Genomic DNA, 72,089 nt, shown 5'->3' with positions numbered 1-72,089 from the left:
ATTTACATAGCCAATCACAATATTCACACCTGAACACATTTAAAAAAAAGTAACTCCAACAGATATCTAGATCCCAACAGTAATCACCATGTACAATGGATCACCAATATCCCATATGGGCAATGTTTAAGACAACAGGAACAATTCAACACAATCCAATTATCTATCACAGGCTCAAGATTTCCGAGTAAAGTTTGAGCAGAAGGGTTATGATAACAGTTTGATTGAAAAAAACTTTTGGTAAAGCGGACAAAGCTAATAGGAATAGGTACAATTGATGCAAAAAAAGAAACAAGGTAAAAATAATACATTTGCTATGGATACTCCTCTTTTTATAACTAAATATAATCACATTTTTTCTCAAATAAAAAATGCACTTAACAAACATTGGGGAATAATTAAGGAAGACCCAATTTTGAGAAGGGTTATGGGAGACAAATCCCAGCTAATCTTTAAAAAATCAAATATGCTTAGGCATATATTAAGTCCAGACATGCTTAAGGAACACCCTAGGTCCAAAACCATGACTTGGCTACCTCCCAAACCACATGGAAACTACAAATATGGAAAATGTGTAGTATGCAAGTTTATGACTTTAAATAAGGAATTTGTTTCTCCATCTGGAACAATAAATCAATTAACAAATTAATTAACTGTAAATCTTAGTTCATTGTTTATTGTATTACCTGCCCTTGAGGTCTAAAGTATATTGGGAAACCCAAAAGAGAACTAAATACGAGAATCAAGGAGCATGTTAATAACAGAAACAATGCAAAAATTAATTTTCAAAACCACAAAATCTGCACAACTTGCCCAAACATTTTTTATTGTTTCATAACTGTGAGGTTGATAATCTCAAGTTTATGCATTTGGAACAGGTCATGTTGAACAAAAGAGGTGGAGATAGAGAGATAAAGTCCTGAAACAAAGAGCAGTTCTGGATCTACGAGTTAGATACATAAAGGTCTAAATGAGCAAATAGATTGTGTCCCCTTTTTATGAGTGTATTTTCATTATTATTATTTTTTAGGTCAATACGTCCTTTTATATGCAATTTTATGATTAAATGTCTAAAATGTATATGTACATGTATTATGTTAGGTAGACTTCTTTCAGTCACTTACATTGTGAGTATAGAGACTATTCCCACATATTTCCATCGTTTGAAATAATCTTTAAAAAAATGATATATATATATATATATATATATATATATATATATATATATATATATATATATATATACAACTAATTGTGTTTAATTATATCCAATCTACTTACCCTCAATTTGGGTGCAATCTATCAATCAATATAATGACTGAAATTGGTTCAAGTTTATTAATATGTACCCCAGAGAGATATATGTTAATTGTTTAATTAGAATGACTAATTCAGCTAGGTATTTAAGTAGATGTGAGGGATAGGGCCATCAACCCAACCCCTGATGAAGCCAAGTGTGCGAAACGCATCGGGTTATGGTACAGGCATCCTTGTGCCAGACAGAATATTGTCATCCCCTGTGTTCGGCGGATGCCAGAACCAAGGAGGAGTGAGAACGGAGAGCGGCAGCCCCGCTGTTTCAAGCTTGGCACCAAAAGAGAGGACGGAGGCAAAGATGCACAAGAGCACACCATGTCACTTCTGGGATTCAGTGCGGGATGCTGATACCGGAGGAACTACCACGCGGACCTCAGTTGGGACTACCGGCGAGATCTCAGTGCTCCACGATTCCCTGTGCCTGCGTAATTCCACGCCCGCTGGTGTTTTCTCACGTGAGTGAGCGTTATTACTTTTATTGGAACATCAATACATAATTCTTATACAAGCTATGCTTTTCTGTTTTCTTTTGTTTTTGCATTTTCAAGGTATTCCCCCTTCCAGAGGAACGCTGGACATTGGACTTATTTACCCTGGCCCTTACATTCTGACAAAGTTAAGACATTAGGAGGTCCGACGTAAACAGCATTAGGATCTAAGAAGCCATTTTGTTTGACTATTTTAGTCCGCCATTTTGTATTGTCTTTGTAAGTTTTGTATGTCATCTTTCTATGTGAAGAAATCTGTGTGAACGAACAGAGACTGGAATGTTTTCGCTCCTAGCTGATTTTATTGATCTTTCCTGATCCAACCAGCTCCAAATGAAAGTGTAAACAGGCCAGAAATAATGAGAAGCCTTGTTAGCAGTCTAAGATAAGCTCAGATTCTTACAGTGGAACTGTTTCTCATACTCATATGCCAGGTGGCAGAACAGAAACATCACATTTAACCCCATAATGATTTTTAGCTTACGTACATTCATTCAGTATTGTTATGTATTACAAACTTACATCAGCTTTAGTATTGTTATGTATTACAAAATGATGTAATATTTAGTGACGCGCAAGCCCCCCTTAGAGGGAGGACACTTTAGTTTTTAGGGTATAAATATATGTCATACCGTATTATCTGGTAGAGAGCTTTTTTAAAAGCTGTCTCCTATGTGCACTTGATTTGAATAAATTCACGTGTTATTCTGTGACAAAATAACCTCAGACTGTGTTTTTTATTTACGCTTTTCTCAATTCAGAGCACACTTTATATAAGTATACTATTATCCCATAGATCAGATTAGTTGAGCAGTTACCTTGTTTATGCAAGATGTAATGTATATGTTGTGAATGAGACTTTATCAACGGTGATTAGTAAAGCAGCCGTTTGTGGGAATAAAGTTTGTGGCGCCCATCATTGCATTACCAACGCCCAGCCTGCATGAATACAGCACCTGGACAGGATAACCAATGCTAAGTAAGCCACTTAAAGAGACATTTGATGTAAATAACTTAGTAACCGGACAGGGAGGGTTACACTAATATCTAATAAATGTGCTAATATTTGATCACAAATGTTTCCGCACCAGCCAACTTTGTTACACAACCTACTGCAGCAAACCAAATTTAATTTGTGTTTCGAGTGATTGGAAAGAAGCTCCTCTTGTTATATTTAAACTCTGAATATGTCAGATTGGCTCGGTAAGTGTCTTCTCCTGCACGAACTGCTTGACTTTCACCTTCTGTCACAACAGTCAGACAACAAGTAAATATTTGATGTCCCAACGGTTTAGGGAGTTTTTGTCCGTGAAGATTTATGATTGCTTTCTGTTATTACCATACCAAGGAAGAACTTATAAACACCATTTTTGTATTTAGTAAACAAGAGTTCGATTTATTCCAATAAGTATAGAATTTTAGTGACCATGTCAATAGGCTTTACCTATTTCTTAAGCTTACAGTTACCCACTTTATATAAATAAGAGGGTTGTGAAGCTATGCTTTGCCCTTTATACTTATGCTTAAAATCATGCTTTCAATTAGTGCATCTTATGAATTTGGAAGCATGTAATATTTAGATGTCTCTCTAGTTCAGCCTATGGACCATGTTACCCAAACAATTACTGAAGAGACCACACAGAACTCCAGAACACTAGTAACTAGAGATATTACTGACTCATTTCAAGAAGGTTATGTCAAACGTATTAAGATATTCTTAGGTTCCCGTGATAATCTGGCGGCAGAGAGATTACATATAAAGCTGCAGTTAGGACACTTTGACCAGGGAGTGGTTGAGTTTTTCATCTCTGGTCTGCCTGTTTCATACAAAGTGAAGGTTTTACGTGGCTTACATATGCAGGCACAGGTAATGAAACAATTCAGACCACACATGACAAATGTATGCTGTGAGTGTAATAGTTGACGAAGAAGCTGCACTCCCGTGGACTTGCAGGGAAAAAAGTGGGATATGGTAATACTAAAGAAAAAACAGGAAGAACAAAAAGGAATACTCAAGTAAGTAATACTCAAACGTACCGTTTTCCCTGAGTAAGTCCCATAAGAATGCCACTGAATTACATTGCTTTGATATAGGACCAGGAGGTTATTCTAAATTGCAAGCCACTTGTAACATGAATCTGGTATTTACCGAGAGAGAGTATTTTATAACCTCTGCATAAATTAAAAATAAACTGTCTTTTTCCATATACTAGGTGGTAAAACGGTCAAGTAGCTAGGGTAGGAGTCATCCTGATGTGTGGTGCATGCTTCTCTGAGGGACCACCGGAGCATTGATGAGCCATGTTCCTCACTCAACGCAGATCTGTGCTCTGAGTAACTGACTTTTGCATCTCTACCTTTAAAAAAATAAATTGATTTACAGTATATAATTAAGTAGCGCACATGCTTGTTATGTATAGTTAACGTGTTTGAGCTACTATTTTCCTAGTGCAATGGGGGGCTATTACCTAGGGTGACCAGATTTACAAAAGTAAAAACCGGGACACATTAAAAAAAAGATAAACAAATGACATCACCAACTGCGCCCCTTCTCCTTTATGTCTCTCTGCCATGCTCTGTCCCCCCTTCTCTCACACATACCCCATTCTCACTCCCCCCCATCCCTCCATTCTCGTTCTCCCCCCCCCACCCCTACATTCTCATTCCACCCTTCCCATTCTATCCCTCTCCCCATTCTCTCTCTCCCCCATTCTTTGTGTCTCTCTCCCACATTCTCTGTCTCTCTCCCCCCTATTCTTTGTGTCTCTCTCTCCCCCATTCTCTGTCTCTCTCTCCTCCATTCCCTGTGTATCTCTCCCCTCCCATCCTCTGTGTCTCTCTCCCCCATTCTCTGTGTCTCTTTCTCTCTCTCTCCCCCATTCTCTGTCTCTCTCTTCCCCATTCTCTGTGTCTCTCTCTCTCTCCCCCCCATTCTCTCTCTCTCTCCTCCATTCTCTGTCTCTCTCCCCCATTCTCTGTCTCTCTCCCCCATTCTCTGTCTCTCTCCCCCATTCTCAGTCTCTAACTCTCTCCCCCATTCTCTGTCTCTTCCCCCCCATTCTCTCTCTCTCTCCTCCATTCTCTGTCTCTCTCCCCCATTCTCTGTCTCTCTCCCCCATTCTCAGTCTCTAACTCTCTCCCCCATTCTCTGTCTCTTCCCCCCCATTCTCTGTCACTGTAAAAGTTTATACCAACCACGACTGTCGCCTGCTTACTAATGCAATGCGGGCGACAGTTGAAGCGTTTTAAAAATTTGTTTTCTGGTTGCGACGGCCGCGGCCATCCAATAAAAAAAAAACTGATTTCAGCCTGCAGCCGCGCGCACTGTAGCATGTGCTTGTGCACATGTCGCTCTGTGACGTTGCTAATGTGACGTCACAGATGCACATGCACGCCCTGCAGTTCGGCTGTATAATCGCAGCCTTATGTATTATTTATGTATTTCTGTTTTCAATGTTGTTGTATTTTTACTACTTTTGTACATTCATACAGTGGCAGCCTAACCTTTCTCTCCCCCATTATCTTTCTCTCTCTCTTCCCCATGCTATCTCTCTCTCTCCTCCATTCTGTCTCTCTCCCCCATTCTCTGTCTCTCTCTCTCTCTCTCTCTCTCCCCATTCTCTGTCTTTCCCTCTCCACCATTCTTTGTCTCTCTCTCCCCCATTCTCTCTCTCTCCCCCCATAATCTGTGTCTCTCTCTCTCCCCCATGCTGTGTCTCTCCCTTTGCTGTGTCGCTGTCTCTCTCCCCATGCGGTGTCTCTGTGTCTCTCTCCCCATGCTGTGTCTGTGTCTCTCTCCCCATGCTGTGTCTCTGTCTCTCTCCTCGTGCTGTGTCTCTGTGTTTCTCTGCTCATTCTTGTTCTCTCCTCATGCTGTGTCTCTCTCCTCATGCTGTGTCTCTCTCCCCTTGCTGTCTCTGTGTCTCTCTCCCCATGCTGTCTCTGTGTCTCTCTCCCTTTGCTGTGTCTCTCTCCCCATGCTGTCTCTCCCTATGCTGTTTCTGTGTCTCTCTCCCTATGCTGTGTCTCTGTGTCTCTCCCCCCATGCTGTGTCTCTCTCCCCATGCTGTGTCTCTGTGTCTCTCTCCCAATGCAGTGTCTCTCTCCCCATGTTGTCTCTCTGTCTCTCTCCCTTTGCTGTGTCTCTGTCTCTCTCTCCCCATGCTGTGTCTCTCTCCCCATGCTGTGCCTCTCCCTATGCTGTGTCTCTGTCTCTCTCCCCATGCTGTGCTTCTGTCCCCATGCTGTGTCTCTGTGTCTCTCTCCCCATGCTGTGGCTCTCCCTATTCTGTGTCTCTGTGTCTCTCTCCCCATGCTGTGCCTATCTCCCCATGCTATGTCTCTGTGTCTATCTCTCCCCATGCTGTCTCTCTCCCCATGCTGTGTCTCTGTGTCTCTCTCCCCATGCTGTCTCTGTGTCTCTCTCCCCATGCTGTGTCTCTCCCCTCATGCTATGAAAAAGAAAAGGTGATGTATAGTAGTGCTAATGGGAATTAGACAATATACCCTGCTTTGAGGGTGAGCCCTAGTGGTAGAAAGGCAGCCTGATGGTGAACTGATGGTACAATCAGAATAAACAGCATAAAACAAAAAGGGATACCGGCGCCTAATGAGTCCAAATAGTGGAATCCTGGATATCCAGTAGAGATAGCTCAAGTCCCAGGATGATCAACAGTCTCTTAGTCTTTAGATGATCAGATAGGACTTCGTTCATGGGAAGTGGAACATAAAATGAAAAAAGAGATATTTAGTGCAACACAGCTAAAACAAATTATACAGACATAAATTTGCAAACTGGCTGACAATGATGACAAGACAGACAGACACACCAAGACAGATAAACACAAAGCAAAGCTAATGATAAAAATTAGTTTAATATAACTAAGTAAGTAAAAATGTTGGACAAAATCTGGAACGCCGCTCCGGTCGGTTAAAACCTGAATAACACTCACAGGATGGCAGATGGTTAATGGCAGTGAACTGGTGTGGACTGTTCTCCACGTGTAGAGGGTCCGCAGAGTGCCCTGGAAGCCGTGCGATCCTTCTGTGTCTCCTGGTTGGCAAGAACCGGAAATGGCGTCCCCTCATGCTATGCCTCTCTCCCTATGTGGTATCACTGTGTCTCTCTCCCCATGCTGTGTCTCTGTGTCTCTCTCCCCATGCTGTGTCTCTGTGTCTCTCTCCCCATGCTGTGTCTCTGTGTCTCTCTTCCCATGCTGTTTTTCTGGCTTTATCTCTGTCTCTCTCCCCATGCTGTGTCTCTTTGTCTCTCTCTCCCCATGCTGTGTATCTTTGTGTCTCTCTCCATGATGTGTCTCTGTGTCAATCTCTCCCCATACCATGTCTCTCCCTATGCCGTGTCTCTGTCTCTCTCCCCATGCTGTGTCTCTGTGTCTCTGTCTCCCAATGTTGTGCCTCTCTGCCCATGATTTGTCTCTGTGTCTATCTCTCCCCATGCTGTGTCTCTCCCCCCATGCTGTGTCTGTGTCTCTCTCCCTAGGCTGTGTCTCTGTGTCTCTCTACCCATGCTGTGTTTCAGTGTCTCTCTCCCCATGCTGTGTCTCTGTGTCTCTCTTTCCATGCTGTGTCTCTGTGCCTCTCTCCCCATGCTGTTTCTCTGGCTGTGTCTCTGTGTCTCTCTCTCCCCCCATGCTGTGTCTCGTTGTCTCTCCCTCCCCATGCTGTGTCTCTGTGTCTCTCTCCCCATGCTGTGTCTCTGTGTGTCTCTCTCCCCATGTTGGGTCTCTGTGTCTCTCCCCATGCTGTGCCTCTCTCCCCATGCTGTGCCTCTTTCCCCATGCTGTGCCTCTGTGTCTCTCTCCCCATGCTGTCTTTGTGTCTCTCTCGCCATGCTGTTTCTGTGTCTCTCTCCCCATGCTGTGTCTCTTTGTGTCTCTCAAAATGAGAAAAATGCTGCACACCTCAAAATATAAACAAAAATGATACAGTTACCGGTGCTCCAATGTTTGTACGAAAGCCTGTAATCAGTCCTGGGTAGATGATAGAAGGAACAAAGGGCACAACGGATTTAGAATATCTAAACTCATTTATTGAGCCAACACAACGTTTTGACCGTACTGGTCTTTATCAAGTGACATAGTGGCATAAACATAATCCCTTCAGACAACATTTAAATAGTGCCCCAAACCCCATCATGCAACCTGTTCAATCAGTGGTGATGATATTCATGTGCTGAACCAATCCCTCCTTCCAATGTCATGTCCGTATCCTTAATAAGGTGTCTTAAACATCTGATAGAGATCACCTAATATAAATACTTCTTGTATAAATCCTTCCTCATCAACCATATATAAATCAAATTGATAAATGTAATGGAAAATATGAAAAACATTCAAGTATATTATCTGTAATGAATAAACATATCCTATACATATAAGAGTCACTCCTGTCACTTGTATGTACTATTTACAGACATAGGTATAGGTTTTAATTAAGATGAACTTCAATTAATAACACAGAGCATTTGACGGTAGGGAAATGAATCCTGTCCGGATTGATTTAGGAGGACAAGGATACATATACCATGAGTCACTTGGTGCAGCCAACTTTGGGGAATTTATATTAGAATAAGAATGCTGGGTGTCATGTTTTACAAGTTCCTGGACGTTGCTAGCTCTGAGACAGAGTGAGGCCAGGTAGGCGCCATCTTATCAGTACCAATCATTATTGGATCCCCTCAGACTGACAGCCTCCCACATCTGTGATATATGACATTTTATTGGACTTAATCAGGTTTATTCCTACATATATATACAAACGGAGTGGAGACTTTGCTACTCTCTCCTACCCTTGTTGGATTACTTTTTGGAGTCCCAGTTTCCCACGGACTTTACACATATATCGAACATTGACTTGTTTTTAAAGAGGCAATCCAAGCGTGCCCATTTTTTTAAACATAGGATTGCAGCTGAAAGTCTGTGGAGCTCAACCCGATTAATTTCAGCTCTGGAGACCCCGTCCTTCTGGATATACTTATCTCTGTAAGGAGTGCCGGTAGCCACTTTGACTCGCTAGCAGGGATCACATAATGGGCGCTTTTCAAAGCTCCCACGTGCTGTGGGCCAATAGGAAGCCGTGATGTCATCTGGTATGGCTTCCTATTGGCCCACGTGATGCAGGAGCTTTAAAAAACAGAGAGATACCAGCACCCCCTTCGGAGGTAAGTATCTCTGGAACCAGTGGTGTTCAACTCAAGAGACCCCCGACTTCAATCCTATGGAGAGTAAGTTACAGGCCACAATGACAGTAAGGTTTGCAGGGGTCCATGCTTTTGATCAGGACCACACCAGTGTTAATCCTTCGATCGATAGTAGAGAGAATACAGATACTCACCTTCCAGATGAGCTGCACAGCTGTCTACAGCCGTTTCCCTCCCTGTGTCTCTGCCTGGAGGTGTGTCCCAGCAGTGCTGGTAAGATGCAGGGCTGTATTTCCTTCCCCCTGGATGACGCAGATGCCCTTATATGGGCTCTAAATTGGGGGGGGGGGAGATATTTTGTCATTACATCAAAGGGGCTGGATAGTACACGTAACACTAATACAGTGGTGAGAATCAGCAAGCCCAAGAGGGCTAGATAGGTAATGCTAAGGTGCAGGGAACCCAGAGAGACCCCTAAATCCCTTGATATATATACAAAATATAGAAGAAGGGGACCGCACACTCAGAAATAGAAACAAAGAGGTTATGTAAATCCAAAGGATATTTTACTGAGATAAAGTATAAAAGACACCATACAAAGTAAATACCAATATACATGTAGCCCTTTTTCTGACGCCTCCCAAAGGGACTACTGGTCACTGTACACAACCTGCGGCTCTAGGAGATCTGAGCCTCCGCTAGCTGGGAGCCTGGGGTAACTATTCTAGCGCAGCGCCTCCACTTACCCAGGATCCCCGTTATGCAAGATTCCCCTGGGCAAGAAACATACCACCACAGTGCGTGCAACCAAGTTTTACTATGCAATCATACCTTATACTCTATATGACATCACACATAACATATTCTTATACTATAATGCTTGTCTTGGCAGCAATACCTAACACCGTTATAACTGCTACGGTCCTTATACTATAGTGGCTCGGCCACACCACTAGGGAATATTGTCCTGTACAATAGTGGCTCAGCCACGCTCTTATAGAGTATTGTCCTTGTATTGTATTACGTGGTATAGGCTCAGTCCTCTAGCCACTCGCTAATGTCCCTAAAGAGTTTAGCCTAAGGCGGGTTCAGCGCCTGATGACCGGTGTTGGTGCACTTGTTGTTACAATATACCTTCCGGTCACGGTGGTGACTGGTACCTCTTCACAAAGGATCCGATGCCTCCGACCCTTGACCTCCAGATGTCGCGGTGTCCAGCCATCTGGTCCCAGATGACTGCAACCGGCCGCAACTCTGTGCTTTGTCCCTAACTAATGTATAGTAGGGTGACAATCACTTCAACTACAGAGCGTCCCTGCAGTACAGCAGCCTACTGTGACTCAGGGGATGCTCCTATGGGCTTGAGGGGATAGCTGGCCTATGCAGGCGGGTCACTGAACCCCTGCACTCACACTACCTCCTTCAGCTCCGTCCAGATCTCCTCTGACTAGCGTGGTCTCTCCCCCACGCTTCCCTTTCCTGCTCCCGTCATCCTAGCCTTCTGATTGGTTCTTTACATCAGGTGACTGCCCAGGAGCTCATGGGAGTTGTAGTTTCTCCACGGAGCCTCTCTACCTTAATCTGCACAGACACACAGCTATTGCATCAGCCACTGCCTGTCTCACTCTGCTCGGACACACTGCAACACTGTTGCAGACACTCCACAGGCCTCTCACTGAACAGAGTCAAACACCAACTGAACACACATCCTTACATAGAGATAATTGAGCTCAAAGACAAAAATAAGGCTAAGAAAAAGACAAAACTAAATACAAGAAATATTTAGCTTAGCTCACTGCAATGGCTATAGGACTAGGCATAGAAACGGGCAAACAAATGGAACTGGTAAATAATAATATTAATAGCATGTTCTTGTATAGCGCTGCTAGTTTTAAATAGCGCTTTACAGAGACATTTTGCAGGCACAGGTCCCTGCCCCGTGGTGCTTACCATCTATGTTTTTGGTGCCTGAGGCACAGGGAGATAAAGTGAGTTGCCCAAGGTCACCAAAGGAGCCGACACCGGGAATTGAACCAGGATCCCCTGCTTCAAACTCAGTGCTCAGTACTCACTGAGCCGCTCCTTCAGCCGTGTTTCAGAAAATGAAACAGGTGGGTCACACTGGGGTAGGCAAGCCCAAAAAATGGAAGAAATAAAGAATAAAAAAAATGGGATAAGGATGACAACCAATTTTTTCATTTATAAAAAATATATTAGATCCCAGTTGATAGGAAAGATGCGGCATTGGAAAGCATCAACACAATGTTCAGAAGAGTAAACAGATCTACTTGATGACTTGGCAAGAAGGTTTCAGCACAATGAGAAAGGGCAGCACCAATAAAACTGGCAAAGCAAAAATAAGATTTGGAATGCAATGCCTGTAATCTGTACAGAGGCATAAGAAGGGCATGTGCTCATTAAAAAGTTGGCAAGAGTGGCATTTATGATCAGAAATTATAAACAGAAGAGAAAGCCGAGTGAGATTGCATCTTCGGCGATTCATTTTTAAACCACATCATACAGTATTCGGCAGGCTCTTAATGTGAATTTTGGCAGCATTGACATTTTATTTAAAATAAAAATAGAATCTCTACTGTTTGTAGAATGTTATCCAGGTTTATTGTAAGCCAATTAAATGGCTGCAATAATCCGTTCAAGGTATTTATTGAATACCTTAGAAACGAATGGCATTTTGTTACAGGAATATACCTATAAAATAGAAATAAAACTCGGCTTTGTAGCTATGTGATACTTGACCTAACAATGAAATGCCTACCAGTGGTACAAGGACACGGGTACGTGTGTTACTAATTGCATGGGTAATTTTAATTTACATGAGGCTTTTTATCTTTCTTTGCTTCACAAATGATGTGGAGGGATACAGTATGTAAACAACATTAGGAAGGCATATGTCAAAATGGTTATAAATATATATATATATATATATATATATATATATATATATATATATATAAATATATATATATATACATATATATATATATATATATATATATATATATATATATATATATACAGTAAGATGGATGTTCACTCATATTAGTTCATTTTGTTTTAAAGTTATGTAACTTTTTAATGCTCTGCAAATGAGGAAAGTTCAGCCTTCAAAATAAATTCCATGTGCTACTCCTGTTATTCAATGTTATTACTTAACATAGGACACTCAGGATTGTGTGTCTCTGAACTTTCCCCATGGCCCTCAATAATGTTAATCAATCTTTTCCTACGTGTCCATGCGTCTTTCCAAACTCTACCGTTTCAAGATCATCATTTTTTGTTTTTTAATGTGAAATGTGTACTTTGAAGACATTTTGAACATGTGCCATTGTAACAAAAGCTATCAATGTATTTTGCATTGTCAAGGTGGCTGACGGTTGTAATATCCTGTGCATCACTGATCAATGTGGGGAATTTTTCTGAGGAATTAGCGGACACTAAATTATAATGGGAGGCAAAGCGGGTGGGTGGGAAGCGCTTGCTCAACTGTCCCAGGCCCGGTCGGACGGAACCTCCAGGATCATCTGGGCTTACCAACTACAACAGGGGGGGCAACAGTGCACGCTTCTCTCCTGGGCCCGATGCTGATGGCAGGCCTGATGCAATGTGCCCGGCTCAAATATCTGCACCCAGGCACGAGTAAACCTTCATAGTTAATGATCTGAGTGACATGTGAGAAAATTGATTGTCACAAAACTCACATTTGATGCAGATACAAAGAACACAATAGGGGTGTAGCAGGCTTCCCCCTGGCCCCCCTTATCACCGCAGGAGAACGAGGACCCCCGTGGTATGTCGGGGAGCTGCAGGGGCGTTCGCGTCGCCGGGGGCTGCCGGCGACATCAGCTACAGGGCGCTGCCATCTTGCAGGAGCTCGCGGTTGCGCAGTGTATTTGCGCACACGCTGTACAGTGCCAGGAGTGCCGGCGGCAATGTTAAGGTTGGCGTGAGGTCGCACATGTGTAGAACCACCGCGGTAGCCATTACAGTAGCGCAGGGCCTACCAGAGTTAGAGCATGCACAGGTGAGTGCAGCGGCGGCCATTACAGGATTGCGTGTGAGCAGTAAAGATAGCACACGCGGTACCAATGCTAAAGAGGTCCTGAGTGGACTACAATTCCCAGCAGCCTCTGGGGACTGCCCTTTCACCCAGAGCACATGCAGTCAAACAGCCACTAAGGATTACAGATTCTCCTGCAGTAAAGGAGATACAATGTTGCGTGATGGAGTCAGGAAGCTGACAGTGGAGCACGAGTGAGAGAGTGTCAGTAGGAGCTGGGACTCAGAGAGGGGAGGGTGTGTTTGTGCAGGGAGGAAAGTAGCCTCCTGCACTAGGCCAGAAGTCTCCCCTTAGGCCTGAGCTAAGGCCCTACTCACCTCAGCTTGTGGTTACTACAGGGACTCCCCTTAGACTAGGGACAGGGTCCTGTAGAACCTAGACAAGTGAGGGTCCAGCCAGGAAACGTAACTATCCTGGCAATTGCTGTGAAGGTGAATTGCTGTAAAGGTGAATTGCGTGAAGGTATAACATCCTCTGGGTTAGCAGAGATAAGAGACATTATAAAGGTGTATCACTCCATGCGGGAGCCACCCAATGTTGAGGCGGAGGCATCTTGGATCATCTCCTGGAGCAAGAGATTCCAAGTAAAGGTCATCTGCGCACCCGGTAGCAGGAGCACCGGGCAGGTATTATCCAAGTCACCAAGTGCACCACCTATACACTTCATCTTAGTGGGTGGGGTTGTGGGACTCTTGGGAGACTAGGGACTCAGGGGTATATGGTATGGGGTTACGGCTATGAGGCCTAGTGTTACAGGAGTGACACTAAGGTTATTGTCATTGATGTAGGAGTTATGTTCTATGTTGTATACAGTAAACTGTTCTTATATATATGTAGCCGGGGTCCCCTTCTCACCCTTGTTGTTGGGGGAGGGTGTGCTGCAGTAGAGAGTACTGCGATACCGAGGCTCTGTGTCATGCAAGACGCCATGTTTTGGTTGGCACCCGTATAGACTTAACCTAGACAGAGGTTGCGCATGCGCAGGAGTGCATGCCATAAGCCCACGAAGTAGGAGAGTGCTGATTGGAGGGAGGTAGCGAGACACCGGCCCCAGCAGCCCCCGCGGGTCCCCGTGATAGAGCTGAGCCAATGGGCTGGGAGTTGGAAAGGAAAAGGAGGGGGTTGCGAGCACATTGGTCAGAGCTGGCTGGAATGGAGAGGAGATGGAGCTTCGGTATAGGGGAGGCCAACCGCCCCGGCGTAGGCCGTTTGCCCCAGGCCCAGTTAGGCTCTGAGTCCCAGTAGAGACAAGCGGAGCTAGGGAATTGCCATAGTGAGGTTCCGGATTCCCATAGAGCCGCACGATTGATAGCAGGACTGTTCTATTTGGTGGGAGGTCTGGACTCAGACCCCGCTAGCAAGCCACCACGTGTCTGGGTGGGATCGTCCCAGACCTCCACGTGGATGGGAGGACGACTTCTACACCTCGAGGATCCTTTGCGAAGATTGTAGCAGTACCGGGTACCGGAGTACCCGGCAGGTAATTCTACAAGTGCACCAACGGTACCCTCAATTCCTTCGGGACACAGTGGCTGCGCAGTCACACACACTTATAGAGATCTGACTCACTTGAGGGTGGGAGGACTTATCCCAAGGGGATTGGATACGGGGTGGGATCACCTGGTGGAGGGACACGGGAGGGTTGGCGTTCGCCGTGACGCTGCTTAGAGTGTCTCCTCTAGAGAGGACCGCTGATATATGTGTATGTGTACGATATTGCATGCAAGTAAAGTCAATTGGTTAAGGTATCCTGCTGTGTGGTTGTGTTTGAAGTATATACGTCCTGCGAAGACCCACTTCCCCTCTGGCGGAAGCTGTCGCAGGTGGAGGCGCTGTACCCAGTATAATTGTTGTGCGAGTACCCCAGGCTCTCCGTGGCAGAGACTTAGGCCCTGTGAGCCTACAGGTGATACAGCATATGTTAGTGGCCTGCGTTCTATAGGAAGCAGGGCTACATTTGGAGGCGCTGCTGAGATCTTAGACCTGGGGTGCCCCCTTGAGACGAAATTATTGCCGCCATGGCCCTTCCTACCCGGCAGGAAATACGCGACTGGGCGCGCCAAATGCGCACGCCTGCCCGTCGTGCCGTAGCTGTGACCAGAGTACCCATGGCCTTACCCCTAGAGACTTTGCAAATGGCCTTACGACAAGTCCCGGGTTTTGCCAAAGCCCGTCTGGTAGATGTACTCATAGACCAAGATTCTAAATGGAACACCTTGCTTGTGGACTGTCGGCGAGACCTGGTAGTACTCGAACCCACCGTTCCCCAATATCTACCGCTGCCTAATGCCCCGCCTGGTGGTAGCCCGTTTGTCTACCCCCTTCGGGACCCCCTTTGTAGGGGAGCTAGATGAGGATGACCCCACCCTCCCCTTTGCTCACTACCCCGAGAGCGAGGCAGCTAGTTGCCGGTCAGGATCCAGCTATCCCGGGTCGAGCGCATCCGCCGAAGCAGGGGTGCATAGTGATATGCTGCAGAAACTCAATGACAAGATAGACCAGTTAACCACCCCCACCAGCTTACCGCTGCTAGTAGAAGCCCTTACTTTAGCCACCCATGCCCAAAGCTACCGGAAGTTAAAGGCCTTCTCGGGGACGCTACCTGTGCCCATGGGGGAGGATGGGATAGAGACATGGAAGGAACACACTAAGGGAGTAATGGAAGAATGGTCTTGCACCGACGTGGTGAAACGGCAAAGACTCATGGAGTGCTTGCGACCCCCAGCGTCCACCTTGATCAGTATTCATCGAGAACAATACCCCGAACTAACCTCTCGTATGATGATCGAGTTCCTAGTGGAAGCCTATAGTGCGAAAGAGGATGATGGCGCCCTGTGGGCCAAGTACTATGCCATAAATCAAAAGGAGGGGAAAGATCTGTCTGCGTATATACACCGAGTACAAATCTCTCTGGGACCTTTGCTGCATCATAAATATGTGACGCCCTCTCAGATGAATGAATATCTCCATAAACAATACCTACGAGGGTCCAGTCCTACTCACCCCATAGCCAGCATGATTCGTGACCCTCTCACACGCCCCCCCCCCGGCCCCCCCCTCGTTTATCCAACTCCTGCAGCAGGTCAAAGAACACGAGACGCATCTGATGTTGCACTCCCCTCAGAAGGCTAAGACCAGCAGCAGCACTAAACCAAAAGGGAGTGCTGAGAAGAAGGAGGAACCACCAGACAAACCCGGCTCTGAAAGGCCGAAATACGCGGGACGGACCTCGCCCCCGTACGACCGCCACGCTACCCACAGGGATATGTCCTGCTGCAAATGTGGAAAGAAAGGACACATATCTTACGACTGTCGGATGGGCGAATCTCGGCACCGGAGCCCGTCTCCCAAGAAATTCACGCCACAGGCCATGGTTTGCGAGGTGTATGCGGCCGATACCGACGCGCCCGGGGCCCCTCAAGGTGGAGAAGAACCGACGGAGGAGGGTAACCGCGTGGGGCCGGTAGCGTTGATCCGGGTGCTAGTGGATGGAATCTACTCCTCCACTCTACTAGACACAGGGTCCCAAGTCACCATCATATACTGGGGGTTCTATGATCGCCATCTCCAAAAGCGGCCTCTGAGACCAGCCGAACATATCAAAGTACGCGGCCTGAGTAATGATGACTACCCCATCGACGGCCTGGTGACCGTGGACCTAGAGATACAACAGCTCAACACGGGGAAATCTCACCCCATGAAGGTGGACGCCTTGGTGTGTCCGGAACCGAAAGATATGCCCAAGTACCCAATCACCCTCGGTACGAATGCTGATATTGTGTAGGCCATCATCCGGGCCTACTTACACGAAGCTAACGAGCTACCCATGTCCAGTCTACAGTTACAGCTGGTTCAAGCTGATTCCGCTCCTCCCAAATCCCCCTCGGAAGACTACGGACTGTTGTTCTGCGGGCGGGGAGGGTTGACCCAACTTTTTCCAGGGGAGACGCAGAGGATCCCAGCCTGGTGTGCCTACGCTGAACGATTAGACGAAGAGCAGCAGTTCTCTTTAGAAAGCACCCCCGAAGAGGATGTCGCCTTGTACCGGAATTTCGGAGTTGGCCCGCCGCCATTCCCAGTCGAATTTTTGTAATGGTACAGAGTCTGTCGCCCTTCCCCCTGGCCATCGATGTGGGTCAACGAATAGGGAGAATTTATCCCATCAGCTCAGTGGATGAAGCCGTGCAGGTAAACGCGACCAGAGTGGAAGATCCCGGGGCGCCATTAGACTTTGACTTTGGCTCATCCGAACTGCCGGAAGCCTGGAAGGAGCGATTGAGAGTACAGCTGGGAAAAAGACGATCAGTGTTCTCTACCAGTGAGATGGATGTGGGATGTAGTAGCAATGCCCAACACACCATTCGGATGACTGATGAAAAGCCCTTTCGGGAGCGTTCCCGTCGGCTCGCGCCCAGGGACGTAGAGGATGTACGGGCTGCTATCCACGAAATGGAAGAAGCCGGAATTGTCATGGAGTCACGAAGCCCTTACGCCTCCCCTATAGTAGTGGTGCGAAAGAAGAATGGGACAGTGAGATTATGTGTGGATTATCCCACGCTGAACAATTGAACGGTACCGGACCAGTATAATCTTCCCCGCATAGAAGAAATCCTAGATACATTACACGGGAGCCAGTGGTTCAGTGTATTGGACCTTCGGTCGGGGTACTACCAAGTCCCCATGAGTCCCAAGGATCAAGAGAAGACAGTGTTTGTCTGTCCCCTAGGGTTCTATCAATTCACCCGTATGCCCCAAGGCATATGTGGGGCGCCTGCCACCTTCCAGCGGCTAATGGAGAAGACTCTAGGGGACTTGAACCCCCGAGAATGCCTTGTGTATTTAGATGACATCATAGTCTTCGGGAAAACCCTGGAAGAGCATTAGGCTCGACTCTTGAAGGTGCTGGATAGATAAGCCCGGGAAGGGCTCAAACCTTCCTTGGATAAATGCCGGTTCTGCAGGACCTCTGTGACATACGTAGAGCACATAGTGTCCGGGAAGGGAATTGCCAAGGACCCCGCCAAAATAGAAGCTGTTGTCAACTGGCCCCGCAGTGACAATGTAGGATAGTTGTGGTCGTTCTTGGGGTTCTGTGGCTACTATCGCAGATTTGTGGAGGGGTACTCCCGCCGGGCCAAAGCCCTCAACGGCCTACTCAAAATATATCCTGTGGACGCGGGCCAGAAGGCCAACCCTGCCCGACAGCTCTTCGGGGACAAATGGACACCCGAGTGTGAACAAGCTTTTAAAGACCTGAAACAGAGCCTGACGGCGGCTCCAGTACTGGCCTACGCAAATCCCGAACAGCCATACATACCACATGTGGATGCTAGCCTGAGTGGCCTAGGGGCCGTGTTACATCAAAAATATCCCGAGGGATTGCGACCTGTTGCGTATATCAGCCGCAGTCTTACTGCCAGCGAGTAGAATTATCCAGTACACAAACTCGAGTTCTTGGCCCTCAAGTGGGCCATTGTAGACAAACTTCGGGACTACCTGTACGGGGTGTCGTTCGAGGTGCGGACAGATAATAATCCTCTCACCTATATCATGACCTGCCAAACTCGATGCGGCTGGCCATCGCTGGCTGGCGGCTCTCTTTAATTAAAATTTCACCCTGAAATACAAGGCTGGCCCCTTGAACATTGGAGCGGACGCACTGTCCAGGCGACCCGGGTTGGCCACTACCCCCGAAGAAGATCAGTGGGAAGAAATCCTGGGACCCGGAATAAGGGCTTTATGTTGCACCGCAGCATCGTAAATGATCAAGTAGCGTTTTCGGAATTACGAGTGGCCGACTCCCTAGGGTGTGCCTCAAACGCTATACCCGAAGCCTATCGTGACCCTAGTGGAATGCATGTTACACCCGACAAGATTATCGCCTGGAAAGATATGGTACGATACCAAGAACAAGACCCGGTCGCAGGGGCCATTCGTTATGCCATCCGCCACAATCGCCGGGCCCTCCTTCGACAGACTCCAGGGGATGTAGGAGGTATACTGATGCGGGAAGCGGACAAATTCGAAATACATGAAAATTTGTTATACCGCATTGTAGAATATCATAATCACCCGAATCGACGGCAATTAGTGTTACCAAAACGACTGCAGTACCTAGTATTGAAAGCTCTCCATGACGAACATGGTCATTTGGGGGTGGACAAGACTTTTGGACTTCTGGCCCAAAATGAGAGAAGCCATAGAGCATCATTGTCGTCGGTGTGTGTGGTGCATTCAGCGCAAGACTTTGCCCACTAGAGCTGCCCCAATGGGCCACCTAAAAAGTACGGGACCTATGGACTTAGTCTGTATGGACTTCCTGTGCATCGAACCCGATAGCCATGGCATAGGATACATCTTATCTCTGTCACCGCCACGTCTACCTAGACTAGAGAGACAGTTTGGATACCAATATATTGGAGCAATGTACAATCACAATTATGTTTGTTCTTAAAGTGTCTGGACACGCTGTGTTTATCTAGGCCCAATCTAATGTTCCTTGCGTGTTCCAGTATTCTATCTTTTAGGCAGCTCTTGGTGCGCCCAACATATTGTTATCCACAAGGGCATTGTAGAAGATATATTACATATGTGGTCTTACAGGATATACAATCTTTAATCGGAAATTCCTCTTTAGTTGTATATGATGAGAATTTCTTCCGTTCTGTGTGTAACATACTGCAAGTCCTACATTTGCCACAGCTGAAATTGCCGGATGTTTTTTTTGCCATCCACGAAGCCACCGACATCGTTTGTATAGGTGGACCAATATCGCTCGGGGCTAAATAATGTTTTACATTTTTTGCCTTGCGATAAATGAAGCTGGGTTTTGGTTGGCGAGACGGGCCAAGAACCGGATCATTACAAAGAATGTTCCAATTACGGCTAATAATCTTTTGAATATTATTATCCACTGAATTGAATTCTGTAATAAACGGAACGCTTATTTTTTTTTTATCTATCTGTCCATTTGTATATTTTTGCTTTTTCTTATCATGTTGAATTAAAAGTGAGTCTCGTTCTAGATTATTAACTTTTTCTAGGGATTCCATTAACATGGTCCCATCGTAACCTCTTTGAATGAATTTCTCAAACAGAGTTGAAGATTGTATTTCAAAATCTGTCTGAAGGCTGCAATTATGCTTCAAGCGCATAGACTAACCTACAGGAATGTTTTCGGTCCATGACCTTTTGTGATTACTTGATGAAAAAAGAAGGCTGTTTGTATCCACTTTTTTGAAAAAGGTTTTGGTATTGATAGGTAAACCTATTGTAGACTCTAGGCTTAAGTCTAGATAGTCTATTTTATGACTATCAGTTGCTGAAGTAAATTTCAGATTAAAATCATTCAAAATAAGATATGATATAAATTGTTTCACTGTTTTTTCGTCACCCTCCCAAATGCATAGTATATCATCAATGAACCTCCGACAGATAATAATATTACTGGCCAAGGGATTATTATTACAAATGAATTTTCCTTCCTATGCCCCCATGTATAAGTTGGCATATGCAATGCCATACTAGCCACTTAGGTAGTCAAAGGGGGTGTAGTTTTAGTTAAATATTAACCCCTTTGGTGCCTGTGGTATACCTTGGTAGCCATAAGTATCAAAGGTGTAACTGTTTTTTCTACCATAGTGTTTGTAATAATTTGTAACACCCTGTGTGATGCCAGCAACACCCTCACACTGCCCCCTGGAAAACATGTTACTGATGATGGACATAAGAGCAGCAAGTAACAAATGCTGTGTAAGAGGTGAGACTAAGAGGGAGAGCATCCTTTAAAAGGGGTGGGCATGAGACGTGTGAGTTAGTTCTGCACAAGCCTGAATGCCTTCAGGCTCGATCGAGAGTTACCTTGGGGCCAATTTGAGTCACAATAAACGACTCAGGCCCCCACTTCAGCACCAGGTGTCAGTCTGAGACCTAGAAGTAAGAGGGATTACAGTGGAGGCGCTGCTGAGATTTTGATTTAATTGGTGTGATACACACAATAAGTTCCATATTTTCACAGTGAGACATGGGCCCAGTTGCAGAAGCCATAGGAACATCTGCCCTTAAAGCGCCCCCCTGCCAAATGTCTTTGTCTTATACTCACCATGAGTGCTGACATTTTTTATCAATGGTGCGTACGGGACTGTCTGGATTGTAATAAAGCTCTAATCCTAATGGTCCCAGATACAACCATTGATGCAAGTGTCCATGGGGTACTTGGGGCAGCCCCTCTATGGGGTCGGGCTAAAATCTAGGAAAACATATGTTGTGTTACATTACTAAGACTGCATATACATTGTGTATGTGTGATAACAATATTGATCATGCTAAAGTGCCTAACAGTATGGCAAGGAGGGACCATGAGATATGGGATTTCACTGTAAGGTGCAATCCTGCCTCTGGCCCTAGAAATATTGCAAACCACCATTTCGTAGACAAGGTACGAGAGTTCCTCGGTAAAGAGGGGGCCACCATGGAAGAATTCCACAATGAGATGTACTCTGAGGTACCTACTTCCTCTACGGGCCATGTTCCTACTTCCCCAGAGGTTCTCATCACTGCCATGGCACAGTTAGTAGAGAAATCAATGGATTCCTGACGGGGGGATGCATAATTACTATAGGAGATTATGGATCTTCTCAAGTGTAAACCCTGACCCCGCCAGTGAGGAAGATCTGGAAAGTTGGATAGAGATGTAGATAGTACAGGAATTTGGGGGGAGGGAGGAGGAGCTGTCGAAGAAGACAAGTAGATCCGGATCTCGGAAAGCTTGAAGGGGCCTGCGTTAGCCATAGTAAGAATCTTTAGAAGAGGAAATGAGGTTAGCACGCCTAGAGAATACAGCCCCCCCCCCCTTAGCCTTTAAGAGGAGCAGGCATGTGAGTACGATCTGAACGAGCCTGAATACCTTCAAGCTCGATCGAGAGTGACCCAGGCCAGTTTGAGTCCCATTGATAGTGAGCTGAGAGTTGCCCGAGTGAGGGTAATTCATTGTGGTGAGAGGCCAAGCGGATCCATGCTAAGAAGCTGCACGGAGCATCGAGTCAGGGGAGACACTCAATGGCTGCATTCAAAGTGGTACCAAAACACCTTTGTCAAGTAAAGGCCTGGAACACTTAAGTGCATTAAGAGCTCCCACGGTGTGCGGCCATCATTACATAGGCCCATATAGCCAGGATTGGGTGGCCCACTCTCAACTGACACTGACATACACCCGCGCGGCGTTATTGTGTAGTATTATCATACATGCTGTATTACGAATGTAGTGATCCTTTGCTTAGGATCACGAGGTTCCTAAGAAATGGTAACGGTTATAAAAAATCAGTTATATCACACACGCTGTGTACTCATTTCCCACCATTTGACCGTAAGCCACATGTGGAATATCAAGTTGCAATAAAGGACTTAGGCCCATGAAAATGCGACAAGATGAGGCGAAGGTCAGAGGCCGGGAACCGGCACCTTTTTATATTACAAAAAAAACCAGTGCATAAACCTATGGTAGAAACATGATTCCCCATTGTTTCGCAAAGCGATAATTAATGTCTATCTATAAGTGGGGTTAATTATTGTATCACAAGTCACCTTAAAATATTGCACCCAGAAATATTTTTATGCAATTTTGATAACTTTGGTCATAAAATTGTAATAAAAGCACAGATTTTTTTAAACATTTTTTTTTATCGGGTACACTATTAAATCTATTACAATGGAGTTTGGTGACTACAGTATGTGCCACTGATTCATATTTGCAGAACTGCACTAGCAGTTAGTGATTGTTAAAGGCACTTCACTGGAATGACAATTAATAGTTGCTAATGACTATAAGAAAAATAAATGGCACAAAATAAGCCCCTGAATGACCGCAGTTACAATATGCTTTACTGCTTTCATTTGGCTGATTAACAAGCTCACCCACTCCTTTCTGTTGTATTAGTGGCTAGTTAGATACACACCTATAACAATAAGAATGAATGTTCCAGGGATTTCAGGCGTTATATAGGCCTGAGTTAAAATACAAAAAAATTAAATCATTCTAAATATATTCTATAAAGATAAAGACATACAGTATCGACTAAGTTTGTTGAAGTGAACCTGTGATGTATCAAAGTGGATTCATACATGCGATAAACACACACAAGAATTTCAGCTCTGAGACCAGCGATCCCATCATTGCCACCAGAAAAAGCCTGTCACAGTAGACCAGGAACTGGGTCAGCAGGTTCCTGAGCTTGTTGGGTCACAGCGGTCTCATATTGGGTAATCATCTTTCCAAGATGATTACCTAGCAACACATTAGCAGGAATATCCTGAATTATTCCCACTACCCGCACACCATGCCCCGTACCCCAATTCAAGTATACCAAATCCCCCCCATCTACTACCTGACATGGAGAGGGGAGTGTGGGGAACAGAAGGTAAAAAGGGGTGGGGGAGGGGAGCCTAGCCCTGTGTGTCATGGCCCCTGTCGCCTAAGGAGCTCAAGCCTACTGCCATGTTTTGAAAATTCAGGACTTACTCTTCCATTCATGGCCGTGGGAGAAGGGATTCAGGGCCATGCGAATGCTGTTATAGCAATTACATAGCTCTGTAGCCCCAAAAAATTATATTGCCCTAGACATTCCTGGCATCAAAGGGTTACATTTATATTGACATACAGTACATTATCTATTTATTGCACAAGTTGTTTTTCTCTCAACAGTGATTAATAATTGACACATCAAACAATTCCTTCCCTTGATTCTCCTCCCCTAATCAGCATACATGCCCACTACCTGCAATTGTCATCGCTTGTAATTAACATATATAAACAAAAAGTTCTGTTCCAAAAGTAGCATCTTCCGAGCATTGCTTTGTCCTCCATCAATATACAGTACTACTGCCTGCATGTTTCAACAGGAAATTCTTTTGCAATGTTCTTTCCTGTGCTTTTGAGTATGTTTTACAGTTTCCTTTGGAGCATAAATTAAAATAATAAAGGGAGTTTCCAAAAATAATATATAGAAACCCTGGAAGTCACTAGCTAAACAAGTCACAAGTTAGCTAACCTTTTGTGACATAATTTAAAATAGGTTAAAAAGGTTATACATATGTTTAAATATAACGAGACATATCACTGTATCAAATAAATGACCTCTATATAAAAAGATTGACCTCACACCATCAATATAGAACATTTCGTGAATAAATACCAATATGGAAAGCACCTTGTTTAAAAGAGCGGAAACAGACATGGCAAAAATGAGTAACACTTTGGTATTCTGCGCTGCAGGCGTGCTGGTTCTATCTATACATTTGTACAAAGTGCAACTTTCTGGTCTCCTACTTTGTTAGCATGAGGGAAAGAAGATAGAGGGAGACAAACCGATGTAGAGACCAAAATGAGAAAAGGATACCATTAGCAAGAGATGAACAATGTGAGGTTACAAATATGAAGCCTGTGCATACCATGTTGGCCAATGATGGCCCATGTTTACTAAGTGGTGCTATTCCATAAGACGCATTCCGGCACCAGAAAGCATCATACGGCCTATTCCAGTTAATATGTATAAATATGGGCCATATGTATGTAACCCTGTTTCCCCACCCAATCTCACATAGGGTATATCTTGGGGAAAGCTGCTCTGTTTACTCATGGTAGTGTGGTGCAAACCTGCAGGTAACAGGGGGCCCTGGGTCTCCCGCATGGTGTTATAGGGGAAGTCAGGACAGGCTTCTGGGGTCTTGCCTGAATCGTACTCACGGTAACAGTGCCTCCATCTCTTGCAGCCCCAGATGTATGGGGAGATATCTCTGCAGGAGAACTACCTCTTCTCCTCCCTGATAGATTTCAGGCTCAGGCAAGAAGAACGTAGAAACAGGTGATCTTTATTCAGTCTCTGGCTCTTAATCAGAGCAGTGCACAGCTTACACTGAATCCATTCTTATCACTCAGGTCTTCACCTTTAGGATGTCCCTGGACCTTCACTACCGGCCACCAGCCACCAGGAGCAGTCCTTGCTCTTCCCTTACCCCCTTGTGGGGTAAGGGGAATAGTCTTCCACCTGTCCCCGTAGGGAAGGCCTCAGTAAGCAGAGCCCTGCACTACTGAGTTGGAGAGACCACACCTCTATCACGGTAGAGACACAACTGGCTAAATTGAGATGTGCAGCTCCTTAAGTCAGTTCCAGTAAGAACCAGCTCTGACTCACTGAGCTGCAAGGTATGGGGAAAACCCATGATTACTCCTGGCAACCAACCCTTACTAAGGATTACTGTCAGGAGGAGGGCAGACCTATAGCCCAAAACCAGCCAGGGCTACATGTAATCATATGAAATATAAAGAGAAGTGCTGCTACACAGTGAAATACTGATATGGAATGATAATGATCCAGCCCATTATTTCTTCAGATCTTACTTTGTTATACCCTGTAACAGGGACTTCACCCCTGTCTTAATAAGGCTTCAATATAAGCCTGAGGAATCTAGCAGGGAGCTGGTTAATTGCAGCTACTGTAAAGACAATCAACCAGTCTCTATCTGGCTAATCAGACCTGTAGAAAAGCTTCCTGCTGGAAACTGCGTAGAGAGAGACTCCTGAGCACAGTCACAACTGTGCTGCCAAAGGAGATGATTGGCTTGAGCACACAGACGGACTGTGGGCTGACATCAAGACTCAATGACCTAGACCTCTATTCCAGGGCACAGCACACCCTGGAACCTGCCAGAGGCTGACCCCTCTACGGACAACAGCCAGACTGAGAGACTGACACAAAGAGCGCCTGCTTACAGGTAACTCTTTAGACTTTGGGGTGATAGGTTGGTAAGAGGCGTATGCTCCCAGCCTTACAGATAGGGACTTTGGAAGTGAGTTAGCCCTTACACAGAGATAGGCTGTTTATTTGTTTATTTTTGTGGTTTCTGCATTGTTTAAAGTGACGGGCTAAATAAAGTCATGGTTTAATTTCCTCCCAAATCTGTCTCCCTGGTTGTAGCTCTGCACATATCTCTTACATACCCAAACTGTTAACAGAACAGAGAATGAGAATATAAAACCTGGGCTGGAAGAGCCCACTGTTGATGGAGTGAGTTGGCAGGTATAAAGGGACTTAAGAAGAGGAAGAGAACATGAGGATGTGCAGGCAGAGAGAAGAAAGAGATAGACATAAATGGGGTTATTTATCAAAGTCTTTTCTTTTTTAAATAGGATTTTAGAAGGGGTCCCCGGAGCTGACCTGCGATGATTTTAGCTCACAGGACTCCTGCTTCCCGAGATACTTACCTCCGTAGGGGGTGCCAGTATCTCGGTGCTTTTTAAAGCTCCCGGTCACATGGGCCAATAGGAAGACACAAGGGATGTCGTCGCAGCTTCCTATTGGTCCTCAGGAGACAGGATTTTTAAACCGTTTCCAAAGTGCGGGGAAACAGTTTCAGGCAAGGAGAATCAGGCTTGTGCAGCCAATACAACATAGACAAACACAGTCTTCCAAGGGCATGTCTCCTCTAGGACAGAGGTACAAAGAAGAGCTCTACTCACAAGTTCACAATGCAATTCTTAATTTATTGTGACAGCCAAGAACAGAGGAGGAACAACGTATGGACCTTTAATCACACACAAAGCACATTTAAATAGTGTATTTTGGCACCAAAACCTCCCACAGGGGATGCCAATTAATTGTAAAACACCAGGATTATTAAACCGCCATATTGGGAACCGAACCAGGGTTCCTATCAGTAGCAACTATGGAGGCAATTATCTCGGGAAGCACGGGGTCCTCAGGAGCTGAAATCAATGGGGTTCAGCTCCAGAGACCCCCTGCTTGAATCCTATTTAAAAAAAAGCCTAGTGTCACCTGGAGTGCATCTGTAAAATAATTAGATTTCTTCTGATCCTTGGGGTATTAAGTAGTATTGCAAGCCATGTACCATGTCATCATGAGACTTAAGGCCAGTTTTGGTTTTCCTATATAATTACCAACCACAATGCACTTGGACGGCCTCTTTAAACTAACTACCAGAAGCAGTTTGAACAAGGAAGCGGTTAAACAAGGTATAGTTATTGAAGTATAGTTTACTGTTAGTACTTCTAAACTTCATAGTTGCTATAATAAGCAGGATTGAAAATGCCACTCAATGCACATCTTGCCACATGTATGTGCACTTGGAGCAGCTGTTCCAAGGAGCATACCGCTGTGAGAGGTGTGAGCGGGTGGTCTCTTTAGAGTCAGAGATTGCTGATCAGAAGAGGCAACTTGCAATATTGAGGGACATTGGCAATCTTGAAAGGGAATTAGAGCTCACTGAGCAGGCCCTTGCTTCGACTAGTGGTGCAGATGGTGGCGCTGTTAGTGAGGAGCAGGTAGGTAGCTTGGTTCCTGTTAGTGAGGAGCAGGTAGGTAGCTGGGTGACAGTTAGAAGGGGAAGCAAGGGCAATAGGGAGAGGCAGGTCGTTTCTGAGCGGACACATCCCAATAGATTTGCCATGTTGAGTGAAGATATTGGGAATGTTGGGGCAGAAATGGCAAGGCTGGGGGAGACTAATTCCTCTAGCAGTCAGGGGAATAGTTCCTCCAGCACAGTGGGGACTCAGGATGCTCAGATACAAAGAAAGATTGTGGTGGTAGGGGACTCCATTATTAGGAAGGTAGATAGGGCAATCTGTTGCCGGGACCGCATGAACCGAACAGTTTGTTGTCTCCCGGGTGCTCGGGTTCGGGACATTGCGGATCGGGTAGACAGATTGTTGGGGGGGGGCTGGGATTGACCCGGCGGTCTTGGTACACGTTGGCACCAATGACAAAGTTAGAGAAAGATGAAGGGTCCTAAAAAATGATTACAGTGATCTAGGCCAGGGGGGCGCAAACTTTTTTCCCTGCGCCCCCCTGCCGGCTGTCCCCTCACTCCCGCGCCCCCCCAACCCCAACTTACCCTCGCACCGGCGTAATGACGTCACGTTGCCATAGCAACGTGACGTCACATGACCTCGCAGCGTCATTTTGACGCCGCGTTGCCATGGCGACACCGGGAGGAAGCCGCCGGAGCCACGGGTAAGTATGGTTTACAGAGGCCCTGCAGCTCCCCCGGCACTTAATTTAAGTGCCTTCGGGAAGCGCGCGGGGCCTCTGTAAACCCCGCGCCCCCCGTCGGCAGTCTCGCGCCCCCCCTGGGGGTCGCGCCCCACAGATTGCGCACCGCTGATCTAGGCCAAAAGCTTAAGGCAAGGACCTCCAAGGTAGTATTTTCTGAAATACTACCAGTGCCATGCGCTACCGCAGGGAGACAGTCAGAGATCAGGGAGGTTAATGCACGGCTAAGAAAGTGGTGCAGGAAGGAGGGGTTTGGGTTTTTAGAGCACTGGGACTCCTTTTCTGAGAGGTGCCATCTATATTCTAGGGACGGATTGCACCTCAATGAAGGGAGATCTTCTGTGCTAGGGGGAAGAATACTAAAAAGGTTGAAGGAGATTTTAAACTAGGATGGAGGGGGAGGGGAATTAAACAGATAATGAACTAAATGGAATAGATGAGGATACAAGGTGGTATGGAGGTAGAATAGGGGCAAGTGCAAGTTTGACAAACAGTGAGACACCCATAGTAAATATAGATAATACTAGAAAACTTCTAAAGACTAAACCAAGTGGGCGCAGAAAGGAAGGAGCAGATAAGATAATAGTACAGGCTGAAAAAAACCTGAAATGCATGCTTGCTAATGCAAGAAGCCTGACAGATAAAATAGAGGAGCTTGAATTAATAGCTGCAAGGGTGCAGTATGATATCATAGGCATTACTGAAACATGGTGGGATGAAACTCATGACTGGACAGTTAATTTAGAGGGTTATTCTCTTTTTCGAACAAATAGAAGGGGAGGTGGAGTATGTCTATATGTTAAACCAGATCTAAAACCTATTATAAGGGATGATGTCTATGAAGGGAATGATGAAAATGTAGAGACTTTGTGGATAGAAATTAGCAGCGGAGGTAAAAGTATAAAGAAAATGTTTGTGGGAATATGCTATAAACCACCAAATATCTGTGAGATTGAGGAAGCTAAAATACTTTTGCAAATGGAGAAGGCATCAAAACTGGGTCATGTTTACATAATGGGGGGGTTTAATTATCCAGACATAGACTGGGGCAATGAGATTAGCGTTACAACAAAAGGGAACAGGTTTTTGGGGGTGCTTAAAGACAATTATATGACCCAAATTATTGAGGAACCAACCAGGAGAGGGGCAGTTCTGGATTTGGTCATATCAAACAATGTAGACGTAATAACAAATATTCAAGTCCTGGAACATTTGGGTAACAGTGATCATAACATGGTCTCATTTGAAATAAATGATCAAAAAACAGATTACTTGGCTTCAACAAAGACCTTAAACTTTGGAAAGGCAGATTTTAATAAACTGAGGTATAATCTAGTAGTAATACAATGGGATGATGTTTTTGCAGGGAAAAATGTAGAAGATAAATGGGCAGTCTTTAAAACATTGTTAGAACGTGTAAACCATTTGATTGGTCAGACGGGCCGTTACGTCACAGTGGGGAGGTTACTTTACCTCGCATACTCATAGACGTTGCAGCTCAGCTGATAATATGTTTACAAGTTCCACGTCAGTGAAGGGGCGTGACGCTTCCTATTGGACATAGCAATATAGCGTCACAGGTGAAGGGAGGGAATCATGGGTATTTAAATGCGTGATCGGTTGTTTGTACTTTCTCTTTGATAAAGCGTGAGTTGCCACGTGAAACGCGTTAGAGTGCTCTTTTGCGGTTTTTAATGTGCCTATAATAAATTTTTGCACCTAGTTCTCGGCAGTATTGGTCCAATTTTTTCTTCAGCAGCAGATGCACCACCGTTCTTTCCACTTTGTATACCCTTGGGTAATAAGTATAAAAGAAATAAGTCAAAACCAATGTGGCTAAATAAACAGGTAGGGGAGGAAATGGACAAGAAGAGGAAGGCGTTTAGATTCTTTAAGTCAGAAGGGACAGAGACAGCGTTTCAGAATTATAAGGAATGTAACAAAAATTGCAAAAGGGCAATCAAATTAGCAAAAATGGATAATGAAAAAAGGATTGCAATAGAAAGTAAGGTCAATCCTAAAAAAATCTTTAAGTACCTTAGTAACAAAAATATGAGAAAAGAAAATATAGGACCCTTTCAGTGTGAGATGGGTAGGCAGATTATTGGAGATAAGGAAAAAGCTGAGGTATTAAACAAATTCTTTGCCTCTGTGTTTACCAGGAAAGAATCAAGTTCAATAGTCATACCATTACTCAAAAACAGCAAGCTTGACCCTACCTGTCTTTCTAACTATCGACCTGTCTCCCTCCTGCCTTTTGCCTCTAAACTCCTTGAACATCTTGTATTCTCTCGCTTGCTCCATTTTCTCAACACCTATTCTCTCCTAGACCCTCTACAATCTGGCTTCCGCACTGCTCACTCCACGGAAACAGCCCTCACTAAAATAACTGACGACCTCCATGCTGCAAAGACAGAGGTCGTTACACTCTGCTCATATTACTCAACCTCTCTGCAGCATTTGACACTGTGGACCACCCTCTTCTCCTTCACATTCTCCATACTCTTGGTATTCGGAACAAAGCTCTATCCTGGATCTCATCCTACCTCTCCCATCGTACTTTCAGTGTCTCTTCTGCTAACACCTCCTCCTCCTCTCTTGATCTCTCTGTGGGGGTACCCCATGGCTCTGTCCTGGGACCTCTTCTCTTTTCTCTGTACACACTCTCTCTAGGTGACCTAATAACATCTTTTGGGTTTAAATATCACCTCTATGCTGACGACACACAAATATACTTTTCAACACCCGACCTTACACCTGCTGTACAAACCAAAGTTTCTGAATGTCTCTCTGCTATATCATCCTGGATGGCCCTCTGCCACCTTAAACTCAACATGGCTAAAACAGAGCTCCTCATACTTCCTCCCAAACCTGGCCCTACTACCTCCTTCCACATTACTGTTGGAACTACGATCATTCCCCCAGTTGCCCAAGCACACTGCCTACGGGTCACACTCGACTCCTCTCTCACATTCGCCCCTCACATTCAAAACATTTCTAAAACCTGTCGCTTTTTCCTCCGCAATATAACAAAGATACGCCCTTTCCTCTGTTGCTCGACTGCTAAAACCCTGACTCAGGCCCTCATTCTTTCCCGTCTTGATTACTGTAACCTCCTGCTGTCCGGCCTTCCTGCCTCTCACCTGTCTACCCTACAATCTATCCTAAATGCTGCTGACAGAATCACTCTACTCTTTCCTAGATCTGTCTCAGCATCTCCCCTCATGAAATCCCTCTCCTGGCTTCCGATCAAATCCCACATCTCACACTCCATTCTTCTCCTCACTTTTAAAGCTTTACACTCTTCTGCCCCTCCTCTCAGCCCTAATTTCTCGCTATGCACCATCCCGACTCGTGCGTTCTGCTGAAGGATGTCTTCTTTCTACCCCCTTTGTATCTAAAGCCCTCTCCCGCCTTAAACCTTTTTAACTGACTGCCCACACCTCTGGAATGCCCTTCCCCTCAGTACCCGACTAGCACCCTCTCTATCCACCTTTAAGACCCACCTTAAGACACGCTTGCTTAAAGAAGCATATGAATAGAACTGTGAATATTCTGAACACATGATACATAAAGCTTGGCCCCCTGCAGACGCACTTACCAGAAGTCCCTCCTACTGTCTCTGTACGTTCTCCCTACCTACCAATTAGACTGTAAGCTCCTCGGGGCAGGGACTCCTCTTCCTTAATGTTACGTTTATGTCTAAAGCACTTATTCCCATGATCTGTTATTTATATTATCTGTTATTTATTTGATTACCACATGCATTACTACTGTGAAGCGCTATGTACATTAATGGCGCTATATAAATAAAGACATACAATACAATACAATACAATAGTAGTGCCGCAGGAGGAAGCCACAACCTCCATATTAATGAAAAATTGGTTAACTGAGGAAGAAGTTCATAAGCGACTTGAAAAAATAAAGTTAATAAGGCACCTGGCCCCGATGGCATACATCCAAGAGTTCTCAAGGAGTTAAGCTTAGTAATAGCAAAACCATTATATTTAATATTCAAGGACTCCATTTCCACAGGCTCAGTACCACAAGATTGGCGTAAAGCAGATGTGGTGCCTATATTTAAAAAGGGAGCTAGATCACAACCGGGAAATTACAGACCTGTAAACCTGACTTCAATAGTAGGGAAACTAGTTGAAGGTTTAATACGGGATAATATTCAGGAATACCTAATGGAAAATAAAATTATTAGTAATAGTCAGCATGGATTTATGAAGGATAGATCTTGCCAAACTAACCTTATTTGTTTCTTTGAGGATGTAAGTAGGAATCTAGACCAGGGTAATGCCGTTGATGTGGTCTACTTAGATTTTGCAAAGGCTTTTGATACAGTTTCACACAAGAGGTTGGTGTACAAAATAAAGAAAGTTGGACTCAGTAATAATATATGCACCTGGATTGAAAACTGGTTAAAGGACAGACAACAGAGGGTTGTCATAAATGGAACTTTTTCAGGTTGGGCTAAAGTCGTGAGTGGAGTACCTCAGGGATCGGTACTGGGACCCCTGCTTTTTAACTTGTTTATTAATGACCTTGAGGTTGGGATCGAGAGCAAAGTCTCCATCTTTGCTGATGATACTAAATTGTGTAAGGTAATAGAATCAGAGCAGGATGTAATTTCTCTTCAGAAGGACTTGGAGAGACTGGAAACATGGGCAGGTAAATGGCAGATGAGGTTTAATACAGATAAATGTAAGGTTATGCATTTGGGATACAAGAATAAAAAGGTGACTTACAAATTAAATGGAGATACATTGGGGGTATCCTTGATGGAGAAGGATTTAGGAGTGCTTGTAGACAGCAGGCTTAGCAATAGTGCCCAATGTCATGCAGTAGCTGCAAAGGCAAACAAGATCTTATCTTGCATCAAACGGGCAATGGATGGAAGGGAAGTAAACATAATTATGCCCCTTTACAAAGCATTAGTAAGACCACACCTTGAATATGGAGTACAATTTTTGGCACCAATCCTAAGAAAAGACATTATGGAACTAGAGAGAGTGCAGAGAAGAGCCACCAAATTAATAAAGGGGATGGACATTCTAACTTATGAGGAGAGGCTAGCTAAATTAGATTTATTTACATTAGAAAAGAGGCGTCTAAGAGGGGATATGATAACTATATACACATATTCAGGGACAATACAAGGAGCTTTCAAAAGAACTATTCATCCCACGGGCAGTACAAAGGACTCGGGGCCATCCCTTAAGGTTGGAGGAAAGGAAATTTCACCAGCAACAAAGGAAAGGGTTCTTTACAGTAAGGGCGTTAAAATGTGGAATTCATTACCCATGGAGACTGTGATGGCAGATACAATAGATTTGTTCACAAAAAGTTGGACATCTTTTTAGAAAGGAAGTTTACAGGGATATACAAATAAGTAAACATGGGAAGGATGTTGATCCAGGGAGACATCTGATTGCCAATATTTGGACTTAGGAAGGAATTTATTTTCCCCTTATGAGATATCATTAGATGTTGTTTTACTGGGATTTTTTGTTTGCCTTCCTCTGCATCAATACTATAAATACAAATATAGGATAAGTATCTGTTGTCTAAAATTAGCATAGGTTAAACTTGGTGGGTGTATGTCTTTTTTCAACCTCATCTACTATGTAACTATGTCGCTATGAGACGGTGTCCCTCACGCGCACCGAGGTTAATCCTGAGGAGTTTAATGTTACTCCCACAGACCCAACAGCTGCCCAAACCGCTGCCCATAATGCCACTCCTGCTGCATCAAGGTGTCACACTTCCGCACCCCTGTCTGATAACACTCTTCTGGTCCATCAGCAGGAGCTTCAGAAACCTCATGGGTCATCTCGGCCAGATTGAGGTGACGTCACTGCGGACGGAGGAGAGCTCACACCACGTGGAGCTAGCATCCTGCCGCCACCACCGCATCACGACCCATATAATGCGGCAGCACACCACACCAATGCTAAATGCCATGGATCAGATTGTGGCAGCCCTCAAAGGCCTCACGTGGGCTAAGAAGCAGGGACTGGAGGGCATCAGAGCACCCTCCATGCTCAATACACCCGGTGCATGCAGCGAGTCCCTGCCAGAGGTCTAACTGCTGCTGCCAATGCTACTCGCTCCTCCTCAATCCTCTGTGGAGTCGGCTATTTCAGCTGCAGAGGCTGTGCCTAGATTGAGGAGTGGCAGTCCTTGCGCCAGGGGCCTAGTAGTGAACATGAAAGTCAGGCAGGTAAGCAGAGGCGCTGAACTATCTTTAGAGTTGATTATTTTTTAATTTAGATATAGTGTTAATAAATTCTATTTTTTTCTTTTCACACACAGGGAATTAACTGTGTGTGAATAAAAGTTATTTTGCCAACGTCTGTCTCTTGGAAAATCTTGTTCTAATAAGTAGACACATTATTGTACACCCATACTTAATACAATCAATATTATTTACCGTGGTAGGCCACACAAACATATCCCACATTCCCCTTAATCATTAAAAACCATAGTATAGTTTATTACATGAAAATTACACAATATCGGATTCATATGTTAATGCCATTAATATGTTCCATCATATATATATTTGTGTGACGTAATGAAAGGGCTAAGTCCTACACTCAGTACACTCAGGTGGGTCCTACCTAAGACCTGCCCTTTGTCCTTGTTGGCTATTTCCTGAAATAATGCTATGATCATCATGGTCTGGTTGTGAGTAACGGCAAGTTTTGGTGTCATATACAGTAATTACCATAGCGTTATTTCCATACGCTAACATGAACGGAGGCTTGAGGATCTGCATCGTTAGGTAAATGGCTCATTAGCATATGATTAGCATATGAGTAAACCAGATGTCCGTTATAAGTTAGAGATCCGCTATTTTTCCATTTAACGCGAGGACATTAAAACGCTAATCACATTTGTGGATATCCATCACGATTTATCGGCACATTAACCACGTATTTTCCGGGATTCCCAGTATCTGCCCCTTTGTGAGATACACAAAAAGAAAACGAATATAAGCTCCAGGAGGACAGCAAAATATCAAAATTATAGCAAGTATACCGGAGCAATGAAAATGCGCCATAGAGGACGTGAAACGCGTGGGCGGAGGGTCTTCTGTTATTATTCATGTTTTTATGTAGTCGTATTAAATTGATTTTAGTTTATCTTTGCTGGTGAGTTTCCTGATTTTTTTCCTTGGAATGGCAATACATTTGATCTATCTTCTCTCGTTTGTGAGATAGACCAGCTTGTTTTTGGGGAGAATTTATTTATTTATTTTTAACTGAAAAGCAAAACAATGAACAGTTGAACATGCCCGGTATACCTGGGGAATATGCCCATTTCAATCAGTTACTCTATATACTTTGCATATTAAAATGATTGAAATAACCTATTCCCCATGTTCACAGGTATCTCTCCACGTGTTGTCGAATGAATTGTTTTGAAAGGTACTGTATACAAGCCATTGATGATGCTAATATAGCCCATACTCACCCACCCAATCGCAGATCAGGTCCCCTAAGGTTTTCTGGGGTCTGGCTATATGTCTCTGTGTGGTGCATACTTGCTGGCAACAGGAGGGCCTGAGTCTCCCGCGATGACATGGGGGACAACAGGAACAGGTTACTGGGGTGAATGCCTTCGTTCTCTTCAATGGTGCAGTGCCTCCATCTGTAGTAAGCCCCAGGGATGCAGGGTGGAATCCCTACCACAGAGTCCCCTCTCACAGGGCTGAGAGATTCCAGTCTCACACAAGGTTATCTTTAAAACCAGCAGACTCTTTATTCTCTTGGGCAGCAGCAGCAGCAGCCGACAGGTACAGTTGATGACCAGTCCACTAACTGTTCTCCCTTGTGATGGTCCCTGCCGCCACTCTGGACCAAAGGGCATCCAGAGTGGGGCTAGCTCTTCCCTCACCCCCTAAGCAGGGTGAGAGGTATTTGGTCCACCTATAACTCACTAGCTATATCAGCTCTACTTATGAGCTGATCACGCCTCTCCTCACTAACACACTCTCTCACTCTACTGTCAGACTGACAGAACTCACAGACTAAATAGGAAATGCACTGCACTTTATGATCTCAGCAGGCACCGCCACTGTGTCTCTTGATTGGACACAGGGTCAGGTGACCTACCTCCACCATTCAGGGCAAGTGCTTGAAGTGGGGGAAACCCATGATAACTCCTGGCAACCTGCCCTTATCAGGAATTATACCAGGAGGAGGATAGAAGTATAGCCCCATTTCTTACCAGGGCTACACTCTCCCTCAGGTGGAAATCCAATGGTCCCCACTTGGACCTAATTTGCTGGACCATCCTGCAGGGGAACAATCTGTGAACATACAAAACATAGTTAATCAATATTGTGTACACTAGACTGTAACACCCATGATGGCGACATACATAGCGGGAAACTCCCAACATGGAGAACCCTTAACTTCAATAATAATGACGGGGATCAAGCTTCTTCACTTCCCGTCCATTGTAATCCACAATTTTAATAAAGAATGGTTGCACAGGCCCATTCTCCGGTCTGTACAATATGTTATGCATGAATAAGTTCCTGCCTGTACTCCAAGATTTCATTACAGAACATATTTTGTCCTCCCTTAAGTAAGTAGTGCTACCAAACTTAATTCTTAAGTACTCAAGGACTGCATCTCTGAGCCAGGTGTATCTTTGGTCTTCGATTTCCTGCATGATCGGCTCTGGCACATATGGAAACTCATATCCATGAGACTGCCGGTATCTCGCCGCTATGGCTCTATCTGCTCTACTTAACTTAGTAAAGTTCCGGTTCCCAGCCTTTCCTGGCAGTACCCAGAACTTTGGCTCCTCAGGCGCAATATCATCATACAAAATAGATGAGCCTTTGGGGGTGATTACTTTTTGCATAATGTCTCTCCACCTGTTATCTAACTCATCGGCAACCTCCTGTGGAGAATAGGTGCCTGCGTCCCACCAGTGATCTACAATATCTTTCTTTATTAATACAAATCTGGTGCAGTCCATCCCCTCATGATACCCTGTGAATAACGGTGCCCACCATTTATCTCGGTGCTCATATGAGGAAGACACACTCAGACCTTCCTCAGACTCTGCTCTGGAGGACACACCAGATGTCGCTGCCTCTGTAGAGTGCGAGCCTTTACACCTCCCCCTAAGGACATTCTTGTAAACCGTGGGGTTCATCTTAGGTGGTTTGGGACTTACGAGACCCGCTTTTGCAGTAGACTGGGACCCTCGGCCCCTACCTCTAGGAACAGGATTAAACACAGTGGGGTTAGGTACATGTACAACACTTGACAATGGTATCTCCCCATCATAACCCTCATCACTTGTCACCCAATCCTGCCAATCAGTTGAAAACTTGGGCGTCTTATCCAGCTTACTCCCACTAGGACCGGGTGGCACGACACGTGACGGGGCAGGGGCAGTGGCCGGGGCAACGGCGCTAGGGGCGGTGACCATATGATCGCCATAGTCCAGTACAGTGTCTCTGAGTCGGGTGATGCCACAACCGGTAGGTACTCTCTTACTGCCTCTAGCGGCAAGGCTTCGGGCTCCCCACTTGGTTACTTGGGCCTTAAATTCCTCGAACTCTGCTTCCAGCCCTGCTCTCCTTATGGAAGCAATCAAAGCTTCCGGGCCTCTGCGCCAGTCTGACCCGGAAGTGACGTCATCGTTGGTCGTCGCGGAATCTCCATCCGCTCCTTGGTCCCGCACCGGAAGTGCATCGAGGACCGGAAGGGGCGGCGGTGGACCATCAGGGTCGCGGACGGGCAGGTAGGCCCCAAGCCCTTCTCTCTCCACAGGTTCCTCCTTCACCTGGCGGGAATAAGGGGGTGGTGGTGTCCTCTTACCACTCCGCTGTCTTGCGATGCTCGTTGGTTCCTCTGGAGCCCTCTCGGGTCCCATCTCCGCCGCACTGGGAGTCACCACGGCCGTGGGACTTCTACGTGGTTCAGGCCGCACCAGCGCTCGCCGTCGGGAGGTCTCCGGACTTGTCTGCTCCATCTCGGGGTTAAGTGGAACTTCTTCTTTACAGCTGGGTTGGTCCGCCGGCCGGCGCATCACCACCGATGACAGATTGTCTCTCTCATTCGACGAGGACTGTAACAGCTCCTCCGCTGGGGAATCACCTCGAGTCCTTGTGGCACCGCCAGTGGGTATGGGTACGAAACAGGCCCCTCCACTGCGGTCGCGCTCTCCTCCGTTGGAACATCTCTTTGTGGCTGGGCCTTGTTCCCTAACGCAGGGGTGACAAATGGGACCAGGGCAGCCTTCGCATCCGCCTCCTCGATCAGCATCGCTGGAGAGGATCTCTCGGGGTCATTATTGTAGGGCATGGCTCGATAGGTCAGAGGTAGAATGTGCCACACTGTTGGCACCGTGCCGTAGTACTTGGGGCCGGTCCGGGTGACCTGCATTGGACGCACAGGCACCGCAACATCATCTCTGAAAAATAAAAAAGAGATCAAGCTAAAACCAAAAAACAAAATTTGGAAATATGCAAATGTATTATTACATTTTTTCTGCAATGAAAATAAATATTTGAAAAATGGTAAACATGTGTGAAATGAAAATATGTGCTCCAATTTCACACTCAGATTTCCAATATCCTTTTCACAGCATTTGTCCATTCTTAATAAACCCCTGTAATTATCCTCTTTGGTGATTGCCAGTAATTCGCGTCTCATGGTGTATATCACTTCTGTCTTTCTATCAATTGAGGTCAAGGGCCACGCAAACAAGAAAATGTATCACTTTCTACCAGGGCTGGCTTCTAATTTGGCAAGGCTCGGTGTCGGGGGAGAGTGCGGGGCTTCTTACCTTCTCTCTGGCATCTCTTCCTGCTCCTCATCTCATGTGGACGGCATCACGTTGTCTTGGCTACGCGTTGCCTATTGATGTTGTGGCATCAATTGACGCTGCGTTGTTATGGCGATGCGTCATCGCTATCAGAAGATGCAGGAGGAGAAGCCGGGAGGAAAGGTAAGAGACAGTTACAGAGGCCCCGCGCTCTCCCCCAGCAATCTGTTTAAATGTTCTGGCGAAGAGCACAGGGCCTCTGTAAGTGTGGGGCCTCGGTCTGACTGCATCGATGAACCCGCCATCAAGTCGGCCCTGGTTTCAAGCAAGCACCAGATATGTTATCCTCCATAGTGTTTACCTTAAGCAACATTTAATTAGCAACAGAAATAATATTTCATCCATCAGGACATCTGGCCTATTCTGCGCTGTAGCCGTCTTCCACATGAATAATTTGTGAGTACATGTCCTTCCAATCACTCCAGTCCCCACTGACTGTTCCCCCAGGTCTGTTAGTAGTGTTACTTGTATCTTCCTATGATTCGCTATCATTTTGACAGGATCTCCCCTAAGTAAATAGTACACTGTCTTTTATCCTATAAATTGCCAGCTTTAAGACACTCCACCGTTCTTTATTTCAGTCATGTTTTCAGTAATGTCCCTGTGAGGAATAGACTATACATGTCAGTCTTCTCCCTGCCTCTTTGTTGTAAGCATACCAGCCAAGTATCAGCCACTTTCCAGTCAAGATTATCCGCTCCGTCAGGTCTGTCAGATGTATGACAAGATGTCCCACGTGTGATCACACTGTCTTTCATGCTGTAAGCACCAATGTTTCCTGCACTTATTTTCTACAGCAGTATTTGTATTATATCCCTTAGGTAAATCGTCCAGATGACTGGCTTGCTTATGCCAGCCTCCTCCTTTCTTTCCCTTTTGTAATTTAAAGCAGCAATCTCTTACCCTTATCTCCTGAACTGAATCATCACTTTAACTTCGCCCTTTAGTTACATAGTAACATAATTTCTTATTTGCAGGTCTTCTTGAAGTTTAAAGTTAACCCTGGAGCCATTTTTTTCTGGTGAGTCAATCAATACCACGGAGCTACCTTAAGTTGAGAATGGTTTCCACTGGTACCTGACAATGATGTACTAACCTGTATTGATTAGTGTACTGGCTTGCTCAGATCTGTAAACTACTGTATATGGCCACAATTGGTCTTTGCTTCTTCAATATATTGATACAATCTCGTACGCGAACCATCAACAAAACTATATATTTCCCAAACTAACTTGTAAGAGTAATACTGTATGAGGATTTAAGTAAACTAGATTGATTTAGAGAACTAGTTTTAGTTATCAATTGGTACTGTATCGTTACATTATATATACACCTCTTTTTTGCAGAGGTTTTAAGCAGCATCGTGAATGGAGGCAGGATTGAGAATGCAAATCAATGCACATCTTGATAAGACCGCATGTTGAATATAGAATACAGTTTGTCACCCCACCATAAAAAAGATATTATGGAGCTGTAAAAAGGGGAAAGACGAGCCACATAATAATGGGGATGGATGGTCAGACTTATGAGGAAGGACTATCCAAATTAGGATTGTTTATTAGAAACTAGGGATATACTGTAAGAGTGGGATAGGAATGAATATTTACATACTGTATTCACAAGATTGATGGCAGATACATTAAATATATTTGAGAAAAGGTTACATATTTTTTAGAAAGAAAAGGATATACCAAATAAGTTAAAATCTAGTTAGACCATTGATCCATTAGTCAGGAAAAAATCTTATATGATTCCTCTTTTTAACCCCCTTGTAAAGTACACAATCAAGATGTACACAAACCCCTGGCTGGCTCTTCCCTGTGATGAGCCCAGGATGTGATTCACTGATAGGCATGGTCCCAAGCAATATTTGACTGAAGAAAGAAGCTAAGAGGGGGAGTCTTTAAAAGTCCCTGGTGGAGCATGAGGGGCAGAGCTGCCACAACCCAGAAGGACTTTGGGCTTATACGGAGTGGCATGCAAATCAGTTCATGAGGAGGGCGAATCAGCGGAGCTGAGTGACAAGGTCACGGACAGTTCCACTGCCGGAGTCAGGAGTGGAGAAGCTGCCTACCAGACAGAAAGGGAGATATGACTAATTACAGAGGGATCCTCATTGTAATACTATGGGTACCGAAGTCTTTGCAAAGAAACAGGCCTGTTACAGTTCCCACACTGATCTAAAGAGCTCCAGCGATAGTTCCGGCACCAACAAATGGGGACCTCATAACACTGGATCATTCGGGACACTGACAGAGTGACGGGTTCCTTTGTTTGGGGGATCATGTATGTATGTATGTCTTTATTTATATAGCGCCATTAATGTGTATAGCGCTTCACAGCAGTATTACATGACAATCATATAAATGATATAAATAACACAAAGAGTAGAAGTGCTTCAGACATAACAGTAACATTTAGGAAAAGGAGTCCCTGCTCCGAAGAGCTTACAATCTAATTTTGTTGGCAGGAAGAATGTACAGAGTCACGTATATGTATATAGTTGGTACTTTGTGAGTAGGGTGATATAAATATAAACTGTGTTCTATTAATCAAAGCCCTGTGTCATGTACTGTCTGACCTTTTGCCATGGGCACAGCTAGACGATAGACCGGCCATAATGGGGAGGAGAACTCGAGTCCCCGCCTTAATAATAGGACAATAGTCTAAGGGAAATACGAGGGGTTACATTTAGACTGTAAGCTCTTTTGAGCAGGGTTCAAATACCTTCTGTACCTGTTTGCATTTATTTGCCCTTATTTGTTATGTCATTCTGTTTATGTAATATACATAACTCTGTACCCCCATTGTACTGTGCTGCAGAATATAGTGGCGCTTTACAAAAAGAAAATTAATAATAATAATAATAATAATATTATAAGAGATACAGTAATTACCAAATGTCTAACTGGAGTTGCTGGTTGCCTTCTTCTGAACCCATATAACTACTGTATAAACAAAGGATGGGTATCTCAACCATTTAGAATACATTTCAGTTTGTACTCAATGGACATCTCTTTTTCAATTTATACATACTACGTTACTATGCTAATATTATACACTGTAAACATGCCACTGCCATAGGTTCATTTTTTTCCTAGGACTTGGAAGTCCACTTGTAACTTGCCCTGATTCTTTCCTGTGCTAACTGGACATGGGCACATTTTTGGGGCGGATTTAGATCCGCCTCGGATTGGCCGGTTTCTTTGGTCCGCGGATTGGTCTTAAAAGATGGTTATTCACCTATTGCAGATTTTTGTTTATCCCCGACAATCCATCCGCGGATTCTGCAATTTACTGACGGATGCGGACTGCTAAATCCGCGTCTGGGATTCTTTAAATCCATCGGCGGATTGCGGAATCCGCGAATTGTTAAAATCCACCGGCGGAATGTATCAATGGCGTTTTTTTGATTGATCCCCACGGATTTAAACTAACAATCTGATGGTGGATTTTACAGCGCAAAGGATTTTGCATGGAAAACTAGGGAAATTCGGGGAAACAGATTTTGATCATTTCGCCTATCTCTGGTGCTAACATACAAAATAGCCAACCTATTACTAAACCGCATTCGTTTTCATAGAAACCGTAACCTATTTTTACTCCTGGAACACACTTTTTTTCCCATACAAACGATGCAATACCTACTACAAAGCTAAATAAAGACAACGGCAGTGTGGCTTCATTACATGGCAATTCTCTGTGTGACCACCAAGGTTTTATAAAGTAAGTCACAGATTTTTACTACACAGTTTATATCACAGCATTTAATCATAAAATAAACAACACACATGCAGCTGGCACAATAAAAGGGCAGGTACTGTATGTGTAAAGCACTTCATTCGCTATCTATAAACAACGGGTAAGAGTTAGGACACATAATAGAGCACCATATACTGCCAATTTCTTCAACTGCACAACTATGTGTGCTAAAGGGTCATAAAGATTGTGCTGTGTGATAATGTCATGATCCTGATGTCTCATAAGATGAGATCAAACCTAATGTTGAAATATTCTTTTTTTTTTTTTTTTTTAGGCAGTAAAATTATAAAACAGAGAGAAAGCCTAACAGCCGCCAAACACGCAACCGTGCAGAGAGTCATGCAGCCCAGCCCATCGTGCCCATTTATTAAAACTATTGAGGGGGGTTTAAAGGAACTATTAACACCAGTGGAGCAGACAGGCGAGTGCAACTCTTCAAAATTCCCCTCTGGAAGCACAGAACTTTTTCTTATCATTGCTAGTACATCAGTGCTGATAGCTGATTTTTACCTGCATGTCAAGTATTATACAAAATTAGTAGCTACAGCATAGTAAGAATGATAGGCCACCATAAGATTATGAACACTGATTGGGCCACAATACGGGGAGGGGGGGGGAAACAAAGGCATTGTTGTATACACATTGAGGTCACTGTAAGATGAATCTGTGTCTTCTTAAAAGTCTACAAAAAGTCAACGCCCAAGTGAGGTTCACGAAAGACACTGCACACAAGGAACACAAGTGTAGAAAAAATAATATTGAAATATCCTAAAAAGACATAGATCTATTAAATGGGACTTCTAAAAAAAAAAAATACAGACCGGTTAATTGAAGACACCGTATGGACTGCATACATTTTTGGGGCGCGACCCCTTCGTCGGTTGCTGTCTAACCACACACTAAAAGTTGAGCGAACACCTTCACTTCCTTTCCTATTGTCAGATTTTGCTGCACCTATTGTATTATTATAACTCCCTGTACTGTATTCTTTGTGAAGCGCTGAGTACACTTTTGGCGCTATATAAGTAAAGACATACAATACAATGCTTCCTAATTAGCGAAGCGCCACATCTAGTATCTGTATCATTTGGTAAGCTGCTATGTGATGACATCATCGCTATATCCAGCCACTTGCAACGCCCTATCATATCAGAATCGAACATTTGGTCACAGCCATTTTGCTGTAACCAAGTCACCGCCGGCGTTTGGCCACAGAGGGACTCTTCACCGCAGCTGCTATGCTGCTGGACACTTAGCCACCAGCCGTTTCGCCAATGGTACATTCATTTAAGGGGTTTTGGTGGTTAGGGTTGGAGATTAAGGATACTGGTTTTAGGGTAAGGGGTGAGGTTTTTAGGGTAGGGAATTAGGGTAAGGGTGTCACGGGGGACTCCTGTAGAGGGTAGGACCTCGGTGGCCGGAACAGCAGGAGCAGATTGTTGGGGGTAACAGGCTGAGGTCGGTGGCAGGCGGCTAAACAGGAACGTCGGGGTCACACGCAAAGGTCAGAGGCAGGCGGCAAGCAGGAACGTTGGGGTCACAGGCGGGGATCGGCAACAGGAAGGCCGGAGCAGGACAGGGGAGCAGGAACTGGGCAGGGGAGCAGAAACTGAGACTAGGAAGCAGGGAGAGGTCTGGGACTTGCTAGCAGGAAACAGACTGGGGCAATCTAGTTAAATAGCAAGGGCCTTTAATATGAACAGGACTGCTACAGGAACAAATCAGAGGCATGGGCATAGGAGTCTGACACAAAACAAAGGCAAGGAGAAACAGGAAACTATAAGGACAGAGGACAGGAGCAACGAGAGGAGACAGACAGACAGACTGACAAACCCCAGAGCAGACAGAAACCAGCAGCACACCCGGTGGACAGAGAAAGGAGCTACGGCTAGGAGGGGAGGATTAGGATAAGGGTCTTAGGGTAAGGGGTTTTAGGGTAAGGGGATAGGATAAGGAGATTAGGGTAAGGGGTTTAGGATAAAAGGATTAGGGTAAGGGTTTAAGATTTTTAAGGCAAGGGATAGCATTTGTATTGGGGGTTGATTAAGTTATTTTAGGGTAAAGGGATAAGATTAGGGGTTTACCTTGGCAGCGAAACGTCCAGCAGCAAAACGTCAGGCAGCAAAATATCCCTGCGTCAAGTTGAGTGGTGGCAAAACGGTGATGACCAAATGTCCTAGACCGCTCCAGATAACCTGCTTTTGAATTCCCCTATGACTGGTGATTCACTCACAGCCCCCTCTTGGTTGGCTACTAATTGGTTAAGGGGATAATTGCTAGAAGGGGTTAACTGTGTGGACTCAGCAGGTTCTGCCCCTCCCATTTTACCTTGTCACCAGTGATGTCATCATGGGGCACGTGTGGGTATATATAGCCACACCCGTATCCCAGGGTTCAGTTCTTCAGAGTTCTACGGTAACTGAGGTTCTCATGTAAGTCCTGCATATATGTTTATGAGTTACTTGTCTGCAGCGAGCTAGTCTCCTTTTTACCTTTTATTATTTTAGCGTTTAGTAACATGCTCCTCTTCTTTAGAAAGCGCCTGTAGAGAGTATCAGGAAGTTCATGTCCATAGGAGACATGGAGCATTGATCACTTAGAGTGGCCCTGAACCTCTGTTGTACCGGAGAAACCTGAAGGTTACAATTGCATTACTACTGACTTCATGAAAGAAACTTCCACTCCATCCTCTGCTACAAGTAACTAAGATAAGTACCTCCTCAGGATAGAACCGTCCAGAACCTACTACTAGAGGATGAATCCCCAAAGCTCCTATGTTTAATATGTATACTGTATCATTTCACCCCTGTCTATATATGTTGAAGTGTTTCCGGACTGTGTTCAATATACAGTACACACTTTTTTTCTCTCTAAAAGTTCCAGGGGCCCATTTCTATTTCTGCTTTCATTCACGCCCAGCCAGCACCAACCCCGCACCCTCTATCTGGACTGAGAGACCGAGAAAATCTATATATTCTGGAACTACCAGATGTGACACCCTTTAGAGACAGGAAAGAGGGGTTATATATACAAAAGGAAAAAGTACATTATTAAACACAATTGCAATCCCTTAGTATTTACCCAATATTGCTAAAAATCTAAATCTCCCCACGCATAATATATCAATGTAGTCCTGTCCCCTATGGGCTCCGGGTTTTGCCCCGTTTGCCTCCGCTGCAGGGGGGGCGTGCGGTGTGTGGCGGTTGCCGGCCATCTTCTTTTGGCTCACGCATGCGCAGGAAGACTCGCGGCGGCCATTACATCACACATGCTCAGTGACAGAGCGCGCAAAGCCGCGACCAACGAGAGACAGAGGCCTAAGACCAGGTGTCCCCACAGAGGGAGAGACTATCTTCAAGGCGGGACCGCCTCGGATGGACCATAGCTCAGGTGGAGTCCAGTACTTCGCGGAGAAGAGCAGGGATCGGCGGATCCTTTTCCAAGTTGTTTGCGGCCCCGGGTACAGGAGCACCCGGCAGGTATCTTAAATAAGTGCACCAACATTTTATACTATACCGGTACAATACAGGCGCTGATCACGCCTAAGGTGGGGGAGTCATACTTGGGGGACACTAAAGGGTCAAGTGACTGAGGGACTCCTAGGGTACGTTGGAGGGTTGCGCCCACGAGGTGCTTTGGATAGTTGTACTCTTATGGAGCTAGGTATGCTATGTCTATATATATTAGAGTGATAAGAATATTAGTATTACAGTAAAGACTATTGTTATTTTATGCTACATGTGTATTGTTATTTTGTCCTGTGAGGGGGCAAATCCCACTCCGTTGGGATCACTCCCAGGTGGAGGCGATGCACCGAGTTGTAAAACTATATCGCCCCAGGCCCTCCATGGCAGAGGCTCAGGCCCTGCAAGCCAACAGGTTGAGAACATCACTGGTAGCTTCCTGAATTCCGGGGGAAACAGGGCTACATAAATATACCATAACTGTCCTAAACATACAATCATTGTATGGGATCTTACACAGGCTGATCAGGACATCAAAAATGAGTGATACTGACACAACAGTAAAGAAAACTAAATATATAAGTATAACGAAAATATAAAATAAAAAATAATAGTATATTTTTAAATAAAATATGTAATAACTGTCTTGTTACCATTTATCTCCTTGACTGGTATTTGGGGGGGGGGGGCTTGAGGACTGGAGTTAAGCACCCCTACAATAGACCACCATGCCAAAGCCATCTTAAAGGATCATTAAACAAGAGGAAGACTTGCAGATTTCTAGGTATCAGAAGGGAACACCGTTCCTCCCATCAACCAATACACCTCTACAGGCTCTAAAAATAGCAGCCCAAGTCAAACTCCTCATTTATCCCTTTTGTGAAAATAGTGTCCATTTTATTAATTCAGTAGGTTTCTCTCTGCAGAAAACCCCTCTGCCTGTCACCTCTCCTAAGTCAACACTGTAACTCAATGTGATTTGTTTTCTTTAATAAAATTGGTGCAGTATTTACACACTGGTTTTGCATCCACGAGTCTGATAAATGGCTCCCTTGAAGAGATAGATATTTAAGAAATAACTAACCATTTCGAGGATTTCTTATATTTCCTACATTTATATGCCCCCCCCCCCAAAAAAAATATTCTCTCTACATTTTGGGAAGTTCATGGAGAATCCCTCATCAACATTAGATAAGCAAAAGGTTGAAGAGGATGGTGATATATTCGGGGGTTACTTAATAAAATCTCCTGGTCTGCAAAGATTGCGGACATATGGCAAGTGACCCCCTATGTGTTAATAATGAGGAAAGATAAAACATGAGTGAGACACATATCTTAACTATGGAACTACGAATGAATGACCTTTTTATATTCTATACAATTTTCCTGGCTGCAGACCTGCGGCAGAATTAGTATAAAAAAAGACTACATCCGGGAAAAATCTCCATTCACCTGGAATGTTCCTTTATAAATCTGGGGCATAGAATACTATACTGTAGGTAAAGAAGCCTTTTTTTTTTTTTTTAACCTTGTTCGTTATTTTCCTTGGTTTTAGGAACACTTACCATATTTACTGTGATTAAAACAATTAGAGTGGTTTATACTACTTTGCAGACACCCTCATACCTGGCAGTAAAAATTAGTCTGAACTATCTTAACAAACGTTTAAAAAACACTTGCCCAAAACTACTATACATGTAGTGTTGGGGAAGATCACCAAATTTGCATAAAACACACCATTTCATTTTTTCGCATTCATTTGCATGCAATTAAAATGCATGTGGCAATGCGTGGAGCAAACTGCAAAATCTGGTTTTAAAATGATTGCAAAATATTTTGGGAAATTGCTGGCATTTTTTAAATTTGTGCTAGTTATTTTACGTTTGTACATGTCTCCTTTAGCACTTATTCTGTGTGTCTGATTGAGATTTAGGGGGTTGCTATAGAGGAAATAAGAATGGTGTTATATGGAATGTCTGAGTCGGCCAAAAGTCATTTACTTAATTAGTGTCAATTATAACAGATTTTCTTTAACAAAGCTGGAAGTAAAAAAAAAAAGAAAAGTGTTATTTCTGTGTTCTTATATGAACCTTTAGTGAGCTCAGTACACACAAAATGCAAACCAATAAAAGGAATGCAAATGTTGCTGCTAAGAAGGAAATAAGGTGATTTTTTAAATGTAATTAGTTACGATTTCTCTCCAGATCTAATCTGTACCTACTGCATGTACAGTAATATGTTTTTGGTCAAATGTATTTCCTTTTATTGTGATATACTGCTCCCTCTACTGTCAGAATGGAATACAAATATGTATACTGTATTGTAGACATGTTAAAGCTGCAGACCAAGCAATATCCTACATGTGTGTGTTTTAATAAATCAGTTCTGTACTATGAGAAAATAGTTGTAGCATTTAAAAAAAAAATGTTTCAAGTATTATAATGTAACAAGCATTTTTTGTTTCTATAGCAACCATTTACAAAGTCACATCCCCTTCCTCTTCTGAAACAGGCTCTGGCACGCCCCTTTCTGAGCCATTCTCTCTAGCAGTGCACCAATTGTATCTAGTGACATCCTGGTCACATAATCTTCCCCACAGAACTTTGCATCTTCGGTCCTCTTCTGCTGCATTGACAACCATTTAGAGAACCCCCAAGCCGAATCTTCACCTATCGATCACAGGAGAACTGTTCGATCGGCAACTTAGCTAATTACTTATCATTGTGTGGATTGTATTGATTCACATATTAAAAAAAAAAAATTTAAACAGCAGCTTGGACTGCTGCTTTAAAGGAGCAGTTCTGTTAGGTTTTTTTTAAGTGTAGCCCTTGTACCCTCCCCCCCCCCCTAAGTGAGATAGGGGTGGGTATGTTTCTCAGACTACTTCTTAGGTGTTGGGCTGTGTACCTGTTGGCAAACAGGAGGGCTGAGCGCTCCGCAATGGTGTGGGGATACAGGACAGGACAGGTTTTCAGGGTACCTTAGTTCTTGGGTGCAGCTCCTCCAGTCAATATGAATCCTCTGTACAGCAGCAGAATGGCCCAGACTGACACCTTTCTTTCAGCCAGACAGTGAATCATACTTCTCTATAGTTCAATGGTATTTATTGCATGCAGATGACATATGTAGCAGATGTATTCCTTTTCCCAGCTTCCTTCAGGACAGTGCCCTAATTCAGGCTTTAGGCCCAGATCAGGCCTGGTGGACTCCTCCTCTGCCTCTCAGTGAGACAGAGGGTAGCTGTATTCACTCCGCAGGGGGGAGGGGGTTTGGGAAGAGACCCCCACTTTAGGAAAGTGCCAGTATATATAGCCTTGAGTTTGTATTTGTAACCCTGCCCCTTAACAAAGCAGGTTGAATACTGATTGGGTCACACATAGGATGTGATGACCTATCAGTATCCTTGCCTCAGGCTGACACTTTCTGGCTGTTGCTAGATAAGCATTGGTTCGGATTCAGTCTTTGGAGCTGAACCTCATTAATTTCAGTTCTGGGGACCCCTGGCTTCCTGAGATACATACCTCTGAAGGTGCCCCAGGTACTGTTCTCTTTAGAGTGAACAATATGGAGGTTTAAAGCTCTGTATCACTGGCCAATAGGAAGCTGTGACACCATCCGTCGTGGCCTCCTATTGGACTGCATGATGTTGGAGCTTTCAACTTCCATGAGATACTGGCAGCACCTTCAGAGATAAGTATCTTGGAAAGTAGGATCCCCGAAGCCGAAATGAACATGGTCCAGCTCCGGAGGCCCCTTGCTTCCCACCTAGGGCAATTTGTTCAACATTTTTTCATGAAATGCTCTTTTAAATATTCTGAAATATAGTGTATGTAACTAAGCCAGTGCTTCTAATGTCAATGTATGTAAAAGAAAAGCAGACAAAAAAACTGCAGCATTTGCCATGTCTGTCTAACAAGGGGAATTCCTCCCCAACTCCTGACGAAGTTGAGACATTAGGGGGTCTGACATAACAGCATTAGGATGGAGCAATTTTGTTTGAATATTTTAGTCCGCCATCTTGTCTTGTATTTGTGAGTCTCATTTCTGTGTGAACGAACGTGTGAAACAGACATGGAATGTTTTCGCTCCTAGCTGACTTTATTGATCTTTCCTCATCCAATCAGCTTCCAAATGAAAGTGTAAACAGGCCAGATATTATGAGAAAGCCTCGTTAGTAGTCTAAGATAAACTGTTTCTCATACAATGTGCCAAGTGGCAGAACTGACATCACATTTAACCCCATAATGATTTTTAGCTTACATCAGTATTATTATGTATTACAAAATTACATCAGCTTTAGTATTGTTATGTATTACAAAATGAGGTAATATTTAGTGACGTGCAAGCCCCCCCATAAAGGGGTGGAGCTTTAGGTTTTAGGGTATAAATATATGGCATACTGTGTTATCTGCGGGGAGAGCTTTTTGTTTTGAAGCTGTCTCCACTGTGTGCACTCTGAATAAACTCATTTGATAACTGAATCTTTGTTGTAACAATTTTACAGCTTTTACACTCCATTAAATCTCAGTTTGATTGCTACCTGGATATGCATCTGTGTTAATATGTTTGAAATATCCCTGCAAAATTTCCCTTTGTAAAAAATATCCAATTGTAACAGGGTATGTTTTCTGCCTGTCTTTCACCTCGCTGTTATGTAAGTCACGCTAGAAGCAGGCTGTAAGGGGTTAATTCTGTAGGCTTGTGACCCCTCCTTCACTGCTCCTCTCTGATGGACAGAAGTAAGGTGGTGACTCATGGCCTGTATTAGCCTATCAGCGATAGGTATAGACCATGAGCCCGCCCCTTCTGCTTTCTGATTAGAGCAGTGCCCAATTTACTCAGTCCTGCTCTAGATAAGGAACAGAGCGGTAGGGCTATGAGCCTCTCCGACCGCGGGATGAGCGTGCCCACTTCCAGCCCTGGGGCTGGGGGAACATCTGATCATACCACCAAGATGCCCTATAATATCTGGGGTAAGCATCATCCAGAGGCCTGGAGCCTCTTAGACCCTGCACCGCTGTACAGAGAAGATCTGCAGTGAATGCCTAATAAAGACCGTTCATCATCATACTCCTGTCTGAGTGTCAGTCCCTGGGCAGGAGGTAAGAAACATGCAATAGTGGGGGCTGATCTCTGAACACCCTGGAGACGCTAACACCATGAGAAGAACTACAGAAAGAACCTAAGCCTGTCCTGATCTCCACTACATCACAGATCCACTCAGCTCTCCTTACCCAAACAGGTATCCGCACCACACACATGTAGCAGAAGCTGTGCATCTCCCACTGGGTGGGGGGCAGTGCTACACAATCTTTTCTTAAACGTATCTATTATATCTGCCATCAACAGTCTCCATGGGCAGTAAATTCCACTTTATTACTGCCTTCACCATAAAAAAAACATTTTCTTTGCTGCTAGTGAAGTCACCTTTCCTCTAGTCCCAATGGGTGATCCCATGCCAATTGTACTGGCCCGAGATATATTATTAACATGTAATTATATCCCCTCTTATATTTACATTTTTCAAAATAGAACAAGCTAATTTGGATAGTTTTATCTCCCATCCCCTTCATCAGTTTGGTGGCTCTTTCCTGTACTTTTTTTTAGTTCTGCAATCTATTTTTTATGTGAAAACTGTACACATTTAATCCGTGTGTAAGGACCCACCATCATGGCCGTACTCCTTCGGCACCAGTGCTTTAAAGCTAGATGGTCTATGTGGCCTGAAACGCTGTAAAGCAAGATGACCGAGGCGGCCTCAAACAAGATGGAGACTCTGATTGGCTACACTTGGGCAAGGCTATTAAAAGGATGCCATTTGCTCTCAACCAGTGCCCGAGCAAGGTGTCTGATCCTTATGCTCCTTATACCCACTCTGATATCCTGCTTTAGTACTTCACCTGCTTTTGACCCCCGACTGGATACGGAGTTTTGCTTGTCTGCACCCTGTCCTGATCTGGGACCATGACCCCGACTACGCTGCTACACCCTGTCCTGATCTTGGATCGTGATCCAACTACGCTGCTACACCCTGCCCTGTGTCTTGGATATTCTACCTGATCCGGACTCAGTCCCAAGGCCTGTGGTCAGTCTCCATATCCTGCCTCACATCTGTGGGTTGGAGTCCTGGTTAGAGATGAGTACCATCAGAGTGTGACCTCAATGAAGATTTATACAGGTGAAAATTCTGCTCTCTTCTGTCTACACTCATTTTAGGCAGAGTTCAGATGCACTATTGCATATTGCACTATTGCTAAGCCTGCTATTGACAAACTGCAGTGCGTTCCTGGCCCATCTGACAGCAGACTAATTAAAAGTGAGATACAGGAATTAAGAAGTAAATTCAGACAGTGTTGGTTCTGGTAATCCAACCATTTTGCCAGCTATGCATATGCTCTAGATTACCTTAAAAACACAGCCATATGTTAATAGATTTTATGTCAGATAGCCCTGAGGAAGCAAACGAACATTTGCAAAACGCATAGGATATGTCTAAGCTAACATGTATGTTCCAAAATGACCTCCAAGCATCTCCATAGCAACAGGACATCATCTCTATGAACCCAGAACTAATCGTGTGCAACGGCTACGAGCAGCATCCACTGTATTACTGTTAGTATTACTGTTAGGGTACGCCGTCACAGCCGTTCCCCTTCGTCACCAACTCATCCCTGAACTCCTTGCCTCCATTAAGGTAGCCGACATCTGAGGTCATTTCACCCTCACCCAAGATGGCCAAAGTGGCTTCATTCCGCCCTCAACCTGGATGAGGTGGGAATCTGCTCCACCTGTTCCTGGCCTTTATAAGAAAGCCATTTCCATTCAGCCAGTACCCGAGCAAGGTATTTTATCCCTTGTGCTCCTGGACCCAGTATGATATCCTATTTTATTTGTCTTTGCTGAACCTCTGCCTATATTTGGACCATGTTTGTCTCTCTCCTGCTCTGACCTTGGAACCGTGACCCCCAACCACGCTGCTGCACCTTTCCCCGACCGTGGCTTGTGACCCGGATATCCTCCTTGATCAGAACTTAGTCCCTAGGCCTGTGTTCAGTTCCCATATCTTGCCTCAGCCCTGCGGGTTTGCCTCCTGTTACAGTTACCGTCACCGTCAACCATCACAGTTACACAAGGACCAGAAGAGACGGAATCCCGGAAAGCTGTAGCGGCTGGTGGAGTGCTATCCTATGGATCAAAACGATGAAAGTGTTTGATTATAAGCACTGGGCTTGTGAGTCCATATATTTTACTTTTCATTTCAATTTGAATTATTAAAGGTGTCTGCACCAAAGAAGCGGTGTTGTGCTTTTCTATCCCCATACATTGCTGCAACCAGCACAAGAGTTTGGAATCTGTATCTTTCTTTGATGTCTGAGAGCAATTGAGCTTTGTATTTTTTGAATACATTGCTTGGTTGTTCTGAGATTCAAATCCTCCTGGAAAAAGAGCACACTCAGTGGGAGGGCCCAGAGTCTGGAACAACCTACCTGTTGACATCAGGAAAGCTCCCAACTACCAAGATTTGAAAGAAATCACTTAAGACCCATCTCTTTTTGTAAAGCATTTGGGTACTAGCCTCAATTACTTACCCTATTGATCCATGCTGCAAAACCCTTGGGTACTTGGCATGCTAAAAAAAAAAACATTGATTGACTGGTTGACTGATTGAACAAGACAAAGAAATGAAGGCGGAGATTCACTAAAATCCAATAGCGAGTAGAAGAGTTCAACCCCATTTAAACTGCCATTAAATTCAATGATAGTTAACGCCGGATACCTTTTCTTGAGCTTGGTAAATCCTAATTGAAGCGTTTTATCACAGACCACAGGGTTTCAGTTGAACAGCACATTAAATTCAGGATGAAGAATTTGTCATTGTAATTTCTTAAATACTATTAATGTATCAGGTTCCAATGTCATATTTACATTTACATGAACATTTTACTACAAGTGCAGTAAATACATAAATGTCTGTGACGGAGCAGCCTTTAGGCGAGGGCAGTTAGACGCATAGACAGAGAGTTCCACTTAACTGGATTGGTTTATTAACCACAAAACAGCAACCAAACAATAGAGTTACTGCCCCTTTAAGGCAAAACACAAAATTATAAAATAAACACATACTCCTTTCATGAGATTAACTACACTTTGTTGTGGCCCTTTCTAACGGCGCTGGCCAACTAACCTGGTTCCCAGCCCAAAACATATGTAACAGTATTTAGAAAGACAGGGAACAGTAGTGAAAGTCTTATCTGACATTATTGCTGGTTCGGCATCTCTGATTTCTCCAGCGCAGACTTTGAGGTCCTGCTGCTCCCAGGAAATCTTTTTGCCCTGCTCTGTTACAGGATTCTCTGCTGTGTGAGGCTGTGGGTTCCTCATGGTTGCCAGGCAAAATCTTCTTGTCAACCCAGCCTGGATCCCTGCAGGCGGGAGCTCTGTCTGTGATCCTCCTAACAGACTCCAAACAGGGACACTCACAGCAGCTACTTCCTGCTTTTTACAACTGTTCTAACAGGTGTTTCACACATCCCCTGCATGAAACCTGGCACCAGTGCAGCTTGGAAAGGGGATTAACCTCTTCATTCCCTTACAGCATCATATCAATTCATTTTAATGGTGTCTAATTGTAATCTCCATATATAATTTTGATGTAACTTTTCTTTAACACATGTAGGTTGCTGCGGTTTACTCATCAGCATTATTTCAACTCCCATTAACTAACGTATAACTCAAATATTAAATTTTTTGTTTACTTTTATTAAAGAAAACAAAGCAACAAAGTGACAGTTTTATTGGTCACTAGGTGGCGCTGTAAGTGAGCCTAAAAAGTACAATTCCCTATAAATGTTAAGGCATCGGATATAAAGATTAGGAAACACGTATTGTTCTTCGCTTGTTTAAATTGTTTTTACCAGATCTTTCTTTGTAATTAGTCATTTCTTTTGCTGTCAGTCCTAGTAAGTTGCTTGCACATTTAATAACAAATGGATCGTGTGAAAGATTGTGTCGCTGCATTTGTCAGGGAAGTACAGTAGTAGGGACGGGGAGTGGCATTTCTGGGTATTCTTCTGCATGTATGTAATTAACACAAGTAATTACCCTTGTTGTACTTAGAACAGAGCCAGTTAGTGTAGTAGTTATACAGAAATATACAGAGGCACTCCCAGTACCTATTTGATGCTTAAAAATTGTTCATCTGGGTGCATACTAGCCCATCAGTGCCCCCTATGTGCAAAGTAGATATATATACATATATATATATATATATATATATATATATATATATATATATATATATATATATATATATATATACATAAAACAAAGACAGATTCATGGCATAATATTGTTTGTAAAATTGACAATTTATTAAAAAGCAGAAAGTGGCCGCCAGGAATTGAAAAAGTTTTGCAAGTAATGCCTGAAAACAGTTGGAGTCACATGCCAGGGTGAGAGTTTGCTACAGTAGGGCCTGCCCAGTTACTGGGGCAGAGATGCTAGCCACTCCCCTGGTATAAAAGTGTGATCCCATGCTAATTAGTGCAAGTTCTGTCCTGACTCCTCCTGAGTCCTCGATTGAGTTTTGAGTCCTGGAGGGGCTCTGGTTTCTGCCCTGGCTCTGGTTGAGTCAGGGGCAGGAGTAACGCCTATAAGTCCTATCTGTTCAAGGAAGGGTGAGGGGAATATTAAGCTCAGGCATCAGTTATTGCTGAAGCATATCTGGCCCAGGTAAGGGGAGGATTAATTACCCAGGGCACCAGTCCTGTTAAGGCCTATCTATCCAATTTTGGCTGGAACCTGCCCTTACCTGGCTGCTGTGGACATTTTGAATACTGGCAGCCTGCTATATCGGCTGCACCTGTTCATTGGCTTAAATAGCAGCCAGTGACTCCCAGACCCTGCCTGAGCATTGCATATGTTTCGTTATGTTCCTGGACACCCTGGGCTCTAGTTCCTGAGCCTTCCCAGTTCCTGAGCATTCCGTGTGGTTTGCCAGTCTCTGTGGCTTCCCTGTCATTTGGAATTCCTGTTGCTGACCCCGGACCGTGACCCCGACCTCGCTGCCTTCCGCCTCCGCCTGGATTCTGCACCACTGTCGTCTGCACCCTTTGCCTGCTTACTGAACCCGGATACTCTAACAGGACTCTGTCCCTAGGCTCTGGTCGGTTAATTGGCATCTTTACCTCAGCCCTGCGGGTCTGCTTTCTGATTGGAGATGAACACCGTCTGTTAGAGACAGTAGGTAAAGCCAGAAGCTGCATTTGTGTTAAGCCATCCATTTTGTCTGTAATAACCTGTTAAGATTATGTAGTCAGCTTTTGTTGAAATATAATTTCTAATGTATTCAGCTTCTGCCAAATTACATTTCCTCTCTGCTCAGGATTTTGCTAAGATACGTTTTGTGTTGTCAGCTTCCTGCTGTTTTGGTCAGTAAACAATGGAATAGTTCTCTGAGAGAGGCAGAATCACCTCACATAGTTGCTAGAGAAATTCAAGGTTTCTTGATAACATAGACAATGAATAGGCTATGTATTTAGACAGTGCCTGTATTGGGAGAATTACGCCCCTAGATCATTCCACTAATATGTCCTGCCCCTAAATCACGCCTCTAATCTAAGCCACACCCAAGCCACACCCAGGTTACACCTACGTTACGCCTCTAACCAAACCTTTCTTTTTTCTGTATAAAAATCTTTACCCTATGCTTAATAAACTGAGACAAAGGAATTTGAAACCTGGCTTGTGTTCCGTTTAATTTCCTTCGTTTTCCCAGGCCTGTACGTTCATCAGATTAGAAATAGCAGTGCCAGGGCAGTAAAGCTTCCCGGGGAGTCTGCAGCAGTGTGGTGCTGTGTGTGTATCCAGTCACAAGGCCTCCAACGATTTTTTCCAATTGGCAGGGCAGTTCTTTCACCATCACAGGTGAGGATAATTACCTCATGTATCAGTTCCTCCTGAAGCCTATCTGACCCAGGTAAGGGTGAGGATAATTACCGCAGGCACTAGCCCCTGTGAAAAAATAATCATCAATATTGGCGCTCAAAATAATAATAGTGCATCAATCTTATTATAGTGCAAATAATGTGGAAACAGTAATGGTTATACAAACAAATTCGTTGAATGCTGCTTTGACCCAGTGAAGGATTGCTCTCTCAATCCCATGAAGAGTGGATGAAGTCGTGGTCGTTGGGAAGCGCAAACATGTGAAGACAAAAATAAATGTCTGATAGTGCAGTATTGTTAAATACAAAAAATGTGGGTTTCTTCTTAAGGTCTATAGATAGAATACTCACAAATGAGGATGGATAGATGTGCGTAATGGTTTCTTTAAGTGATGAATCGCCAGCTGCGATGGAGATGTTTAGTCAGCCTCAGCAATAACCTTTAGTGATAAAACAAAGAACCGGGCATAGTGCAGACTGTAGTATATTTATAAAAAAGGTAAGTATATTACAATACACTCACATGATGTCGAATGATTAAAAGCATTTAGATCACATAGTTGATCTCGGCTGCAGTTAGGTAGACTTTCTGCTTTCCCTGGAAACAGCCCTCTGTCTGGCGTGTGTCTCACTACTGCGTGTCAGCAGTTCCGGATATGACATCAACAGGATCCAGGGGTTCCGGTCGGCGGTGTGAGTCGTCTGTCAGCGTCACTCTGGGGACAATTCTTTCACCATCACAGGTGAGGATAATTACCTCAGGTATCAGTTCCTGCTGAAGCCTATCTGACCCAGGTAAGGGTGAGGATAATTACCTCAGGCACTAGCCCCTGTGAACCTTGAATTTGCCCAGGTAAGGGTGGAGGATATTACATTTGAAGGACGCTGTATGTAATATACTATCTGCTGATTATATCAAGACTCCAATAAATCTATTCAGTTTTACCGTTCCTGGTACTCTTGAAGTAAATTACTTTCTACAAGTTCCTGTGAAGGATGAATCCCTGTGTCTTGCTGGGCCCTTACAGTTTGAGGCGCCGCACCATATCCATACTCCAAGCTTCCTATACACGGAGGCCGAGGCTCCAGTTTACCAACAGGTGAGCACCACTAACACCTACTGCCCATCTATGTCCTGCCTGAGGGGATAGGGGTGTTACATATATATATAACAATATAGAGAGGATGGAGGCACAGAAGTTGTAGAAGCAAAATTTGCTGAGGTTTATTTCATGCTATGATGGACAAAATGTAATGTTTTCGCTGCACAGTCCCTTCTTCAGACGGTGCCTCCCGCATACAAACATACCCAAAGCAGTCCTTTATATACAACCCAGGGTGCTCACCACCTAAAACCCATCACTACAATCAAGAACTGGATGTGCAGCCGCTCAACAAGGATAAAGATAATCCTGCTCCTCTTGACCATGGCACAAAAATTAGTAACATTTTACAACCAGAACAAAAAGGTATATTTAACCTGTCCTCACACGTGCTTTCTTATGATCAAATTAATCTTCTGATCTGTTTGATTTGTTTATGGACCTTAACCGGTTCATACGCAAACTGACCTTGGAAGGGAAGGGGAGGGTTAATTCCCACTTGTGATGCTAACCAGGAGTAGGCAATGTTTGATCATGATATAAAAATATAAACATCTTCATAGCATAGGACAGTTCATAAGACTCAGGATTCCAGATAGTCCATTGTTAAACACACTCCCATAGATTATGCCACTAGCCATATAGGTAAGTCTTATGTGGTGGTCTAGGTCAGCGGTTCGCAAACTGTGGGGCGCGACCCCCAGGGGGGGCGCGACACTGCCGACGGGGGGCGCAGGGTTTACAGAGGCCCCGCGCGCTTCCCGAAGGCACTTAAATTAAGTGCCGGGGGAGCTGCAGGGCCTCTGTAAACCTAACTTACCGTGGCTCTGGCGGCTTCCTCCCTGTGTCGCCATGGCAACGCGGCGTCAAAATGACGCTGTGAGGTCATGTGACGTCACGTTGCTATGGCAACGTGACGTCATTACGCCGGAGCGCGGGTAAGTTGGGGTTGGGAGGGGGGCGCGGGAGTGAGGGGACAGCCGGCAGGGGAGCGCAGGGAAAAAAGTTTGCGCCCCCCTGGTCTAGATAACCGTGTGTAGGACTGATCACATAAATGAAGTAAATGGATTACTCACTGCTGACCTTGGGGATATCCTGGTCCTGTCCTGCGTGCTCCTACCAAGGAACAATTGAAGAGAGTACAGGGAAAACGGCGGTGCATCTGCTGCTGCTGCTGCTGCTGCTGCTGAAGATTGGAAACCACAAACTGCAAACCACAAAATATCCTAGGTGCAAAAATTTATTTTAGGGCATAGTAACAGCCAAAAAGAACACTCTGACGCGTTACCACGGGAAACGCGTCAGAGTGTTCTTTTTGGCTGTTACTATGCCCTAAAATAAATTTTTGCACCTAGGATATTTTGTGGTTTGCAGTTTGTGGTTTCCAATCTTCAGCAGCAGCAGCAGACGCAAACTGACCTTGAAAAGACATTTCTTGTTAAAAAATTGTGGCACTAGATCCGTGCCGATATTTGATATTGACAATCATGATCCCTTGGAGAATTTCACCATTTGTTTGAAGTCAATTGAAGACTCTACTGGTGATTTTTCTCTAATACTGTAGTTTCTTCAGACATATCTTGTTATGATTCCCAGATAGGCCATCTGGATGGTCCAATCATCCATTCTCCCTTGAGGCCAAAATCACTCTTTTTCCCCTATCATTCCAAGAGAAATTATATAGAGACATTCTATTCCTTGTCAACAGCGATTTGCAACAATTATGCAAAGATCAAAAGCTAAAACCACTTAAGAGTAATTTAACTAGAGGAGAGGTAAAAGCCTTAAAGGAATGACAAAAACTTGAACATCTTGTTATCCGCCAGGCAGATAAGGGAGGTGGGATTGTCCTAAAGCACGGGAGCGCAAACTTTTGAAGCTGCACCCCCCTGCCTGGCCTCCCCCGGTCTCGCTCCCACTCTCCTACCAACCAGCTCCATCAAATGAGGCTCCTGGGTCGCGTGACGTCACGTCACATGACCCCGCGGCATTATTTGACGCTGCGTTGCCATGGATATGCGTCTGAATCCCGGTAAGTGTTACTGTTGCAGTTGCAGAGGCCTCACGTGATCCCCGGAATATAAATGCCTTGGGGAGGTGCGCGGGACCTCTGCAACCGCCCACACCCCCCCCCAAACAAATCTCCCGCCCCCCCAGTTTGCGCACCGCTGTCCTACAGGACAAAGCAGTTTATATTGAAGAAGCAATGCATCGTCTTTCAGATAAGGCCTTATACTAAACTTAAATCTGATCCTACTGTACAATATCAGGAACAATTATCTGTTTTATTGAAAGAGGCACAGACCAAATGTGTTCTTACCGAAGTTGAATTTAAATTTCTTTTTTTTTCACTTTTCCCCGGGTGCCTATTTTAATTTTTTTATCACTTACCAGAGATACACAACTCCCTCACTAATTCCCCTGGCAGACCTATTATATCTGGGATTGGGTCAATGACATCTAATCTGTCCCAATATGTGGATTATTTTCTTTTTGTATGTCACTTATATACATATATAAACATGTATATATTATGTGGTAATTTGGGGGGTTTCTTAGAACTTGTTGGGTATCTGTTTGATTATTTTCTACAAACTTATGTGACCGCTTTGATATCGCATATTAGGGTCAGTTTACATGTCATTGACTCAATCTCAAATATGAAGTGCCAACCATTATTTATATGGGCCATGTGTGATGTTACAATCATTGTACACATGTATTGAGCACACTAAAGGTCTCGCAGCTATTAAGCATTTATTCTCACACACAATTATTTTTTGTTTGACTCACAATATCACCTTCAGATCTGTGGAACAGACATCGGGACCATGTTCTCCCAAAGTTATGCCAATCTATTTATGGGTTGCTGGGAGGAAAGCCAGGTCTGGACCAACAACTCATACGGGGCGGGCCTGGTCTGCTATGGCCGTTTCATCTGTGTGTAGCCAGGTACCCTTTGGCTCCCCGTTCCTCCGGTGTTCCTCCCCTTACCTTCATGGTTGCAGGGGAGTTGCACGGGTGAGCGCCTCGCCGGAGGCTCTGGCAGCCCTATCCGAAGGGCGCATCCATCTTGCTCGAGGCTTGTACATGCTTCAATGTACCTATGTACTCTACATATATTGGATACTTCTTCATCATCTCCAGATTACATTTAATAATGTTATGCATATGTAGCACTGCTTCGCCCCCCCCCCCCTCTGTGAGATGTTACGGCTGCTACATGTGTTGTGGTGCTGTGGCGTACCTGTGAGGGTCCAGGAGAGCTGAGATGTCCGCGTTGGTATGGGGACCAGCAGAGGCTTTTGGGGTTCGTTATGTTCAGCTCAGAGTGTAAGCGCCTCCAGCTTCAGGGAGCTCCAGGATGCCCAGCGTTAGATCCCCCCAAAGGTACTTCCATACACTGCAATCTCAGACAGGAGTATATAAAACAGAAGGGATACTTTATTGATGCAGCCACTGCAGTTGTCCTTTACAGCATTGCAAATGGATGTCAGAGGATCCCAGGCCTCTGCATGGTGCAGGGCCCTCTGTTAGTCTTGAGGCCTCTGTTGTAATTTTAAGTGATCTCCCTGCCCCCTAGCGGCTGGTGGGGCACGCTCATCCCTGATGGGAGAGACTCACAGCCCTTCCTCCAGTCTCAACCTCCAGACCAGAACTAACTAACAGTTTAGTACTTCCTCTCTGAGATCGGGAAGGGGAGCACTATTGGCTGTACACAAAAACCAGGTCAGCTCCTCTCCTGTCACTCAGAGAGTAGCATGAGGGGGGGTCACTTGTCCCTAGGATAGCTTTTCACAGCCTGCAGCGCTATCAGGACTTATGTGACAAGGGTCAGCGAGGCAATCTGGACCAGCCATGTTACACATGTTGATTTTGATTCAGTATCTGTTTAGCTGATAAGTGTTGTTTTTAAATATATGTTGTCATGAAGTGGAGTGTCACGGGAGACTCCTGTGGCGGGTAGGATCTCGGTGGCCGGAACAGCACGAGCGTAGTAGGGGTCACAAGCAGAGATCAGAGGCAGGCGGCAGATAGCGAAGTCAGGTAACAAGCAGAGGTCCGAGGCAGGCGGCAGGTAGCGAAGTCAGGTAACAAGCAGAGGTCGGCAACGAGGAGACTGGAACAGGACAGGGGAGCAGGGACAGGTCTGGGGGCAGGGACTGAGAACAGGAACAAACAGGGACAAGCCAGATTACCAGCAAGGGCCTTTACTGTGAACAGACTCAAATACAGGTACAGGAACAGATCAGGATCAAAGACAAAGGCATGTGCATAGGAGTCTGACTTCAAACAAAGGCAATTGAACCAACCAGGAAGCAGAAGCTATAAAGGACAGAGACAGGACAACAAGAAGACAGACAGGCAGACAGAGGAACCCAGAGGAAACAGAAGACAGCAGCACACCCAGTGGACAAAGAAGAACTATGGCTAAGCAGGAGGTCTAGGCGACCCTGTCATGGAGCTTTCTGACTGGGAGATCGCGCTATTTATTGGATTATCCTTCAGATATCCAATACTCTTTGACAAGCGGTACTATGTGTGAAACGTTCCGTTCCTCATCTCTTATCTCTTTCAATAGTTCTAGGAATTGTGGAGGAGATTCCTTCCGCTCTCTTAGTTGTAGGTATAGGCTCATGACATCTCCTGGAGGTACTCCCCGAATCAGTTGCTCCACTTGGACGCAGTGGACCCGGTCATAGGTAACACCTTTATTCCGCACCACTTTCAGCAGAACCCCTTCAAATCTGCGCAAAAAGTTGGATAGTTTCTCCCCCTCTTGGAACATCCCTTTGAAATGGAGATACAGTTCCTCCCCACTCTCTGTGGTGCCAAATGTGTGTTCCAGGGCCTGTAGATACTCACCAGATGTCCTAGCTTCATTTCCTTCCCTAATAGCTCTGACTATAGCTAATGTGGGCCACTTTAGGATTTCCGCAATACAAATCTTCTTATCCTGATCTTAGCACCCCCATTCCTGTACCATACGCATGGCCTGCTCTATCCAACTTTCAAAATCGTCTTCACTAGTGGAGGTTGGGTGTACCCCAGAGAACATCCTTAACATTCGATAGTAATGATCCCCCTGACTAGACTGCATAGATTTTTCCACTAGCTGTCCCATGGCAGTGTAAAGGCCTTGGGGGAAGTGGAAGTAGATCCCGTGGTGGAGCTAGAGACTTCGGGGAACATTTCACTGCAGACTTTATCTATAGTGGCCCCCTCCTTGGCTAATAACTCTTTTATCTTGTCTCCAATAGTGGGCCCTGTAATATTGCTCGGGCCGGGGGCAGGTTACACATGATAGCAATATCCCACACATCGCAGCCCCTCCCCGCAATACCCTCAGGCACTTTCACAGGATCAATATTATTATCACATGTGCACAATACATAGGCCATTTTTTTCTTGTAATACATAATTTTTCCCTGTATCTCAGTGAGTCCCCTATCATTTCCCTGATACTAGCACCATCAGTGGTATCGGGTCGCGAGACTCCATCTCCTAGCAGACTCAGAGCAAGGCTTAAATCTATCTCTGTTTCTTTATTCTGGACCTGCAGCTGCTGGTGCTCCTCCCGGACCTTGTCCAGCTCCAGCTGTAGCCGGGCCCCCTCATTGGTCGTGTAGTCCAGCCGCTTGTGGATATCAGCCATCTCAGTTTCATGGTGCAACATTAGGCAGGCCACCTGACGGACGGACACCTCCTCCCTCTTGGCGCGCTGCATCTCGCGCTCAGCCATCTGCATCTGCAACTCTTCAATCTGATGCTGCCAGTCCCCTCTCAGGGCCTTCATCTCTTCCCGGTGCTTACTCTGGGTTTGCATCAGCGCCTCCTTCATCTTTTTGAGCTCTGCAGTTCTTGTTGCTAGGATCGCTGCTGCTTCTGTTTTCCAGGCCTCTTTCTCCTTGGTATACTGACTCATTGGGATGGCGCTGCCTCTCTGCTTCTCCAGCTCACTCCGTAAGAGATGCTCTGTTTTCTTTAAAGCCTCATACTCTTGTATAGCTGGGAGTATACACCTCTGTACCTCGGCGTTCGCTTCTCGCTCCCTATTCAATTGTTCCTTCAAGACATCATAATCACGATGGGCAGTTTGGAGTGCAGAAATTAAGGCCTCCTTGTCCTGGATCAAGGATTCAGCTTCCCTTTGCTCCTCCTTTTCCTTTGCCATCGTTCCTGTGACAATTCTGCCCATCACTCCGGTCTGCAGCACATCTCGGTGCCTTGCTGACGCCTGTTGTCCTGGTTCATGACAGGCCCAGCATACTGAATCCTTTAGAACGTCACCTGGTTTCCTTCTAGCCGGCACAGCTCCGAACTCCTGGTCACCGACTCCAAGGTTATGGGGTCCTGCGCTCTGGACACTGGTCACTTTTGCAGCTTTCATCTACGGGTACGTCTCTCTTCTCGGGGCCACATATGCGTCGCTATCATAAGTATCATATGGCCTGAAGGGACACTGTTTTGTATGGTTATGTGCATTGCAAAACTGACACTTGGCGGCGGCCATTTTAAAACCCCGTTTTTTTTTTCACACCCGACGAGGCAGACTTTGCACAACACACGTAAGTTGTACGTGCTCTACAACCTTTGAACCTTCTGTGTTCTTCTTAGGGCAACATCTTTGCCAAAATCCATTTTCATTTTCTTTTATACCAGACAGGGCAAATTTTACACACAGCACTTGCTAGCTGCAAATTCACTCGCTTCAGCAAAAGGCATTAGCTTTACACAGCAATCCTTTCATACCCAATGGGGCAAACTTTACACTCAGCGCTTGCTAGCTGTAACTTCCATGCTTCAGCAAAATAACACGTTTTTTTTTCACTTGAGTTCAGTGTCTCAACACATCTTCATCTACTGACCCCCAGAGGCGTAGCATCTCACTTCTGACACCACCTGTGGCAGGAAGGCCTCGCGGTGGGGTCAGTAAGACGTTAGACACGATGGGAAACTGTCAACTATAGTGGTTTATTAGCCACAACCAAAATAAAGTACGGGTGCACTGTCCCTTTAAAAACTACATTCTAGAAATTAAAGCCTATTCCCGTTATGGAAACTAACTCACTTCGTGGGCCCTCACTAACAGGGCAGTCAGCTAATCTGGTTATGCCCAAAACATATGCTACACAAAGGATAACCAATAAGTATCATAACAAAGTCTTATCTGTAATGCAGCTCCAACAGTAAACAGGAACACGGTTCCGGGGAGCAGTCTGTGTCCAGCTCGCAGCAATCTGTATCTTTATCCTGGGTTGGGGTCCCAGCTGGTCCCAGCAGCAAAGCTCTTCGCAGGACTGGGGGACCAGAGCAGCAGCTACGGCTTCCTAGCCGGGAGAGGTCTCTCCACCCTCACTTGGAAAAACAAGATCACCTTGTGTGAGCAACTTCCTGCTTTTTAGAGCACTTGTTTCACTGATGAGTTCTGCCCCCGTTTAATCAGTCTTCAGCTGTGCTTTCTCTGTCTGAGGAGATTAACACTCTGTGAACTGGCTGCAGCATCTCTCCATTCACTGTTCCAGCCCACTCAGTCAGTGACTCTGTCACACTATACACTAATTAAAAAATATATAAAACGAGTTCAACACGCGATACTTTGGAAGCACGGGATTCTCCACTTGTAAATAGATCCCCCCCGGGGCAAACTTAAATACAGGAAATAATATAAAGGAGCGCAACGTGCAAGTATAAAAGAATAAACTTTTATATAGAAAGTGGTCATAAGAAATTTAGGTGAGCACGAGTGAACGCATTGTCCTGCACTCGGAGGCAAAGTAGGCGATAATGCAGGAAAGAAGATGGATGTTCGGTGCTGCCACAGGTATCCCACCACAAAGTCCCAATCTGGAAAGGACATATCACTTCAGTACTTCATCAGGGGAACTTCATGAAGAAGCGTAATTACATGAAACACATTGAGGTTGGCTGTAATGTCGGACTGCTGGTATCTCCACTAGTGATGTACTGGGTCCCAAAAATGACTATGTAACCGGTACCGGGTACCCGGGGGAAAAAGATTACCAGGCCAGGTAACTGGGTACCCGGCCAGGTACTTTTGACTTGCCTGTAGCTGGCGTCGAAGGGTGAGGAGGACCGTGGCAGAGGGTGAGGAGGACATCCTGGTGGCAGTGGGAGCAGTAGAAGACATCCTTCAGGGGGTGGCAGCAGAGGACATCGCCGGCTGCAGGCAAGTCCTCTGCTGCTCTGCTCCTGCAGTTCTCCAAGAGGAGGACCGAGGGAGCAGAGCAGTACAGAAATTACACGGCACTGTGTCCCAGTGCCCTGGGCCGGTTCCGGGTAATTTCTGGGTACTTTAAATATGGTGGGGTACCGGGTAATTTCCGGGTTCCCGGTACATCACCAATCTCCACGCTCTTTCTGGAGTGGGGCAGGAGTGCCACTGGTTTCCTCCTCTGGGCTGTGTGTCACTCTCCCCCACAAGCCAGGAGATTTACCCCGCTGCTTTCTTCCATGGCCCCACTCCACAGAGACTGCCATTCTCCCCTCCGCCTTTATATTTTTATTATCCTTGTTTACTTTTTGGGCTATTTAGTTTAGGTTTAGCTATTCATTTAAACCGGATGTAGAAGGGCAGTAGCACAGTGGCCGCCAAAAATGTGTGCTCATTCATTGGCACGCCTGATCTAGAGTTTATATGACATTCATTTTTAATATTAATAGTAGTTTTTGATGACTACTGCCAATGTTCCTAATTGCGGATCATATAATGGAACATGTGTTCTTACATGTTAGGTCTCTCCTATAATTTTCTTTTTTATCTTGCAACATGTGATGCTCTTTTAGGCTACTGTACATTTCTGAAACTCATACAAAGAAATAGCCATCAAAAGGGAAAAATGAACATTACTGATGTATAACCAATCAATCAATATTACAGTTCACAAGTGTTACATATAAACTTATATGCAGTCGTTTTGAATTCTAATATTGATTTATACTTTCAACTCACTGCAGCTTAAGGCCGCGTCCATGTTTAGTGCTTGTGGGCGGAGGCGCACTGAGGCGTGCTCCCGCTCGGCACTGAGCCCCTACAGCCGCAATGAGAGCAGCTTTAGTAGGAGCTTGCCTACACTTCCGCGCGCTTGCGTAAGCGTAGGTCTTAGGAAAATTTTTCATTTTCCCGCTTGCGGAGCGCAGGGCCGGTCACATGAGCGGTTCGCCCAATGAGGGCAAACCTGCTCCGTGACGTCACTGGCCCGCCCCCGACACACCCCCGGACGGCGCGTGGACCAAGGCCAGGGAAAGCACCCACTTTCCCTCAGTGCCTCAGCAAGCAAGAAGGCACCCTGGACGCAGCCTAAAGCTGCAGTTCAAGCAGTATCCTGCATGTGTGTGTTTTTTTAAATAAATCAGTTCTGTAGTAAGAAAAAATACTTTTAGCATTTTCTGTTTTAAAAAAAACAACTTTGAAAGACCAATTTTCTTGTATTCTATTTTAACACGCATGTTTGTTCCTATAGCAACCATTTACATTACCCAGATCTAAAGATGTTGCCAAACTTCGCCGATCAATAGACGGAGAACGAATTGACCGGCAGCTATGCAGTCCTTTAGGTAAGTAGAGATTGCCCACATGAAACTATAAAAGTAAAAAAAAAAAAAAAAACACAGGGGCTTGAACTGCAGCTTTAATCTACCTTTATGGTAGCATTTATCACAAATTACTTGTCATTCGACTGGTAGCATTTGGTAAACGCCACCAAAAGTTGAATAACCACAATGTTGTTATTATTAGAGTGTGTTTTTACAGTTGTGTATGGGGTTTCTAAAAGTCTTTCAAATTTGGGGGAAAAAATGGAAATGTTTCCCCATTTACATTTATAATATGAAAAGATCACATTACCTGTACATGTATCTTCAAGCTTCCTCCTATCTTCTATTTATTTTACATCTTGTAAAGATCCTGATTATAAATTAGGTTCCCTGAACTTCATTACAATGCTGAACTGTGTTCAAAAGCTGAAGGCGTTCCAAAAGGAACATCAAAATAACATTATGTGAAAATCTTGAAACCATAATGGATATTTAGTAAGACTTTCCCAAATGTGATCTCCTAGTTAAAAGACAGGTGACGCAATCTATTTGCTTAAAACAAATAGGAAAATGTTCAGACCAAAGAAGATATATTGGTTTTGGCTAAACACCTAAGGCAACTGAAAATATAAACCTTACAATAAACATTTTATATGTTTGACTTTTTTTTGGTCCACACCTACAGTATGTTAGTGATAATCTCTCTTCACTCTTCACAGAAGTCAGTATACATAAAATGTAGTTAACACTCAAAATAATAGTTGTGACATTCATAGGTATGTTGCACAAGCTTCAACACGACAGCGAAAAGATCCCAAGGTAAGTTTCACATAACTGATGCAAACAAAAAAAAGAAAAGGGTTCTTTATAGAACAATGAGAGTTGAGTAACTCAGATTCATCCCACAGAATAGTAAGGCTGTTCAGCTGCTCGATCGAGTTTGCTACCGCCAGAGTGGCTCAATTCTTGCGAGTCTGCCTTTAAAATAACAAGAATTAAACTAGGAAAAGTCAAAGGACAGAAGTCTTCCCCTGCCACAATGTTATGACACTGTCAATTTTATGACTTCAGGAAAAACCATTGCAGTCAAAAGTTAGGAATAGAATTCATCCCCCAAAAATTAATTTATAGGTGCAAATGAGTAGTTTTACTCAACTGGTCTAACCAATTACCTTGAAATGCAGCTGTTCGATGCTTTGCCTGGATGATCATTGGGGAGACCAGCAGTGGACTGACAACCGAAAAGGGTGCGGCATAAGGAGACTGGCAGCCGGTGCTATGCCTCCAGGACTAGAAGAAGTCTCCCCCCAACCTCCGCGTGCCCCCAATGGAGGAGCGTCCAGCCACAGCCTTATTAACTCTATGCCCAAGACATACTTGAAAACGAGAGGTAACTCTCAAAGTATTACTTTCTAGTAAAACATGTTATAAATAAATAAAGGAAATATTTGGGTTACTGGTAGATAGTGAACAGTGAGTTTGAGCCTGAGCAAGGTGAATATTATGAACTGAATTAAGCCAACAAGGTATAATGGGTAAATATCGTGACACAAAAGTAATGGGTCAACATAATGTGCAACTATGTACAGTACTGCGGCATAACCTCCAAACTCAGCAAATCATAAGACATTCAAATGTAGATGTGAACCTTTAGCCAGTAGTACACCTACATTCACATAGTTTTTGTTTGAACGTAGACACTCACATAAATTCCTAGATAGCAAAGCACTGGATAGTATGTAGTAGTTTTTTCATGTCAGTAAGGTTGAACTTGATGGATTTATGTCTTTTTTCAACCTCATCTACTATGTAACTATGTAAGAGTGTGTAACAAAATGGCAATATTTGGTTGTAGACAGTGAAGCTCACTTAGGAAAAAAACAATAACATATACACTTATTGCTTACAGACATGAGTAGCTTTAATTGTCAGGGTATAGCTCATGGGACCCCAAAATTTACGGTATATACTGAAAAGATTTAAAGACCTATTTTAAACATATTACCTAAAGGGTGGGCTATGGTTTTAAAGTCTCCAACTCACATTTCAATGTCCTTCTGTAGAGCGACCGTTTTTGCAGACCTGAAGAAATGATGGCCCAATATTCCAGAAGAATACATGTGTAGCCTAGTCCTCTGGCTATTATCTTTCTTTTGGCCCTAACAGTATAAGTCCTGTTAGGCACAGGAACTGTGAGGGATACGTTCATTCATGAAGGCCTAGCTTGCTGCTGCAGCCTGGATGCACTGTTGCTGTATCCAGGGGCGGGCCTAACAAAGACCAGAGTATGTAATCCTTGGGGAGGATAATGGCTGGGTCACATGCCCGGGATGTGATGCCTGTCAGTATCGTACTTGTACTGTTATGGGGCAGGGTTACAAGCCCCTCCCCTGGGGTACATAAGCTGACAGTCCCAGAAGGCAAGGCTCTCTCCCCTTCCCTGTGGAGTGGGAGCATTTACCTTTTATCCCATCAGGGGGTAAAGGAGCTCAGAAGGGGCCTACAGGGCCTCAAGCCCTGTGGGTGCTACTGCAGGGAATGTGCCGGCTCTGAATATCTACATGCTGCTAATAAAGACCAGTTGAACTATACATTGGGGTGTTTGTCTGGACTACTATCTGATGTTGCAAGTGTGGACCATCCTGGCTGCACCAGGATCCTCACAGGCTGGAGGTGCTGTGCTTTGAATGACATTACTGAGAACCTGTCTTGATGCCTCCCCATACCACCGCAGAGTTCTCGGGGTCTTCTTTTCAACCTCACAGGTAAGCACCAGAATACACAGTAGCTCTATGATCCCACTTAGGGTGAGGGAACCATCTGCTCTACACATGTTCTACACATGTTTAAACCATGCAATGTAATACTAGGAAAAGCTGCACACCACAATGAATTGAATCAAAATATTTGCAATGACCAGTGCTCCTGGTTCAGGGATATCTGCCTAAAAGAATCTAGTGTATGGAGTAAAATAGATGATTCAGGGCAACCTCGGATTTTTCAAAAAATGTAATCACCACAAAAAACACAACATTTCATCCTTCCAAGTGGACTTTATCAAGTGACTGGCATGCCAATCACTTGATAAAGTCCTCTTGGAAGGATGAAACGTTGTGTTTTTTGTGCCGATTAAATTTTTTGAAAAATTCGAGGTTGCCCTGAATCATCTAATTTACTAAACCATGCAATGGACACATAACTAGTTGGATTATATTACAGGTACTGAAAATTCTCATTGTGAGGATCGACCTTCGGCCCCACCTCTGTGACGCGACCCATGCCGAAATGGGTGACGCGCTCGGTGCTACCAGGCTGGGGGACACCACTCAAACCACACTCAGGCTCCGCCCCGTGACATCATGATTGATGCGCACCGCACGCAAGCTGCGTGCAGGCGTTGTGTTGCCATGGGTATACAAGGGGTTAGTTTCCTCTCCAATTATTCATCACTTGCTCTTCTCCACCCCTGCCTATCAGTGGATTGAATATGCCTGAGGGGGGCGGTTCTAATTCATTACTCTGCAGCCTTGTACTAACCAGCTATTGGCTATCTGGTCCTTAAATGGTCAGCCAACCCTGTTGCTGGTTGGCTGAGCATAAACTTTGGCTTGTGTAACTAGTGTTTGTCTCAAAACCCTGCTGCCCTGCTATTGCCTTGTCTGACCTTGTCTTGCTTCTTTTGCTCCTGTTTGACCTCGGCTTGTACCTGGACCTCTGCCTTCTCTGACCCATGGACTCGGCTTGCATTTGGACTTCTACCTTCCATATTCCTGGACCCCGGCATCGCTCAATGACTATCCGATCTCTCCTACCCTTGACCTCGGCAAGTACCATGACCATTCTGTCTTCTCCTACCCTGACCCAGCTACACGACCTTCACTCTGCACTCCGGACTTGGTTGCTCAGTTGCAGGTCGATGGCTACTAACATCCCTACCTCAGCCTCGCGGTCCTGTCCTGTTTGTGGTTAGCACCAGTTACACTCACATAATCAAATCTAAGTAGCAATATTCTCATTTTAAATCTTACCTGTACACAGGGCCATCAGTATCCATGGAGGTAGGAGAGGCCATGGACATGGTTGAATTGGCTATGTCACAGTCTAGGGCACACTGCCCAAAGAAATAGGCACGCCAGCTGGGGCCCATGCCCGTACAGCCTGGGAGTAAGCGTGGCACCGGAGTCAAACGGTGGCAACGGAGCCAAATCCGCTACATGCGACTTAGGCTTCAGGACTCTTGAAGGCATCACAGAGTGCTGATGCCTTTGGTGCATACCCTAATAAAT

The sequence above is a fragment of the Ascaphus truei genome, chromosome 1 (assembly GCF_040206685.1).
Source record: "Ascaphus truei isolate aAscTru1 chromosome 1, aAscTru1.hap1, whole genome shotgun sequence".
In the NCBI taxonomy this organism is placed as follows: Eukaryota; Metazoa; Chordata; class Amphibia; order Anura; family Ascaphidae; genus Ascaphus; species Ascaphus truei.
The sequence above is the reverse complement of the archived record's forward strand: the minus strand, read 5'-3'. Positions refer to the sequence as shown.